The following is a 71890-nucleotide window of genomic DNA, read 5'->3' as shown; positions in this document are numbered from 1 at the left end:
GCTGCACAGGCTCCTGGGAGGGGAGGTGTGGATAGTGACCTGTGTTTGCACACAGGCTTCTTGGTGGCTGCAGCAGCAGCCTTAGCGTTTCATGTCTGTCTCTAGTGTCCGCGCTGATAGCTGCAGCTCGCGTCCGTCTCTGAAGCTCGTTTAGGCGGTGCTCTGAATCCCCTCTCCTCGCGCACCCCGAAACAATGGTCTCTTGCCTCTTAGGCAGGTCCAGACTTTCTCCCGGACTCCCTCCCAGCTAGCAGTGGTGCACTAGCCCCCTTCAGGCTGTCCTCACACAGCCAACCTCAGTCCTCTCCCTGGGATCTCACCTCCGAAGCCAGAGCCTCAGCTCCCAGCCCCCACCAGCCCTGGTGGGTGAGCAGACAAGCCTCTCAGGCTGGTGAGTGCTGGTCGGCACTGATCCTCTGTTCAGGAATCTCTCCACTTTGCCCTCTGCACCCCTGTTGCTGCACTTTCCTCCGTGGCTCCAAAGTTTCTCCCCCAGCCACCCGCCGTGTCCGCCAGTGAAGGGGCTTCCTAGTGTGTGGAAACTTTTCCTCCTTCACAGCTCCCTCCCAGTGATGCAGGTCCCGTTCCTATTCTTTTGTCTCTGTTTTTTCTTTTGCCTTACCCAGGTACGTGGGGAGTTTCTTGCCTTTTGGGAAGTCTGAGGTCTTCTGCCAGCATTCAGTAGGTGTTCTGTAGGAGATGTTCCACATGTAGATGTACTTCTGATGTATTTGTGGGGAGGAAGGTAATCTCCACGTCTTACTCTTCCACCAACTTTAAGGTCTCTCCCAATGTGTGTTAATTAAACCATTAGCCCATCTACCTGGCGTATTCATCAAGGCTCCAATGGACTGTATTCTCACCTTTCGACAATGACCTTAAGCCAAGATCCAGCTTATCTGCTCTTGTCTTAACTCAGCTGCATGTTCAGTGAGGGCAACAGCTGAACAGCTCTGCATTCTCACTGACGCCCAGGATGCCTCAGAGCCTGTTGGATCAGCTATTCCCCCTGGTGGTGTTCAGCATCCTCACTCAGGTGCTCATGCACCACAGCCTACCAAGGCTCTTTGGGAGTGGGGTGTTGCCAGGTCATGGATCTGAGCACTGAGGGTAGCATTAGTTCTTCCTTTACAGAAGGCCTCACTGGGCAAGAAATGGGTGGTGAGAGAGATGATGGATGAAGGAGACTAGGTGTTGTAAAAATTATTCTATTAAGTAAAATATTGGAGAGAGAGAGGAAATGGGACTTGGATTGGAAGCTATAGAAGCAGTGCCTTGGCTTAGATGCCCTGTCTCTAGGAGACCATTGTGCAGGCCCTGCTTGGGCTTGGGCTCAGGGCAAGCACTCAGGCAAGTAGATTCACTACCCTGGACTAAGCCTTCACTCCTTTGTCAGAGACGAAGTAATACTGTGACCTTTGTCGACTCTAGGTTTTCATGCCATAAAATTAAATAATGAATGTGAAAGAGCTCAAAACACAAGGGATTGAACAGGAGTCAAATACTGTCTGATAATATTGAGATTTGCTTTTTGGTTAAAAAAATGGCCCAGTACCTGTCCTATAGTAACTTCTTAATAAATACGTATTGATTGAATGAGTGGTGTGATTAGAATAGGAATATGAATCTGCCCTGACCTAGATCCCCCAATCTCATTCCAGATATCTCCTACTCCCTTGGAGCCATATTTCCCCCTCCCTTCTTGCCTCCTCCTTGTACTTAGGCAACAGAATAAAGCGGCACATCATTAATGGGGTGAAAGAGAGAAGGAAAGAGGAAAGAAAATGGAATAAACACCCAATATGTCCGTAGGGGTGGCTCTGAGGCACAATCATTTCACCCAGGGGAGCCAGAGACATTCAGGGAATGGATGACTTTCTGGGACACACCTGCTTAGACTTTGAAATGCAGTTCTTTGTTGCTTTAGCACTTTCTATCAATGCACAGAGGATGTCACTCTTTTCATTCTGAACCCTGAGCATGTGCAAAAGAGAAAGAAAGCCATAGCCTAACAAAGCAGGGGCTTGATGAGATGGCACATACCAGGACAAGAGAGAAATGACATAGAAAAATCCAAACAGAGCCTTTTTGTATTGAAGCTAGGGGCTGGATCCTTGCTTTCTGATGCCTTGATGAAGAGGATTCTCTGGATTTAGAGGAGAAGAGGGGAGTGGGTCTGTGTTACTTACCAGCCCAAAGCAGCATCCTCCCCATCTCTGCTACAGTCCCCACACAAAGACCTGGGGCCTGTCACTCTGTGTAAGATCTGAGCTGAGAGGGGTCTCGTTATCCCTGTGACAGTAGAACAGCTGCACAAGGCATTGTACCAGAATCCAGCTGCAGAGCCTGCATCCAGCTCCACACTTGTCCCATTCCCGAGGTCCCTGGGTAGGCTATTGTGTTGTCAACCCCTCACCAGCTGTGGCCAAGTTCAGAGAACTCTTTATGTGTCAAAACTTCTCAAGAAGATAAAATTCTTTTGCCATGTCTTTGACCGTGAGAGGGACAGGGTAGGAGGCCTTGGTCAAAACATGCCACCAGGACTGTGGGGAGGTGTTTTTGTGGTTCCTGTGACTTTTGGATAGTAAAGTGGAGAGTCACAGTGGAATTAAGAAAGAGGGAAGCTGAGAGCTCCCTGATTTGGGTTGGCTCTAAATTCTGGGTATAGGGGTCTTTCACTTCTGTTTAGGTTTCTCGGCCATGACCATGAGCTAGGAAAATGGCTAGGGTCCTAAGGCAGAAGCTCTACCAGGAATGAAGAATATGCATCTCTCTGGAGTTGTGTCTCCACCAGGTACAGGAACCTGGGGAACCCCAACTGAGGGCTGTGGAACAGAGGGGCCCTGCCAGCAGACCTCTCTTCCTCAAACAAAGGTCTGATCATTCTCTCTCTTCTTCTAAACCCATTGTGGTTCCCATCGATTAGATAATAAAGTCCAGACTTTTAGCAAGGCCCTGCTCATCTGATCCAACCCACCTGGCAGTCTCATTCCCTGCTATCCTTTCCAGGTACTGTGTGCTCCAGCCAGTTCAGAGTCCCCACTGATCTACAATGGCACAAACTCTTCCAAGCCTCTGTGTTGTTCTTCTGCTGTTTTTCTGCATGAGATGCCTTTTTACTTTCCCTACGTGCTGAGTTCCTACTCACACTTCAAGGCCCAAAGTCAATTTCTTCTGTGATACCTTCTTCTTTCCTGAAACTCTTAGGCAGAATTCACTGTAACAGCATTTATCTCACTTGTATTATCATTAATTTGGCAGTACAACAGATGTCTGCTAAGTACTTATCTGCAAGACACCTAAGATCTGGGGATTTAAAGAGAAAAATAACACAGCCTCTTTCCTCTAGGAGATCATAATCTAGTTGCAGAGATATACATGCAAATGGGTAAAATCCAATGCACTGTGTAATGCATTATCAGAGAACAAAGCGCTGTACCTCTTCATAGGGAGTGGGACGGTAGGCACAGGAAAGGGAGAAAAATGTCGGAGATCAGGGAAAATTTTATTTACACAAACTGAGATTTTGATCAATATTTATGAATTAGTGATATTTGACCCGAGATGACATCGTGAGGAATAGTTAAATAGAAAGAAATGTCTAGAACCTGTTTTAAGTATAACAAGTGTAACCAAAATATAAGCTAGCATCCCAAGTGGCCATTGTCTTCATGAATTCAGTTTTTACCAGGGCCATATTTATTTCTGGGTTCTCCTCTGTCTGGCACATCTCTGGGTCCAGGCAGTGTTTGCTGACTTTAGAATCAGTGGACAGAAACTATAGCAAATTCCATCGGCCACATTACGGAATATTTATGTTATGCTTTTAGTGTGTTACCTTTGGATTTTGAGGGGAAAAATGAAGACAATTTAGCTGGAGAGGGTGTGGAGAAAAGGGAACCCTCTTACACTGTTGGTGGGAATGTAAATTGGTGCAGCCATATGGAGAACAGTACGGAGTTTCCTCAAAAAACTAAAAATAAAGTTGCCATATGATCCAGCAATCCCACTCCTGGGCATATATCCAGACAAAACTATAACTTGAAAAGATACATGCACCGGTATGTTCATAGCAGCACTATTTACAATAGCCAAGACATGAAAACAACCTAAATGTCCATCGACAGATGAATGGATAAAGAAGATGTGGTATATATATACAAAATGAAATATTACTCAGCCATAAAAAGAATGAAATAATGCCATTTGCAGTAACATGGATGGACCTAGAGATTATCATACTAAGTGAAGTAAGTCAGAAAGAGAAAGACAAATACCATATGATATCACTTATATATGGAATCTAAAATATAACACAAATGAACTTATCTATGAAACAGAAACAGACTCACAGATATAGAGAACAGACTTGTGGTTGCCAAGCGGGAGAAGGGGTTGGGGGACAGATGGATTGGGAGTTTGGGATTAGCAGATGCAAACTGTGATATATAGGATGGATAAACAACAATGTCCTACTATATAGCACAGGGAACTATATTCAGTATCCTGTGATAAACCATAAGGGCAAAGAATATGAAAAAGGATATGTATATATATATGTGTGTGTGTGTGTGTGTGTGTGTGTGTGTGTGTGGGTATAACTGAGTCACTTTGCTGTACAGCAGAAATTAATGCAACATTGTAAATCAACTATACTTCAGTAAAATTTTTAAAAATGAAAAAAAAAGCACATTACTGCTGCCAATAATAATTAAAGAGGAATTCCAGTCTCTACTTATATCTCTTGAAGAACATTAAAAATTAGAATTTGTAAGCATAGGTAACATTTCTCAAAATCTCCATCATACGTTCCCCTCCAGGGATGTTGCTCTGGAACATCTTCCCCAACAGAGCTCTATCTTCACCTCCACCCTCCATAGTTACTACCCTTTCTCACTTCCATGTTACCTCCCAGCTCTTTCTATCTAAATACTATCCTCTATCTTCCTACCTTTCTGGATGTGTTTTCTCTCTCCCTCTCTTCCCAGTCCTCCAATTCTCTATCACAGAAGATATGATAATTGGGCAGGTAAGATCTTTATTTAGTGTAGTAGAGACAGAGGGGTGCTAGTAAATTGTGAGGGAACAGTCACATATTAATAAATCATGTCCCCATTCCACAGTTATAGTCAAGGCAGAACAGACTTTAACTTGTGGAGTAGTTTCTGTTTGGTGTTATTTTCTAGAATTCAGGAGCAGATAGAATTTTCTAGCTCTGGCTTTACCAATACCTCATATGTTGTTCCAGCAGGCTGATTCCTGCTGATGAATTTCAGGTGACTCATGATAACTTGCATTTTGTTGTATCTCAGTATTGAGAACTTTCCAGAAATTATATCTCTAACTCAAGATCTTTGCTTTAAATAGTTGAGGTCAAAGGCCAGAACATGAATAGAGGTGATACTGAGGCAGGAACAGTGGCTGACAAGGCAGGGGATGAGGACGGAGGTGAATTGGGGTTAACCTGCAACTCCCTTCCCTTTGACAAAAAGAATCTATTTCTTCCATTAGAGAAATGCAGCAGAAAAGAAAGAAGGAATGGCTCAAGTGCAGAGACAACTCAATTCAATAAAATTAATGCACTATGTGTTAGTAGAGACCGCTGATGAAATGACATAGAAAAATACATATCTACATCCACCACTACCAACCCACATACATCTGGATTGATAATGCTTTGCATCTTTCTTTCCAGATATGTCCTAATTACATTGGTTCAAGTAGTTTTGAGGTCCCAGAGCAATAACAGTTTTTAATTCCCTGGAGGTAGCATTTCTGCATGGGAAGAACCTGCTCCAGATGATTACTGATAACAGTGTATTGCAAATTCAGCTATTGGGCTTACTTCAAACAGGAAAAGTGCCAAAAATAAAATGCTCTATTGGGGGAGTGGCCAAGATGGCAGAGTAGGAGCTCTACTCTGAGTCTGAGCTCACCTCATCCCATGAGCACACCAAAATTACAATTATTTACAGAGTAACTATTGATGAGAATGACCTGAAAACTAGTTGAAAAGATTTTCCACATTTAACAATATAAAGAAGGAACCACAATGAAATGGGTAGGAAGAGCAGAGATGTGGTATAGGCAAGACTCACACACCCATGAAGGTGACCCACAAACAGGAAGATAATCACAATTGTAGAGATTCTCCCCCCAAAAGTGAGGGGTTCGAGGCCCACATTGAGCTCCCCAGACTGGGGATCCTGTAACCAGGAAGCCAAGGCCTCAGAATGTCTGGCTTTGAAGGCCAGTGGGACTTGCCTACAGGAGAATCAGAGGACTGTAGGAAGCAGAGACTCCACTCTTATAAAACACATGGAAAATCTCACACACTCTGAGACCCAGTGCAGAGACAGTAATTTGAAAGGATTCTGGGTCTGACCCACTTGTTGATCTTGGAGAGCCTCCTGGAGAGGCAGGAGGGAACTGGGACTCCCCCTGTGGACACAGACACTAGCAGCAGCCATTTGGTGGAGCTGCTTCTACCATGAGGACACTGGTACTGGCTTTGGAGTCCTTCCTCTAGCCAATTAGTGCCAGGGGCTTACCTGCCCACCAGCCAGTCAATACCAGTCCCAGAACCACACAGGCTGAGGAGCCAGCCACATGGGAACTCAGCCTCACACACCAGCAGACAAGCACCAGCCCTGGGCTCCCCCAGGCTCCCCATAAAGCTGCCCCAGAACCCATAACTACCCAGCAGTGGCTGCCACTAGACCCATAACACCCAGGCCCTGCAGCCAGCTGCACAAGGACTTGGCTGCAGCTACCAGTAGGCTAGCTTTGGTCCCAGGACCCCCAGCCCTCAGCCAGCTCCATCCACCAGCAGCCAGCAGCCTCCACATTAGGCAGGGCCTGGCAGCCAACCGAGATGGGAACCAGACTTGCCTATTAGTACACCCACAGTAGTTTTCCCTGCCACAACAGGAGAGCCCACTCAGCCCACATAGGGGACACCCCTAGATTATATAGCTCTGGTGACCAGAGGGAAGTGTGCTGTTGGGCCTCATAGGACATATCCTACATAAGGTCCCTTCTCTATGACCAGGAAACACAACTGAAATAAACACAGAGAAATAGGCAAAATAGGGGGACAAAGGAGTATATTCCAAACAAAGGAACACGATGAAACACCAGAAGAAGAACTGAGCGAAGTGGAATAAGCAATCTACCCAATAAAGCATTCAAGGTAATGATCATAAAGATGCTCAATGAACTCGGGAGAAGAATGGATAAACACCGTGAGAAATTTGAGTTAGAAAATATAAAGAAGAACCAAACAGAGCTGAAGAAATAATAACTGAAATAAAAAATACACTAGAAGGAATCAACAGTACATTAGGTTATACAGAGGAACAGATTAGCAAACTGGAAGACAGAGTGGTGGAAATTAACCAAGTTGAACAGGAAAAAAAATTTGTTTAATGAGAGCTGTTTAAGAGACCTTTAAAACAATAACAAACATACTAACATTCACATTTTAGGGGTCCCAGAAGGAGAAGAGAAAAAGGGCAGAGAACTTATTTGAAATGATAATAGCTGAAAACTTCCCTAACCTGGAAAAGGAAACAGACATCCAGGTCCAGGAAGCACAGCAAGTCTTAAACAAGATCAACACAAAGAAGGTCTAGAAGGTACACCAAGACTCCCTGTAATTAAAATGGCAAAAATTAAACATAAAAAGATCATATTAAAAGCAGTAAGGGAAAAGCAACTAGTTTTATACACAGGAACTCTCATAACACTGTCAGCTGACTGTTCAGCAGAAATTTTACAGGCCAAAAGGGAGTATCATGATATATTTAAAGTGATAAAAGCAAGAAAGCTACAACCAAGAATACTCTACCAGGCAGGGCTATCACTCAGATTTGAGGGAGAAATAAAGAGCTTTACAGACAAGCAAAAGCTGAAAGAGTTCAGCACCACTGAACTGAATTGACAAGATAAGTTTAAGGGACTATTCTAAGTGGAAAAGAAAAGACCACAACAGGAAATACAAAAATTATGAAAAGAAAAATACCATTGGTAGAGGCAAATATATAGTAAAGTTAATAGGTCAACTACTTATAAAGCAAGTAGGAAGGTTAAAAGGCAAAAGTAGTAAAATTATCTATATCTGCAATAAATAGTTAAGGGATACACAAAACAAAAAGATGTAAAACATAATGCCCAAAATACCTAACAAGTGGTGAAGGGAATAACATTCAAACTTAAGAGATCATTAACTTAGGGACTTCCCTGGTGGCACAGTGGTTAAGAATCCACCTGCCAATGCAGGGGACATGGGTTTGAGCCCTGGTCCAGGAAGATCCAACGTGCCGCAGAGCAACTGAGCCCATGCACCACAACCACTGATCCCACGCTCTATAGCCCACGAACCACAACTATTGAGGCCATGCAGCAGAACTACTGAGCCCACGTACTGCAACTACTGAAGCCTGCACACCTAGAGCCTGTGCTCCTCAACAAGAGAAGCCACCACAATGAGAAGCCCGAGCACCGCAATGAAGAGTAGCCCCTGCTCGCCACAACTAGAGAAAGCCCGTGCACAGCAACAAGGACCCAATGCAGCCAAAAATTAAAAAACAAAAAGAGATCATTAACTTAAAATAATCGCATACATATATAGAGAGAATATATATTACTTATGTTTTATATATATTATATATAGGGTTGTTTTAGATATATAACTTATGTTTATATATAATATATAATATATATTACTTATGTTTTATATATATAGGGTTGTTTTATATATATAAAATATATATATAATATATATATATATATACACATATGGTTGGCCAAAAAGTTCATTTGGGTTTTTCCATAGATGTTATATATATATTACAAATATATTATATATATTATATATACATTACATAATATATATATATAAATTACTTTGGTACCACAATCCATTGGTACCACAATCCAACATCTGAAGGTCTATAATAGATACACATACACACAAAAAGAAAGAAATCCAAACATAACTTAGAGGTAGTTATCAAATCACAAGGGAAGAGAGAAAAAGAAAAAGAAAGGAACAAGAACTACAAAAACAACCCCAAAACAATTAACAAAACGGCAATAAATACATATATATCAATAATTTCTTCAAATGTAAATGCACTAAATGCTCTAATCAAAAGACATAGAGTGACTGAATGGATACAAAAACAAGACCCATACATATGCGGCCTACAAGAGACTCACTTCAGATCTAAAGACATGTACAAAATGAAAGTGAGGGGATGGAAAAATATTCCATGCAAATGGAAATGAAAAGAAAGCTGGAGTATCAGTACTTATATCAGACAAAATAGACTTTAAAATGAAGATGATAACAAAGAAGGACATTACATAATGATAAGAAGATCAATCCAGGAAGAAGATATAACAATTATAAATATATATGCACCCAACATTGGAGCACCTAAATACATACAGCAAATATTAACAAATGTAAAGGGAGAAGTTGACAGTAACACAATCATAGAAGGAGACTGTAACACCCGACTTACATCAATGTCAAGATCATCCAGACAGATTCAATGAGGAAACACTGGCCTTAAACAACACATTAGATCAGATAAATGTAATAGATATATACATAAGATAGGTAGATAGATAGAGAGATAGGTAGATAGATAGATAGATAGATAGACAGATATTCAATCCATATGAAACAGAATACACATTCTTTTCAAGTGCACATGAACATTCTCCAGGATAGATCACATGCTAGGCCACAAAATAAAATAAGTCTCAATAAACTTAAGATTGAAATTATATCAAGTATCTTTTCTGATCACAACAAAATGAAACTAGAAATCACCTATGAGAAAAAAAAAACTGCATAAAACACAAACACAGAGAGACTAAACAATATACTACTAAACAACCAATGGGTCGCTGAAGAAATCAAAGAGGAAATCAAAAAATATCTAGAGAACAAAGGAAAACAGAAACACAATGATCCTAAATCTATGGGATGCAGCAAAAACATCTCTAAGAGGGAAGTTTATACCAATAGGAGCTTACCTTAGAAAACAAGAAAAATCTAACCCTACACCTAAAGGAACTAGAGAAAGAAGAACAACCAAACCCAAAGTTAGTAGAAGGAAATAAATAATAAAGATAAAAGCAGAAATAAGTGAAATAAAGACAAAAAACAATAGAAATGATCAATAAAACTAAGAGCTGGTTCTTTGAAAAGTTAAACAAAATTTATAAACCTTTAGCCAGATTCAACAAGAAGAAAAGAGAGAGGAACTAAATAAATGAAATCAGAAACAAAAGATGAAAAGTTACTACTGACGCCACAGGAAAACAAAGGATCATAAGAGATTTCTATAAACAATTATATGCCAATAAAGTGGACAAACCTAGAAAAAATGGATAAATTCCTAGAAACATACAATCTCCCAAAACTGAATCAGAAAGAAATACCAATTACCTGTATTAAAATTGAATAAGAAAAAAATTTTCTAACAAACAAAAGTCCAGGACAAGTTGGCTTCACAGGTGAATTCTTCCAACCATTTAAAGAAGAGTTAATGCCTACCCTTCTCAAACTCTTTTTAAAAATTGAAGCTGAAAGTATGCTTCCAAACTCATTCTATGCGGCAAGCATCACCTGACCCTAAACCAGACAAAGGTGCCACAAAAAAAGAAAGTTACAGGCCAATATCATTGATGAACATAGACGCAAAAATCCTCAACAAAATATTAGCAAACCAAATCCAACAATAAATTAAAAGAATCATCCACTATGACCAAGTGGGATTTATTCCATGGATGCAAGTATGGTTCAATATTTGCAACTCAGTCAATGTGATACAACACATTGACAAATTGAAGAATAAAGATCATATGTTCATCTCAATAGATGCAGAAAAAGATTTTGACAAAATTCAACATCCATTTATGATTAAAAACTCTCAACCAAGTGGGTATAGAAGGAACATACCTCAACATAACAAAGGCCATTTATGACAAATCTTCAGCCAATATCATACTCAATCAGGAAAAGCTGAAAGCTTTTCCTCTAAAATGAACAAGACAAGGGTGCCCCTTCTCACCATCTTAATTCAGCATAGTATTGGAAGTCCCAGCCCCAGCAATCATATTAGAAGAATAAATAAAAAGAGTCCAAATTGCAAAGGAAAAAATAAAACTGTCCCTGTTTACAGATGACATGATACCATATATAGAAAATCCCAACAATGCCATTAAAAAACTATTAGAACCAATAAATAAATTCAGTAAAGTAGTGGGATACAAATTTAATATACAGAAATCTGTAGCATTTCTATACACTAACAACAAAGTATCAGAAAGAGAAATTAAGAATCAATCCCATTTACAATTGCATCAAGAAGAAAAAATACCTAGGAATAAATCTAACCAAGGAGGTAAAAGATCTGTACTCAGAGAACTGTATGACACTGATGAAAGAAACTGAAGGCATCACAAACAAATGTAAAGATATACCGAGGTCATGGACTGGAAGAATCAGTATTGTTAAAAAGACCACACTACCCAAGGCTATCTAGAGATTCGATGCAATCCCTATCAAAACACCAATGGCATTTTTCAAAGAACTAGAAAAAATAATTCTAAAATTTGTGTGGAAACACAAAAGACCCCACATAACCAAAACAATCTGGAGAAAGAACAACAAAGCTGAAGATATCATGCACCCTGATTTCAAACTATACTACAAAGCTACAGTAATCGTTTTGATGGTATTGGCACAAAAACAGACACATTGATCAATGGAACAGAATAGAGCACTCAAAAATAAACCCACACTTTTATGGTCAATTAATCTATGACAAGGAGGCAAGATTATACAGTGGAGAAAAAACAGGCTCTTCAATTAATGGTGTTGGGAAAAATAGACAGCTATGTGCAAAGGAATCAAACTGGACTACTTTCTCATACCATATACAAAAATAAATTCAAAATAGATTAAAGACTTAATGTAAGACCTGAAACCATAAAGCTACTAGAAGAAAACATAGGCAGTATGATGTTTGACATTGTTCTTAGCAATATTTATTCAGATATGTCTCCTCAGGCAAGGGAAACAAAAACAAAAACAAACAAAAAAAATAGGACTATGTTAAACTGAAAAGCTTTTACACAGCAAAGGAAACTATCAACAAAACAAAAGAGCCACCTACTAAATGGGAGAAGATATTTGCAAACCATATATTTGGTAAGGAGTTAAAATCCAAAATATACAAAGAATTCATAGAACTCAACATCAAAAAACAAACAACTCTATTTTTAAAATGGGCATAGGACCTGAATAGACATTTTTCCAAGAAGATGTAGAGATGGTCAACAGATACATGAAAATGTGCTCAACATCACTAATCATCAGGGAAATGCAAATTAAAACCACAATGAGATACCACGTCACACCTGTCAGAATGCCTATTATAAAAAAGGCAACAAATAACAAGTGTTGGAGAGGATATGGAGAAAAGGGAACCCTGTGCACTGTTGGTGGGAATGTAAATTGGTGCAGCCACTATAGAAAACAGTATGGACGCTCTTCAAAAAATTAAAAATAGAACTTCCATATGATCCAGCAATTCCACTCCTGGGTATTTATCCAAAGAAAACAATAACACTAATTCAAAAATATATATGTACCCCATGTTCATTGCAGCATTATTTACAATAGCCAAGATGTGGAAGCAACCTAAGTATCCACTGATAGATGAAAGAATAAAGAAAATATGTTTTATATATATATATATATATATATATATATAATGGAATATTGCTCAGCCATAAAAAACAATGAAATCTTGCCATTTGCAACAACATGGAAGGACCTAGAGGGTATTATGCTAAGTGAAATAAGTCAGAGAAAGACAAATATAATATTATTTCACTTATATGTGTAATCTATAAAACAAAACAAATGAACAAACATAACAAAATAGAAACAGAGTCATAGGTACAGAGAACAAATAGATGGTTGCCAGAGGGGAGGGGGATAGGGGAATGAGTGAAAAATGTAAGGAAGATTAAGAGGTACAAACTTCTAGTTACAAAATAAATGAGTCACAGGGATGAAATGTACAGAGTGAGGAATATTGTCAATAATAATGTAATATTTTTGTGTGGTGAAACATGGTAACTAGATTTATCGTGGTGGTCATTTTGTAATATATAGAAATATCAAATCACTATGTTGTGCACCAGGAACTAACGTAGTGTTGTAGGTCAATTATATTTCAAAAATAAACGAACAAATAATAAACTCGTAGAAAAAGAGGTCAGATTTATGGTTACCAGAGGTAAGGGGTGGGGGGGATGGGGGAATTCGATGAAGGTGGTCAAAAGATACACTTTCAGTTATAAGATAAATAAGTACTAGGGATGTAATATAATGATAAAGATATCATGTAACAACATGATAAATATAATTAACACTGCTGTATGTTTTTGTTTGTTTGTTTATAAATTTATTTATTTTTATTTATTTATTTTTGGCTGCATTGGGTCTTCGTTGCTTTCTCTAGTTGCAGCGAGCGGGGCCTACTCTTCATTGTGGTGCACGGGCTTTAATATCCACTTTGTAGCCAATTTTAAAAGCAGTTAATGGCTTTGCTGATGGAATCTAAATATTAGGATGTGATAACTAATGTAAAATGCATTGGGGACAAAGGATCCTGGCACCCTTGTCTACTGGGAAATGGCTGCTGGCAACTTATGCCAGAACAATGGAACAATTTGCTCTTTGGCTCCAGAAGGTATGTGCTTTTCTGAGATTTACAGTGTACTCTCTACTTCTCCTTTTCCTCCTTCTTGCTTTGATCAGTCTCACCTATAGCCTTCATATATGATTCTCATAGTCCATGACACACTATGTTCTTTTTTTTTTTTAGTTCATGAATTTATTGAATGCCTACTCTGTGCTCACCTCTGTACTAAGCTCTGGGAGTACAAAGATAATTAAGAAATGGTCCTTGTATGTAAACCTCTGCATTCCTGCTGAAATGACTGAAACATATTCAAATTATGAGTCTATGTGGCTTGAATATCACTCTAGGCATTCAAATGGATGTTGAATGAATGAGAGTGAAAATAAGAGTATTCATAAAGCGAGCAGAGAGGAAGTGATAGCTCCTGGTGGGATAAAAAGGCTTCACAGAAGAGGTAACATTTGAGTAACAATCCTACAGGAAGCTAGATGAGGAAGTAAGGGAAGTGGAAGAGCCATTGGAGGCAGAAGAAAAGCCTGAGCAATAGCATAAAAGAGTAAAGTTGTGTGATGAGTTCAAAGAGCATTATGACGAATGAATGTAGCCAGAAGGGCAATTCTCAACATGGTTCCTCACCAGCCAAGACACATCCAAAGGACCTGCACTGGATCTGCACAATTCTCATCATGCTAATTGTAGCTATGAAAATTATTTTCTGCTCAAGAAAACATTTGAAATGAAAAGGACTATAATGGTAAAATAGGAAAATTCTTGAGTCTTCAATTATATTAAAGCAGTACATAGTCACTACCTTCAGTATTTTAACTATTATTCTATCAAATTATTTATGACATGCCTCACCACACCAGAGCACCATGGGTGGCACTACTGGACTATGGTACTTGATACCGATGTAAGCATGATTGTAAGGCCTATTGATACATGTTTATTTAAAGCATTGTGTTATTGCCTCTGCTGTTAATAAATGAACAAATGACCCTCTGGAGAAACAGCTAAAATACGTGCTTATTTTCAGAATTCTAGAGGTACATTTTTATTTATAATTGGATAGACTATATTAATTAACTTTATAGACCAGCATGATTATATAACTTATAGGCTTTGTATTTTTATAATTTTTAGTTTTTGCGTATATTAAGTGTAGTTAAAAGGTATTTCATTGATTGCTCTCCATAATTCTTTACTTTTTAAATGTTTAAAATATTTTTAATTTTTTTATATAATTTTTAAACGTTTCCATTTACAGTTATTGTGAAATATTGGCTATATTTCCTGTGTTGTACAATATATCCTTAAGCCAATAGTTTGTATCTCCACTCCCCTACCCCTTTTTTGCTCCCTCACCCCCAACTGGTAAGCATTAGTTTGTTCTCTATAATTGTGAGTCCACTTCTTTTTTGTTATATCCACTAGTTTGTTGTATTTTTTGGATTCCACATATAAGTGATATCATACAGTATTTGTCTTTCTCTGTCTGACTTATTTCACATAGCATAATTCCCTCCAAGTCCATCCATGTTGCTGCAAATGGCAAAATTTTATTCTTTTTTATTGGCTGAGTAGTATTCCATTGTGTATATATATACCACATCTTCTTTATCCATTCATCTGTTGATGGACACTTAGGTTGCTTCCATATCTTGGCAATTGTAAATAATGCTGCTATGAACACTGGAGTGCATGTATCTTTTCAAATTAGTGTTTTTGTTTTCGTTTTAGATATATACCCAGGAGTGGAATTGCTGGGTCATGTGGTAGTTCTATTTTTAGTTTTTTGAGAAATCTCCATTCTGTTTTCCAGTGTGGCTGCATCAATTTACATTCCCACCAACAGTGTACAAGGGTTCCCTTTTCTCTACATCTTCTTGCCAACATTTGTTTTTTGGGTTCTTTTTAATGATAGCCATTCTGACAGATGTGAGGTGATATCTCATTGTGGTCTTGATTTGCAGTTCCCTGATAATTAGCAATGTTGAGCATATTTTCATGTGCCTCTTGGCTATCTGCATTTCCTGTGTGGAAAAATGTCTATTCAGTCCTTCTGCCCATTTTTCAATCATTTTTTTTATGTTGAGTTGTATGAGCTGTTTAAATATGTTGGATATGAACCCCTTATCTGTCATATCATTTGCAAATATTTTCTCCCATTCAGTAGGTTGTCTTTTCATTTTGTCAGTGGTTTCCTTTGTGGTGCAAAAGCTTTTAAGTTTAATTAGTTCCCATTAATTTATCTTTGTTTTTATTTCCTTTACTTTAGGAGACAGATCCCAAAGGATATTGCTATGATTTATGTCAAAGAGTGTTCTGTCTATGTTTTCCTCTAGGAGTTATATAGTATCCAGTCTTACATTTAGGTCTTTAATCCATTTTGAGTTTATTTTTGTGTATGATGTTAGGGAGTGTTCTAATTTCATTCTTTTACATGTAGCTGTCTGGTTTTCCCAGCACCACTTATTGAAGAGACTGTCTTTTCTCCATTGTATAATCTTGCCTTCTTTCTCATACATTAATTGACCATAAGTGCATGGATTTATTTCTGAGCTCTCTATCCTTTCCATTGATCTATGTGTCTGTTTTTGTGCCAGAACCATCTTGTTTTGATTACTGTAGCTTTGTAGTATAGTCTGAAGTCAGGGAGCCTGATTCTTCCAGCTCTGTTTTTCTCTCTCAAGATTGCTTTGGTTATTCGGGGTCTTTTGTGTCTCCACACAAATATTAAAATTCTTTTTGCTCTAGTTCTGTGAAAAATGCCATTGGTAATTTGATAGGGATTGCATTGAATCTGTAGATGGCCTTGGGTAGTATAATCATTTTTACATATTGATTCCTCCAATCCAAGAACATGGTATATCTTTCCATCTGTTTGTGTCATCTTCAATTTCTTTCATCAGTGTCTTATAGTTTTTAGAGTACAGGTCTTTTGTCTCCTTAGGTGGTGTCTTTAGGATTTTCTATGTATAGTATCGTGTCATCTGCAAACAGTGACAGTTTTACTTCTTCTTTTCCAATTTGGATTCCTTTTATTTCTTTTTCTTCTCTTGTTGCTGTGGCTAAGAGTTCCAAAACTATGTTGAATAAAAGTGGCAAGAGTGTACATTCTTGTCTTGTTCCTGATCTTAAAGGAAAGGCTTTCAGGTGTTCACCACTGAGTATGACGTTAGCTGTAGGTTTGTCATATATGGTCTTTATTATGTTGAGGTATATTCCTTCTGTGCCCCCTTTCTGGAGACTTTTTATTATAAATGAGTGTTGAATTTTGTCAAAAGATTTTCTGCAACTATTGAGATGATCATATGGTTTTTATTCTTCAATTTGTTGATGTGGTGTATCACACTGATTGATTCGTGGGTATTGAAAAATACTTGCATCCCTGGGATAAATCCCACTTGATCATGGTGTATGATCCTTTTAATGTATTGTTGGATTTGGATTGCTAGTATATTGTTGAGGATTTTTCTGTCTATGTTCATCAGTGATATCAGCCTGTAGTTTTCTTTTTTTGTGGTATCTTTGTCTGGTTTTGGTATCAGGGTGATGGTGGTCTCATAGAATGAGTTTGGGAGTATTCCTTCTTCTGCAATTTTTTGGAATAGTTTCAGGATAGGTGTTAATTCTTCCCTAAATGTTTGATATAATTCGCCTGTGAAGCCATCTGGTCCTGGACTTTTGTTTGTTGGGAGTTTTTTAATCACAGTTTCAATTTCAGTACTTGTGATTAGTTGGTTCATATTTTCTATTTCTCCCTGGTTCAGTCTTGGGAGATTGTACCTTTCTAAGAATTCGTCCATTTCTTCCAGGTTGCCATTTTATTGGCATATAGTTGTTTGAGGTAGTCTCTTATGATCTTTTGTATTTCTGTGGTGTCCATTGTAACTTCTTTTTCATTTCTGATTTTATTGATTTGAGCTCTCTCCCTTTTTTTCTTGATGAGTCTGGCTAAAGGTTTATCAATTTTGTTTATCTTTTCAAAGAACCATTTTTTAGTTTCATTGATCTTTTCTATTATTTTTTAGTCTCTATTTCATTTATTTCTGTTCCGATCTTTATGATTTCTTTCCTTCTACTAACTTTGGGTTTTGTTTGTTCTTCTTTCTCTAGTTCCTTTAAGCATGAGGTTAGGTTGTTTACTTGAGATTTTTCTTGTTTCCTGAGGTAAACTTGTATCACTATAAACTTTCTTCCTAGAACTGCTTTTGCTGCATCCCATAGGTTTTGGATAATCATGTTTTCGTTTTCATTTGTCTCTTTTATTTTTTGATTTCCTCCTTGATTTTTTCAGTGATCCATTAGTTGTTTAGTAGCATATTGTTTAGCCTCCATGTGATTGTGTTTCTTCCAGTTTTTTAATTGTAGTTGATTTCTAGTCCATAATTCTTTACTTTTTAAAAAGTATGTGAAAATTTAATGAGTTGGCTAAGCAATAATATACCAAGTGCATTATAACTGGAAAATGTAAAAATATACATTATTCACCATGTATTTTTGCTAAGCACATTTTTCATCTTCACATAACTTGGTCCTGAGTTTGAAATATCATGCTATTTTCCTTTTAAAAAAATGCCTATATGTCATATGAAGCAGTACTGACTTTATTCTGTACATGAAAGGGGTCATTAAAGTTTTTTTTTTATCTAGTGAATGACACACTTAATACCTTCTATATATCATTTATACATAGTTTTTTAAAGTACAGCCTTTCAGAAGCATTTAGTGAAAGAGGCCAGTTACCAAAATGATTCCCTAGTAAAGTTGTAGCTGGCAGAGGGAAGTGGCTGGAACTTTGTCATGAATCTACTCTGAAGCTTTTGACCTATGCACACCCCAAAGAAGGTTCCAATTTCACTTGTATGATTTAATGTTTCTTTATAGAAGTAAATTCTTAAAGGGAAACTTAAGAGCTACAGAGGATATGCTTATAGCAATAACTCCCACTTACTGAACACCAACTTTACACCAAGCACATATTTCCTCTAACCATTGTAACAGCTTTATGAGGCTCATTTAGCTTCTCCATGATCACACAGTCAATAAAAGGCAGAGCTGAGATTTCAAGTCTGGTTTGTCTGAACTCAACTTCTGTCTAACCACGACCTCCTCCTCTAGGCCCTGTGTGTGCAAGCTCTCTTTGTTTCAATGTGAAAGAAAGTATCAACTTTAATGATAATGACAAAGAGATTTATATTTGATTTAATTTTATAGAAAGGTATTCTAATTGCTTTTATCATACTCTTAGTTTTCTTCCTGCCTCCATTAAAAAAAAAAAAAAAAAAAAGTAACCATGTATGCTCCTGCCACCTGCTGGCAATATTTCTAATTTACAAAAAAAGGTTTTAGAAATGTTGAAAGGAACCTTTTATGTGGCTCTTCAAATTCAAATTAGAAAGTGACCAAAGCACATAGCATCCACAGCTTGCTTTCCTAGGTAGATACAACTGGTGCCTGCTCACTAGTCATGCCCCTGTGAGCCCTTCCTATCCATGTTAGATTAGCCAAACCATCTCCTTGCCAGCAGTTCCTAAGCCTTCTCCCACTGCACATCTGTGTCTCTGGCCTCTTGTCAACCCACACACTCCAGTCTCTATTAATGCACATAGAAAGTCTTCTTTGCAGTATGATATTAGTACCTAAGCTCTCTGACTCTGTTCTTTGCACAAGTGAAATAATGTCTGTAAAGCACAGAGTGACCTCTAAGTTCTCTTAGATAATCATTTTGGTGATTGTCTTATCTCTCACTGTTGTTTAAAGTCTTGTAGAAACTTTGTTCCTGAAATACCAACCTACTGCCTATAGCACAGTGGCTTCCACTCAGAATAATTACTCAGAATTTTCCACCCAAGAGAGGAAAGAGGGGAATATTACTCAGGCTTCTGTTCCCCATTAAAAGGGTAAAAGGGTTGCACAGGCACCTTCTCTTCAAGGCAATGGGTCTGTTAGGAGACAAGCACTGACATTGCTCCTTGACAATTGTGGTTCTTTCAGACCTAAGTAAAGTTGTGTGATGTGCCATATCTCTGTAGGAATTGATCACAGTGTGTATAAAAAGATCACTGTTGTGGCCAGTTGTTCTTATCACAATAAGTATGAAGAGTTTAAAGAGTTGGGGTGGGGCGTATTCAGCAGGTATTATAATTCTTATGAAGCATCATTCAAGAACTGAAAAATTCTTCCATTTCTTAGTTCAGGGTTATCCAGTCTGAGTGAGGGCACCCATCTGGAAAGGTAGCGCAAAGAAAACAATGAATTAGAAGGAGGTGCTGGGTTCTATGGCTCCCTGACCTTCAGGGAATCAGTAGGGAAAAGCTTGCAATTAGGCACTGAAGGCTTTGGGGTATTGCTTATCTAAGTATTTGCTACCACTGAGTCCTTTGGTTATTATACTGGTGCCATTTTTGAGGGCTTGCAAACTGAGCTTTGTGAGGAAGATGCAAGGGTGAAGTTTTTATTCTGCCAACAATGAACAGACTGTATGATCATGAAACTTAGTCCCCTCAGAGTGGATATTTCAAGACTGATTCTAGCAGTTTGTGTACAATACAACTTTTCAGTTGTTAATTCATAATTGTCTAAATTACTATGGTACAATTATAAGTTCTTAAGTTAATGAAGTACTTACCAACCACTGATACTGGGTGGTAGGAAGTGAGGTCTGGAAAGGCTATAACTTTAGTACTCACTGCTAATCTGCCCTCTATTGAGGGCATCCTATGTGCAGAGATCAGTACAATCTCTTCTCCAAAGTCACAATCTCCCCTCTCCAGAGATTATAGTTCCCCTTCTTAAGATGTTAGTGAAAAATTGGGAGTAGGTGGAAGCTATATTGCAGTGAAAAATTGAGGATGAGCATCAAAGGAAATCAGCAGAAAATAGTGCCTTATTTCCCACAAAGGGGTCCCCAATTGATGGTAGTTAAGTCTAGGGACATGAGTAGCCACCTTCAGTCATTTCCAATAAACTCCCAGCTAAAGTTATGGATAATATTTTCCCAACTTGAAGACCTGATCTAAATTCAGGAGCCAGACTTACTGTGTTTGAATTGCTGCTTGCTGTTATCCCAAGGAAAACTCTTCTTGTGGTCCATGTTGTTGTAGGCACTGAGCCAGACCCAGGGAAGGCATGGGGAAGAATTGTACTCTGCAGGACAGCATGCTCCATCAAGATTCTAGAGATGGGGTCTGAGTTCAGATCTAACATTCTAACTCTTCCTTCTCACTGTTAGGTTAGCCTCTATCCTCAAGAAATGTCAAAAAAATAAATCCATACCTCCAGCTGATCTTAATATGTCAGAGGGAGCGAAATACCAGGTGTTTTATATACTATAGTTCAACAAGCATTCACAAGAATACCATGAGTTATATTAGATTTTGTCAGCTCCAAACTCCTTCCTTAGGAATTCACCCTTCCCCTACCTCCACTTCCTTCAAGAGAGGCAAACCTTGTTAGTGCTCCCTCTCTTACTTCTGGTCTCAGTGATGGGTACGTTATTTAGGCCCAGAAAAATTTTGGAGCCTCATTCCCTAGAAACAATGACTGATACCAGGATTAGCACATGACCCTCATGAGGCCACCAGGGTCTTTCTTGCAATTGACATAGAGTTATCATGTGAGATAAGTATTCCTTCCACTGGGAAGATATTACTTTGGGGATTCCAGCAGCAATCGACTTGATCAGATGAAGAAGATTGTCTGCAAAATTAAAGCAAATAAAAGCAAGCAGAGAGAGAGAGAGAGAGAGAGTGTGTGTGTGTGTGTGTGTGTGTAAGAGAGAGAGGAGAGAGAGAGAGAGAGAGATCCAGCTCTACTGACCACCCCAGAGCAGGTACAGTGGGGTAAAACAGAAAATGAATATCTTCTTCTTGGGTTGCGTGATTTCTCAGCCTGACAATTATTAGCATCATCTTACTTTAAATTTGGATTCTGTTCATATATTTCTATCCCTGCCATGCTTTGGGGAATTTGTATTTCTAAAGTACTCTAGCTTAGCCTGAAAATTCTGTGATTTTTCAAATCTTAAAACAACTCCTCACCCCCCAAAACTGCACCGTCAAGAAACAAGCTACATGGTGATGGATGTAAACTAAACTTTTGGCGGTAAGCACACTGTAGTGTATACAGAAGTAGAAATAATAATGTTGTACACATTAAAAAAAAAAAAAAAGCTACAAATACTGCACAGCCCATTGGAAGTGTAGACTCTCCAAAGCCTACTTCAGAAGCGGTCATGAAGGAAATGGGCAAGAGAAGGCTCCAAGAAAGCAGTCAGGAATATGGCATGCATATCATGTGCCAGGCACTCTTCTAAGTGTTTTAAGCATATTAATTCACACACTGAGTCCTCACATTTACCAACAAGGCAACTGAAGCATGAAGAAGGTAAGTAACCTACCCAAGGTCACAAAAAAGCCAAGATCAGAATAAACACAGTCTGGTCTGGATACACACATTATCCACACACTCTGCTTCTTCTCTGAAATGGACAAGAGATTCCTATCAGAGAGAACTAGGGGCTGGCAGGTGAACTAACCAAAGAACTCACACCCTGCCAAGAAGGGAGTCTTTGTAATTCATAGTCTTTGTAATTCATAGTCAACAGGATATGAACTTTGTAATGTTTCCCATTCTTTTATTTTTCCAAAGGGAATTTTTACTGGGGGAGATGAAAATAACTTGCCTTGTAGTTTATAGGTTATCAGGCCATGGGGGTCAACTTAGGACATAATCACGAGGACTGTGTACCACCCAAAAACCTTGGCCTTTGAGCTGCAGGCAGTAATTGAAGGGACTTTGGAGTCAATTTCCAGGAAGATAATAAGTAGTCTCTAAACATAAAAGAAGGGTTTGCACAGATATTTGAATGGCCAAAAGGACAGATGTATGGCAAAGACTGCTATTTACCCCCAATATCTGTCCTTACTTTTATATACGTCATAGTATAAAAATCCTAATATTTACCTGAGTCCATGGCCTACCAGAATAAAACCAGTATTTGTCAGGTTTCATTGCAGAATGAGTTCACTTTCAGAACAAGCTCACAAGAGAATGTGTGACCTCAACATTGAACTCCCCGCTTCCCCTTTACTTGTGACCAATACAGGGTAGAACCTTGACTGCCCACTGATCTATGTTTTGAGAGGGATGATGAAGTTGGAAGTCCCAACCAATTTACAGCTAAAAGATAAGTTCCCAGAAGCTTATAAGATTTTTAAAATATAGAGATAAATAGAAATTGCCAGACACATTACCCTTGAATAAAGCACATGTAGAAAAGGGGACAGAAAAAAAAAATCACAAAGATTCACCAGAAATATTTATTGTCCATATAGGAGCTAGTGGAAAAAGCTCCACCTCTATCTCTTTTCTATACTATAAGAAAGACCAATTAAATATATAAGCCCTAACCTTTAAGGAGATGAGCATAGGGTTTATACAAAAAGTAGAAGAAACAAGATAATCCAGTGTCCAGAATGAAATGCCAACCCACCTCTATTCCATCAAACCTTAATACGAACATGGAACCCTTTGATCCAATTGCCCTATCAAAGCACGTGCACACACACACACACACACACACACACACCCGTTAAGTTTAGCTTCTCTTAAACACAGGAATATTAAGCTTGTATGGTAGGTTATTGCGGTAATATCCTCCAATTTATTTTTCCCTCTCTGTATCCACTTGGATAATTCCCTACCATTCTAACTCTGGGTTTGGTCATTTGACTTGCTTCGGCCAATGGAACAATAGTAAATATAATTAAAGCAGAGACTTAAAAATTAATTGTCTATTGGAGATTTCTCTCTTGCTTTCTAGTAACAATGAGACCACAACCATGTAAACTAGCCAGTTGAAGAATGCAAGGTCTCATGCAAAGAGATCAGTCAGCCCAGCTGAGGCCATGATAAACCAGCCCACCCCAACCCAACCCACTAGCTGACTGAAGATGCCTGAGCCATTCCAGCCATGACCAGCCAAGACCAGTTCAGACCATAAAAACCACCTAGTTTTTCAATTTAAAAAAAATAATAATTCTTCCAAAAAAAACCCCACACACCTAATTGAACACAGCCTAAATTACTAATGTTTAGAATTATAAACTAAATAAATAGCTGTTTTGTAAGCCACCAAGTTTTGAGGTTGGTTTGTTTTTCAGCTTAACTGATTTGGGATTTATGCTGTGGCAACATGGTCCCGGGGACACGTGCCCACACATGTGTGGATACAGTCTTCACCTGCTTTAATTATTTATGATAGGTGCCTGCTCCCACAGGTATTTTAATGAGACCCTTATCTTAAAGTCTTGGAGGCTGCACTTCCAAAAGAAAAGGTAATATTGGTGGTAGATCTGACACTCACTAGCATCACTGTTTTCCAGAAAAGGGGGGCTAGAAATTGGTCCTGTGTCTATATTGACTATGAGGGTCAATCATGCCCAGGAAAATACTCTGTAGGTGGACTGCAGTGTGTAGTATAGGAACTGGTGTTTCTGGAGGACACCTAGGAGAAGTTTGCAGGTAACACAAAAAATACTGCTTTTGTCTTCCCCTCCACCACTTCTTATGGAGAGAATAGGTGGGGGTGTTTTTTCAGAGACAACTAAGACTTTACAAAGTAGGGAATATAATTGCAAGGCACAACACCCTCCTTCTTCTCTCAGCCCCCTTGAGGAGTATGGAAAACTTCTCTAGAGGAGATTCTGGCTCTGACCAACAATGAAGTCAGCAGTTGTTCACGGCAGAGAGGGAAGCACATAATGGACACTGGAATCCACATCAGCATGGGCTAGACACAAACTCCCTCTTTCCAAAAATAACAGGAGAGGAAAGTGACCTTGAAAGGGAGAAGATGACAACTGGCTAGCACAGGTCATTTCAAGAAAAGAACTTCAGAGAACCCAAATGAGTTCTTATGCTTCCAGTTTATTCAACAGAAAAGAGATGAACTCAGTGTGGCCTGGGGCCTGCTTTGCCCCAAGAATGGTTTATGAATGGCTGGGCACAGGCAGCTTCTGTCAGGGAACCCAGAAGAAAAGGCAAGGACTTTCCCCAGTTTCTGCCAACAGATCTTAGGATCCTCAGTCCACAGCAGAGTTTTCTGGATTTTCTTTCTTTAGAGAGAGAGGACTCATTGGAAGAGTTACTGAATCATCAGAGGAATGATTCCATCAGTGGGAACAAAGGGCTTGTCAAAAGCAAGAGCAGTGTGTCCTGGGGGCGAGATGACAGGACCAGAGAGCAGCATCCAGTTTTCAGCTTCTGTGTGAAGACCAAAGTAACCCACCAGGGGGTCAGGGTCCACCTCAGAAGTCAAATTCGCCTCTCAAGAGTCTCAGTCTGCCCAGCAGGGGTGACTGTCATCTTTCCTGAGGGTACGGTCATCTTCTCAGGGGCTTCAGCCTTCCTTCTTGGGGGCATGATTTTCTCTCCAGTCTGAAGATGCATAGGAGCCACAGTTATCCCTCCAGGGGTCACAGCCTTGTGGCCCACAGGGGTCATGGTCTCCTCTCCAGGGGTCACAGTCTTCCATTCTGGAGTTACAGGGTGCTTTCCAAAGGACAGAGTTTCCCTTGTAGGGGTCACAAGCCCACCTCTTGGGACTGTGGTCATAGTTTCAGACTTTCTATGGATCTCCGTGGCCACAGCCTCTCCTCCGGGGGGCAAGATCCCCAAATCAGTGGTCAAATCCTTGATCACAGTCAGCCTTTCAGGGCCAATTCTTGAAGAATTCACAGCAGTTGAGAGCCAAAATTTTGGTGAAGGAGTTGAGCTGAACTCTAGAGGAAATCATCAGAAAAGGTTGAGATTCCTACCCCTTCCTTCCCATCCTATTACTGGCAGGACTAGACCCACTCCAGGGCTGAAGTACTTGCTCCCAAACCAGAATTGGAGGATTTCCTAATGCACCCACTTGAGGACATAGACAAAATCTCAACACATAGAAGCCCTGCTCCCCTACCTCATCATGTTAACATGATCCCAGGGACCCATGGGCACTCAGTGGGTCTGCTACATTTCCGGTGAGTAACCCCAAGGACGAGTCTGCCAGTTCTCTATGCTTAAGCCCTTGATTTGACCTTTGCACCTTGAGCAAGACCTTGCCCCCAAAGCCTGTTTCTTACTTGTGGAATCCTCAAGGAGAACCCTTTTGTGTCCCCCATTGTGGGAGGCACCAGGAACAAGGCTGAGGGCAAGGAAGTTGCTCTAGACAGCATGCTGTAAAGAATTGGGTTGGGGGGGCTTCCCTGGTGGTGCAGTGGTTGAGAATCTGCCTGCCAGTGCAGGGGACACGGGTTCGAGCCCTGGTCTGGGAGGATCCCATATGCCGCGGAGCAACTGGGCCCGTGAGCCACAATTGCTGAGCCTGCGCGTCTGGAGCCTGTGCTCCGCAACAAGAGAGGCCGCGAGAGTGAGAGGCCCGCGCACCGCGATGAAGATTGGCCCCCGCTTGCCACAACTAGAGAAAGCCCTCGCAGAGAAACGAAGACCCAACACAGCCATAAATAAAATAAATAAATAAATTAAAAAAAAAAAAAAAAAAAGAATTGGGTTGGAGTCCCATTTCCACCCCTGACTGGCTGTATTATCTTTCTGAGCCCTAGTCTCCTCACAAAATGAGGGTTATAGACCATCTCCAAGATTGTTGCAGCTCTAGCATGCCAGGTTCCATCTCCTAACTGCCAAGGCAGTCTCTACTATCAAAGAGATATCAAAAAGAAACCTAATTTCCTTTTCTGGCTCTTGTCCCATGAAAACAGGAAAAAGAAATAGAGAAATAAACTAACATATATTGTGCTCACTATGAGCCAGCATGTTTTCATTCCATATCTCATTTAGTTTGTATCATGTCCTGAGTATAAGGATTACTCCCATTCCGTAGATGGGGAAAACAAAGCTCACAGAGGTCAAATAGAGCATGCATTCAAACCAAGATTAGAAAGCAGACTAGCGTGGCATCAAAGCTTATTGTCTTCCTTCAGTGTCATGTTGCCTCACCAAAGCCTTTAGATCTAACAGAAGGGATGCACCAGCAGCTGGGTGTGCAACTGCCAACCCCAGCTTCCAGGTCATAGCTACTCACCAGCCTTCACCAGGAGATTATTCAATGTGTAGACAAGGGGGAAAGGGCCAGTGCCACAGAAAGTGCCCCTGACGTCATCCAGGTCCAATGTCCACACCATGGCCCCCCCAAAATGCTCTCTCATTATGAAAAATGCCTGAAAAAGCAGTAGTCAGTCAACCCACTGTACTAGGTACAATGGCAAAAACAGATGGGCTCTCAGAAGGCAATATGGCAGGATGGTTAGGCATGTAGTCTGTATTTGAATCTAGCCTCTACTGCTTATCAGCTATGGGATCTTGAAAAAAGTTACATAAAGCTATGTCTCTTAGTTGCCTCATGTGTAAAAAAAAATGGATAATAACATTTCCAACATTTTTAGGATCCAAAGAACTCCTACATGCACATGTTACAACATGGATGGAATTGGAAGACATTATGCTAAGTGAAGTAAGCCAGTTACAAAAAGACAAATACTATGATTCCACTCATAGAAGTACTTAGAGTAGTTAAATTCATAGAGATGGAAGGTAGAGTTGGGATTAGCAGGAGCTGCATGAGGGAGGAATGGGGAGTTGTTTAATGGGTGTGGAGTTTCAGTTTGGGAAGGCAAGAAAATTCTGAGATGGATAAGGGTGATAGTTACACAACAATGTGAATGTACTTAATGCTACTGAACTGTAACAAAATGGGTTAAATGGTGACTTTTATGTTGTATATATTTTGCCACGATTTGAAAAACAATTTTTAAATTCTTACACGTAAAATATTTGGAGCAATGCTTTGCACATAGTAAATGTTCATAAATGTTATATACTGTCTGGCTCCCCAGCCTGCTAATCACCATTATCATCATATTAAACAATAGATATTGCTTTATTTTTTAAAAATTACATCAACATACCTTATACCGTAGTGATGCTAGAAAGGAGGAGTAGAGCAGATAATATTGTACCCTTTACACATATAAGAAAATAAAGGCTTTTATCCATGATTTTTTAAACTTCAGATATAACTAAAAGGCAGATGTTTAGTCTTAAATCCAGGTTTTATTATTACTTTATGAGTGTTTTCTGTAAGGCTGATGGAAAAGATACAATCTGTCATATCCAAACAGCTCCAAGGCCAAATCAGTTGGCTCCTTCTCGGCTTTACTTTTCCCAAATGTAAAATAAGAATGAACCCCATAACTGTTAAGTTTGAAACTGAAGATTCTGAGATTTTTTTCTACTTACAGGTTAACAAGTTAACCTGCCAGTTTTATAGTTACACACACACACATACACTCACATACACACACACACACACACACACACACACACACACTCACAGACTGTACAAACGCCTCATGGAAGCAGAGGGAAACTCTATGCTGGAGCAAGAAAGGAACAAGTTCTCACCTTGTAACTGAAGCTGATGGCATCATCATAGCCAACCCACTCCTTCCCCTTGTAGGCATATGGGACATACTGATCATCAATCCAGCACTTCTTCGCTCTCCAGATGAAGGAGCAAATCTGCCAAGAAGATCACCAGGTCAGTTCTGTGAAGTGCCATGGAGGGAAGCACCAGCAAGGATAAAGAACCCAAGAATCCCTCACCAGGGAGTGAGAAGGTAGACCAAAGAGGGGGTGGGGAAGCCACTCACAAAGGACCTTCTCTCTATTTTGCGAAATTCCTACTACTGCACTTTCCTTCCTCTGACATCCGTGATGGATAAACAGAGAGAGAACCAAGGAGTGGCTGACATCCTTAAGTAACCAAACCAGGTTTGGTAAATAATGTCAATACCAAACTACTACAGTAACAAACTTGACTCTGGACCAAACCTGTATCTTTTTCAAAGAATTTTCATGAACAAGTATCTCCTCTGTTCATTAAAACCAACATAAACTGCCCCATCTAGGTAGTTATCAAACTAACTTTCGAATCTATAATAAATATAAAGGTCTCGAAGGCAGGGAGAACTAGGTTATTACAATCAAAGAAGCACTGAGTGTGGACTGGGTACCCATCACTGAGCTGGAGACCATAGGCTGCAAAGACATAGATGTGTTCAAGTTGGGCTGCAGAAGTTAATGTGTAAGGTTTTTTTTTTTTTTTTTTGAAATTAAAAGTTTAGTCTATCAAAATTTCTTTGACCCATAGTGTCCTTCAAGAACACTCCTTCAACTATGTTATCACTCATAACCATGCTTCATTGGACTAGCAGGAAAACATCTCCAGGCAGCCAGCACAGAATAGAGATTGGAGAGACACCAGCACCTCCACTACTACCTCAGGTAAAGACACAGCTCACCCCCTGGCGCCCCTACACACCTGTGTCTATGTGCCTGCTGTTCTCTGCCTAGGAGGTCCTTCCCATCTTGTCATTCGTGCCCATCAGGACTCTACCTGTGCTTCAAAGATCTGCTCAAAATCCACCTGTGCCATAAGACCTTCCCAGGTAATATAGCCACACACTTGGTGCCTCTTACTGTCTTCTCTTCTGTTTCACATCCCTTGGGTCCATGTCTCTTTTCTTCAGTCAACAGTAAGCTTTGCTGAGATGGGGATTAGGGAGTGGAATTAGGGTAGAGGAGAAAGAATCTGTGATGGGAGATGTCTTGAATTACTTCAAAATTATCTAGTAGTGGGAGGGAGCGATTCAGGGAACAGAGAAAAACAAGATTGGCCATGAGTGGTTATTGATTGAAGCTCAGTGAGGGGTATTTGGAAATCAGGGAGAGTGAGAGGACATTATACTATTCTTTTACCTTGGCAAATGTTTGAAATTTTATATATATATTGCAAATATTAATTATTTTTAGGCCATATATTAAGTCAGGATTGACTTAAATATCTTTTAAGATTCTTCTAAGGGGAAAAATATCTGTCCCCCTCCATTCAGACTCCACACAGTCGCTCATCCTTTACAAAGGACTCAAATAACTTCCCCTGAAGAAACAGAGAATATCCCAGAGAGTGGGTTTCCCTTGCCCCAGTAAACCACCTCCTTGTCCCATCTCTAGCCCTCACTCTTGCCTTTCTCCCTGTCCTTGCTCTTGCCCTGGGCTGGGGTGTGGGAGCACTAACTAACACACAAAGGTCCCCCTTCCTGTCACCTCATAATAAGCCAAGAAGCCAGCTTGCTTGGTGTACTTCCCTGGAGATGCTGGTCCCACAGCTTCTGCCCACAACTCATTCTTAGAGGCTTTGAGGAGGCGAAAAGTACGTCCATAGGTGGGGAGCCCCATAAGGAGCTTCTCAGGTGCTGCACCAAGCTTTCGCCAGTAGTTCATGGCATATGCCTGCAGGCAGGAAGAACACAAACCCCTCCTTTTTACCAAGAGCCAATGGCCTGGCTCAGGGACAGATTTCTGGGCCACATGAGAGCTTTCTTTTTCTTACTGAAGATTTGGGGTCCTTGGGCATAGAGAACAGCGGGCTATTGTGTCCTGTGAACTTTTCCCAGCTTCCATGTAAGTCATAAGACAAGATGCTGATGAAATCCAGTAGTCTGTAAGGGGCAGGAAGAGGAGATATGAAGTTCGTGCTAGCTAGATTTTCAAGTCCGATCATCACAGCGATGACTAGCTAACTCTCTGTACATTGGGCACCCAACTTCCCTGCCATTTCTGCCTGTGGGAACTGCCCAAGCTGTGCCCTCCACTTGAGAGGCTGCCCCTGGAACACACAGCTGGTTAGGGACAGCGGTGCATCAGGATCTATGCCATGCTGAGAGTATCCAAGGGAGTGAGCAGGGGTCAGAACAGAAAACAAAGGCATTCAGGCTGATACAAGTGCAATAGAGGTCTGCATAAATCGTCATGTGTAAGCAGTTCTGACACACAGCATGAAAAAGCTTCTGTGCTTCTACCACCATAGGAACCACTGAAACCCATCTCTTCCAGAAAGCTTTCCAAATGACAAAGTGTAATTGAGCCTTACCAGGTCACAGGTGTACAGGTTAACATGGATTATCTAATTTAATTTTAATTTGTCCAGTGCCCTAAGTACTAAAATTGTCTCCATTTTAAAATGAAGAAATTGAAACTCAGACCGTTATCTAATTTGTCTAAGGTGACCCAGCTAGGTGAAGGTGGTCTCACTCAATCCTGCCTGGCTGTAAGACCAACACTAGCCAATTGTGCCCCACTGGGTCTCTCACCTTTCCTGCCACAATGGAACCACTCTCCCTAAGTGTAATCACATGCAAAAATTGCGTGTGATTTCTTGTGTTCTGCATCTGCCTCAGTTATCACATCTGTAAATACTTGATTCTTGAGCTTTGAGAAAATTAGTCCAGAGCTGTCCAGAAAGTTAGGAGCTCTCTTTGCCTGATTTTGTAATTTTGCATGAAGACCTGTGCTCTGAAAACTGGGCCTGACTGGGCATTCCTATTTTTGTTTCAGTGTCAGTAGTTGGTAATTAATCCATCTCTATGATACCAGCCATCTGGCACCCAGTGTATGTCTAAGGGGACTCTGGGACAGCAGAGGCCAGACTCCTGGATTCTTCTCCTAGAGACCCAGCAATAGGCGATACAGATCTCTACCCAAGAGGATGCTGTGGTGCGGACTGGTACTACATCACCTCCTGCTGATCTCCTAAGGAAAGCCCAGAATATAATGGAATAATCCTTGTACCACCCATGCTCCTGATCAGCCCACCTCCCAAAGGTGCACTTACAGCAGGGCAGGAACTTGGAAAGCTCAAGGACAGTGCTTGGGCACCTCTGGGGTTCTGAGCTTGAGATGCCTCCTTCCCTCCAATGTCCTGCCCACCAAGGCAGCACCCACTCACCTTCCCAGAAGGTGCACATCATACGCTTTTTGGATGACACGGGGGTCCCCAGAGACAGCAGCAGAGAGCAGCAGCCTTGGACGTATGGTGAGCTGCGCCTCCTTCCTGAAAGCAAGCAGGAGCTCCTGGGAAGAAAGAGAGGCAGACACGAGAACCAGACAAAGCAGAGTCTGGGAAAACAAGACTCATCCAAGAAACCTTTATTTACAGAGCCCCTTGAGCCAGGAGAGTCAGACACAGGCCCTGCCCACAGGCTCGTGAGAAAGGCGGACGTGAGCCAATGTGGTAAGTCACTGAACAGAAGGCTGGCAGCAGGCCCAGGAGCAGAGTTCAGACAGCCCACCTGAGGGAGTCCAGGAGCTGCACAGAGAAGGCATCACTCAGGCTGGAGGGCTGGGTCAAGGCCCAGATGTGACAGAGAGAAAGAGCTGCCATAGGGCCCTTGCTAGGCAGCTCTTTGTCCAACACCTGCAGGTGATGGCAGTAAACAACCTTCTGTTACCACTCTCTTGCCCTTGTCCCCGGCCTTAGGCTCGCCCTGTGCCCTGAGCCCAGATATGATCAAAGTAGAATCATTTCTGGATTCGGGAGCTGCCAGGCTGGTCTTACTTCAAGTAAGAAGACAAAGGTCCAGCGGTCACGTCTGGGGCTGCCTCTGAGTCCAGGGTACAAGAAGAAGAGGTCCAGACCATCAAAGCCATGTGTCCTCAGGAGGGCTATCACTGAATTGACAAACTTCTCCCGGTTGGCAAATGTGGACAGCATCGTGGTGAACCTGCAGGGAGACCAGGGGCGTTTTCTGCACAACCGCAGCCTCCCTAACAAGACCCCTTGGTTCGCACCCCGTGGAGGGCACAGTGGATGTGACTGAGGAAAGGAAGGCAGGTCTTTGAAACTCTCAGAGCCTCTTAAAGCCCCTCCCAGCACGGGGCTCCAATACCCAGGAACGGGGACTTCAGCCTCCAGGGAGGATTTGCAAACCACAACTTCCCCTGCCAGAGGGAAACAAGCACACAGCCTGGGGTGGAGAGAGCAGGCTCAGGCCAGCTTGGCCTCTGAAAACATGGTCCGCCCCTAGCCAGGCACTGTCCCTCTGCTGTTTCCTCGTGGGTAACAGCTCAGTCCTGACACCCTGTCCTGGCACTGACTTTCTCTGCCTGAACAGATTAGGGGAGGGAACATGAGCCAAGGGCCAGCACTTCCAGAAAGATCTCTGAGCTAACATGGCACAAGAGGCCCATGCTCAGACCAGGAGTTCTGGACTCTTTGCTCTTTTGTTCTTCGGCTGTTTGATTGTTTTCTTTTTTTTTTTTTTCCTAGTGCTTTCTCTCCCACAGTGAAGACACTACTGGAAAACATGTAACTTATTGGAGTTGAACTTTAAGCAATATGGGACTAGTCCTGAGTGCAATGATTAGAAAATTAACCAGATTCAGACTTAGGCAGGTCTGGTTCCATTACCTGTTTGCCACCTCCTAGCTGGGTGATCTCAGGGACACCTGGGTGAAATACGGCAAGTTCCTTAACTTCTGACTCTTGCTTTTTTCCTACAAATTTGCGATACAAACAACCACTTTGTAAGCCTCTCCTGAGTAACCACGAGATAATGCATGGAAAGCCTCTGGCCAGCGTCTGGACACAGCCAATGTTCAAGAAGTCGCGGCCCAGGGAGAGGCAAGGCCTGGGGTCAGGCAGAGCCGGTTCTCACCCAGCTCCCTGCATCCTCCCTGCATTGCTCCTGGGTTCTGTGCCAGGTGCTTCCTCACATTCCCCCACTCTCAGGCCTCCAGGTGTCCCTCTCCTACAGCTCCTTCCTCTAAGGCAGGAAGGGAGGCAACTCTCTACCCTTGGCCTCAGCCATGAAATAGGGGAAAAGTTTCTTCAGAGAACATGAAGGCAGTTTGTCACCTCCACGCTGCCTAGTGGAGGGTAACGAGGAGTAGCCACCGTGCACTGGACACAGACCATGTGCCCAGGTGCGCAGCTGGGCATCCTGTTTATATCACTTCCTTTCCTCCCATCCTTTCAGGTTGATACCACTGGCTCCATTTATAAAGCAAGGAAACCCAGGCCCTGGGAGGCTTGGGGTTTATCCATGTCCTAAACAAGACTCCTCCCCTCTCTGAGGCAAAAGCCCTGCCTCTTATGCAGCATTGAGGGGACAACTGTGAGCACCCCATTTTTCCCCTCATTTTGCCCCCAGCCCCTTTCTCACCACCTCCTGGACCTGCCTTGTCTCCTCTCGCTCACCATGGAGGAGAGGTCGGGGGACCCTGGACTCCAGGGCCAGGTCAGGACTCGGGGGGGTACTAGCGTGTCTCCCCACGGCCCAGCTGGCTCCCCACTCTGTCCTCACCTCTGGCCTGCCTGCTCCTCCCCCATACATCGCCTCCACCCCAGAGAGAAGACCTGACAGCACAGTCTCACCTCGATGTGCCGAAGTTCCACCCCCCGATGGACAGCAGTGTTTTCAGCTCCCTGTTCCTGTGATGCAGGACAGAGTCCGTGAGCTGGGTTCTCATTCATTCATTTGGGGAACTGTGGGAAGTAGGGGGAATGGGAGGACAGGAACGGAAAGGGGGAGACGGGTGGGGGAACCTAAGGAAGAAAAGAGCAGAGCCCAGCAGAACCCAAGAAGGGAAGAAGGAAAAGAGGGAGAACAAGCAGCCCACACACAAGTCATCACACCCAGGAACCCCCAGGCTGTCCAAAGCCCCCCAGACTCCCCACTCTCATGACAGTCCCATAAAAGGAAAAGAAAAAGCAGCCTAAAATTCCTCTTCACTCACTTTCTTAGTCAACAAACGTCTACCGAGGAATTATTATTTGCCACTGACTGCTTTAGGTGCTTGAGATACAGCAGTGAACAGAGGACAAGCTCCCTGCTCTCCTCTCCAGAGACTGTAATCTAGTGACATGGATTTTCCCCACCCTTCTATAACCATGCATGCAGTGACAGACCACCCCCTGGGCAGGAGAGCCCAGGAGTCCTGGGGAGGGAGTACTGAGCACCAGCTCTCTACTGGGCACTGACCCAGTCACTGGTGAACAAAGATTTCACAGACATTGGCCCTTCCCTTGGGAGGCTCATTTGCAGGTGATAGATGGTAATAGAAACACTAGCATTTGTGAAGCATTTGTGATGCACAGCCCTCTCCGAAACGCTTGAACAGCATTAACACATAGAATCCTCAACACGGGGCTTAAAGGGTGAGTTGGGGGATGCCAGGCAGAGAAGGGACAGGAGGGCATTCCAAGCAGGGGCCACAGCAGCCACGAAGGCAAGGAGGCAAGGACGAGCTCAGAGTGCTGAGCAGTGGGGAGCTCCCAAGGCAGGGATGCTCCGGAGCGCCCTGGACAGGAGGCTAGGACACAAGAATCAGAGGAAAGTTGACGACTCACAGAAGAAAAGGATTAACTCTCTTCCATTTGTAAAATACAACCGCACATCCAAAGTGAACACACCTCTCCTTGAGCTTGTTGAACTCTGGGTAGAGGATTTTCTCATCCTGGGGATCCTTAGGAACAATCTGATTGCTGTTCATTGAGACAAAGGCAAATACCAGGTGGGTGCAGAGAAAGGGGTCCAGGTCCCGGGGCAGGATCGAAGCAGGGCTGGGCCGACTAAACGCCCAGTTGGTGAAATAACACACCAGTTTGTGGGCAGCACCTGGCAGGGCAGAGCAGGCATTTGTTGGCAGAAACCAAGGTGGGGATAGAGCGCAGCTTCCACACAGCAGCGTGGACACAGCTCAAGAGGCAAGGCCACTGTAACACCCCCCGACTCACACCCTAAAGTTACACTGAAGGGAGATCCCTCCCCCCACTGCTGGGGTCCCCGGGGGCGGGGGGAAGAATGCCTTGTGAAACCCTGGTCAGAATGGATCCTCGAGTCTGGATCCTGGCACAGAGAGTGAGCCAAACAGCAGGTGACTGATTATCCTCTGCTGAAGTGCATTGGGTCAGTGATCCCTGACACGGAGCCAGGGCAGGGCGGGGCTGCAGGAGCACTAGACATGGAGCACTTCTCAGGTGGACACTCCCTCTGGCTCTGGAGAGGACCACACAGTGTCCTTACCATTGTGGTGTTTCAGCACAAGAACCAGCCCTGCGGGAGACAAAGGAGGAATCACATGCAGATTCACAGGCACACCCGGAGTGACACACCCCAGCACACCCTCCAGTTCTGAGTGCACCCACCAACTCAAGCAAATGGAGACACACACACCCTTCCCTCTTTCCTCTTCTCTACACTGAGCAGGTGAAGCGAGATCTATCTAAGCTCCTTTCCACTTCAATAAACACCACACGTATACACACGTGCTTTGCACAGGGACAACCATGACATTTAGAAGTCCCAGCAAAAGCTCTAGGTCAATGGTTCTCAACCCTGGATGCTAATTTAAAAGTAGTGATATCCTGGCTCCTCCCCCAGAGATTCTGAATGAACTGCTCCGAGGTGGAAGCCAGGCATAAAAATGTTTAATGCGCAGCCAGAGCACAACCACTGCTCTGACCACTCCTCCCTGGGCCCCTCTGGCCCTTCACTGTGTCCTGTCCCACCTCTACCTAATCCAGGGCCCCGAGTCCCAGGATGCTTCCCGGGAACCAGAGAGACAATGAGCTTATGAAGCCTGGCACCTCCTGAACTAAGAGACATTGTGGGGCTGGGACCCACCACACTCACCAACCCACAGCAACAGCTTCCCCATCTCCGTGGTCTGAGAGCTGCAGGTCTAGACCTCGAGCCCCTTTATATGCGCTTCCCCAGGTATGACCCTGGGACAGCACTGGGATAGCCCAGCTAAACACACACAAAATCAGGGACAGTGATTAATGGGCAGCTGCCCCAGAGTCACAGTGACCCCAGCATCTCTTGTCCTCCCGCCCAGCAGAGCTATAGCTCTCAGATCCAACAAAGCAACAACTCCCTCTGACACTGGCACAGAGTGGGTGTCCACCATGGGCCCTGGCAAGGGCAGGGTGGTACTCAGCCCCTCCTCCTGGAATTCAGCCCCACATGGACTGAGTATGAGGAAGAAACACTGAAGGGCAGCAGTAATTCTAATGTTATAAGATTAGTGGTTAGAAAAGCTGTGTAATGTAAAGTTAAAAAGGCCCAGCTATGGACTCAGGCAGGCCAAAGTTTGAATCCCAGTGTCAAAAATTAGAAGTTTTATCATCTTGGGCAGTTATTTAGCTCTTTGAGCTTCAGTTTCCACACTTGTAAAACGGAGATAACACTTGAACTTACCTCATAGGGTTTTATATGAATAAAGAGATAATGTGTGAAAAACTGTTAGTTCAGTGCTTTGCCTAGAGTAAGGGCTCAGTGAATGGTAGTAGTTATTAGGGATGGCACAGTTTCCTCCCAGAGCAGGGTTCTCAAACTCAAATGCTGACAGGCAGGTAATGTAAATCGGTGAAGTGGACACAAGAGAATAGTTTACTCTCCACTTGATTAGAATAACAGTTCAAGCCCAGTGATACACTTCAACTTCTCTTGGTCAGGAGACAACAGAGATTGGTATGAACAGGGACAGAACTCTGAGTAGCCACTAATTTTTGCCTTGCAGTGAAATAGAACCAATCTTTTAGAGGATTCTTCAATTTCTCAAGAGAAGACAAAAATCTGAATTTTTGTATGAGTCAACAATGTTTGAGCCAGTATATGAGCCAATGGTGACACTGTCATGAGAGGTGTCATGAACCTAAGGAATATAATGAACCCAATTCTGGACACCTGGGAGCCAATTTTTAAAAATACAACAATAATATGAAGGATAAATAACATAGGTCTATACTCCAGTGTTTTCATGATCTACCAGTTTTCTTTTCTGCTATAGAGGCTCTCAGATCATGAGAAGGTCCCATATTTCAGGGTGTGAACCTCAATCAGGGGGGACCAGAAACTGGATGTTCTCAGTGTATCCACTATGCCCATCCTCTTGGAGACTTACACAGCTGACCTAATCCACATGCCAGTGAGGTGCTAACCAGACGTCAATATAATAAATGACACTGGGAAGTAACAATGACTAGTGGTTGAATTCACTTCATTTCCAATATGAAGAAACTAGGAAAGTTTAATTTGTATCAGCAGGTTGCTTGCATATCATGGAATAAGAACAATAAGTTGGTATAGAATGTTTAGGGCAAGGATATTTCACTGAAACTTGGGAAAGCCAGAGAATACTCCACCCAACAGAGGCTGTATCTCCATTTGTTCAGCCCTCTTTGCCTTCCTTTATGTATTCAATGAATATTCACTCAGCACAGGCCAGGCCCTGATAGGCACCCTAGGTATGTGGTGATGAAGACAGTTTCTGCTCAAGGAGCTTCTAGTTTAGTGAACGCATGGATCATACTCCTCAGAGCCAGTGTGTGTCCCTCTCTTTTATCTCTTGGATGAGTGCAGAGGGAATCACATGAGTTTTGTTTCCAAATAACCTTGAGATCCAATTCCTGCTCCATACTATCATTAGGTCTCACCTGCATGTTCAATGCCACCCTCCATACCTTCAGCTAATATTAATCAGAATCAGGAGATACTTAAGCCTCATAAATGCAGTGCTGGATTAGATTTGGCAACATCTCGCACCATTGGTAGATTACCCCTGGTGCGGTTTCTAACTCTAGTGACCAAGCTCTTACTTGTTTCCCAATTCCTAGCCCTTGTGCCCTAATTCTTGTTTCTGGGTCTCTGCTTTGATTTCTTTTCCTGGTTTATAACTGTAGGCACCACAGTTGGTTCCTAGGGCCTGGGTCCTGACTCATTCTTGCCAGGCTCCTGGGGCCTTACTGCCTGTCTTTTAAGATCATCCTGATGTGAATGCCTGCTTCTCTCTGCTTCTAAGCCTCCCTTCATCCCACCTCCTGCTCCCAAGATACCACATCACTGAGATTTCCCACGAGGTTTGTGCCCTTCCACCCAGACTCCTGCCAGGGGCACTAGCTGTTCATGCTGTACCCACCACAGAGCCAAATCTGCCTGCCAACTGAACCTCCTTCATCTGCACCTGGCTCAGTGTTCTGGGCTCCTAGTCTGCTGCAGTGGGCAAGGCTGGATCCCAGACCTCCCTCTTCCATACATTCAAAAGTGACTAATGATGCTGAGAAGAACGGCAAGATATAACAATGGATGCCCAGCAGTGACCTCTGCTTCATTCAGGGATGACTGTGCCAAAGAATTGGCAACTAAGCCTGTGTGTAGGAGATGATGAATAGTGAAATGCTGAGTGAGGGTCAGGTTGAAAATCACTGTGCCATGTCGCACTGTTCGCTCCCAATCCTCCTCCTTGGGTTCCTGCTGTCAAAAGTACAACCGTTGCTTTGTATTTTTACACACCCACCCAGATACTTAGAAAACACTCCTTCCTAATGCTCAGCCTGTTCTCACGAAATGAGAAAAGGCACGTACAATACCTTTTAGTTGGCTTGCTGAAGAAATCCCCACTGCATCACAACCTCTTCCACATTCTACAACACTCAACTAGATGAAGGCAAGATCACAGACGTGAAGGGCTGTGGGTTTAACAAAGCATTTGACCAAATTTTTCATGATTCTCATGTGGAAGAATTGGAGAAGTATGATTCGAACAAAAGCAATTGGTTGAATAACATAAGAACACAAAGAGTGTTGACTCCAGATCAGTGTAAGCTTGAAACAGCTTTACCACATCTCTAAAATGAAGGTGATAGACTAGAGCATTGTTTCCCAATATTTAATATAAAAGATGATTTTGGGTTGTACATTAGGATTTTTTAATTTTAATATTTATGTGTTTATTTTAATGTGTGTTCGAAAATGTAATTATCAAAAAAACCCATGATTTCTTAGATATTATTTAAGTGTAAAACTTGAGGCAATTCGAAAAAGAATATTTTAATAAAGCAGTAAAGGTAACACTTTTTATTCAATCTCCTTAGAAGTCATTTTGAGAACATCACAACCCTAAACACATCCTATAGCCCAGCAACTTCACTTTTAGAAATTTGCCATGCAGACATATCTGCCCAAGTACACAAAGGAAGTATGTTCACTGCAGGTTTATTTGTAACAACAAAAAACAAACAAAACAAAAGGGAAATCCCAACTGACTAAATAACCATTATTTGGAGACATATAAGTATGTTGCTACACATCCACACAATGGCCTCTTTCTTTACTTTTTAAGCCAGTTGTTCTCAATTGGGCAATAATTTGCCCCCCATGGGACGCTTGGCAAAGTCTGGAGACATTTTTGGTTGTCACGATGGAGGCAGGGGTGCTACTAGTACCTAGTGGGTAGAAGCCGAGGATGATGCTAAACACCCTACAAGGCACAAGACAGCCTCCCACAGCAAAGAATTATCCAGTATTGATAATTAATACTCCCAAGGGTGAAAAAAACCCCAGTTCAAGCAGAGTTACTTTCATTGTTGTTCTTGTTCTTTTAATTTCATCACAAACCAGAGATCAGGTATCTACTTACCCCTTATTAGCCTACATTTAAAATTAAGTAACTATTTCATCTATTGCAATGTGAGCTCTTTTAGTCAGGATATGTGACTGATTTATCTTTGTAGCTCCAGAACCAGCAATTAAATGGTCTGCCTTTGGAATGAATGAGCTAAGAAAAAGCACAGCCAAGGAGCACACTCTGGCTTAGAAAGAGGCAACTGGCATTGGGTCCAGTTATAGAAGTAGGGATTGTAACAGCTATATTTTATATTACTTGTTTTTATCTTCCCATTTCCCTCCTGTTACTTTATATGAGGGCACTGTTGATGGCTAATTGTTTAGGTTTAAGATGAAAGTATGAACAAATGAACATCATCCCATGATGATAAATAGCTGATGGAACTTTGGGCATCTCTTGTGTTGAGGTCACAACATTTGACCTGCATTTCGGACAAGAGAGGACAGTAAGGGGCAAACAGCCTGGACCGCAACAGATATTTTCCAATTGTCCCTCTACCTCCCCATCCTTCTCCACCTTGCTCTCTGCCCCTGAAAGTTAGTCTGTTTGGACTACATCCAATAGCTCAGTAGGCTCTGCCTGACAGAAGAGTAGAGGGAGGAAGGGGAGTGAGGTCAGGGAGTTTATTCCCCTAGGGATCACTCCCTGTTAAGTCACATCAAGGTGACCATAACACTCCTTCGAGGTTCACTGTTCCTCTCAAGGAAGACTGCTCGACCTGACTATCTCTTCTTCCAGTTTCAGGTAACCTCTCCCTGTAACAGCTCCACTCTTCTAGCCCTGGCTTCCTATACTAGCTCTATGATTCCCCTACACCACTCCCAAAACTCTGTAGTTAGTCTCTTTGTAAATAAACCCTCCTCAAATTATCTTAATTTGAGTGTACCACCTGTTTTCCTTAAGACCCTGACTGACAGACCATATAATCTTGGATCATGTTGCTTAATCTTTATGAGCCTGTTTTCCCACCTATAACATTAAAATATTAATAATTATGTTTCAGAAAAGACAACCTACTGAATGCGAGAGAGATTTGCAAATGATATGTCTGACCAGGGAGTAAATTCAAAAATATACAAAAAATTCAGCCAATTCAATATCAAAAAACAAACAACTCCATTAAAAAAATGGGTGAAGACCTCAAGAGACATTTTTCCAAAGAAGATATACAGATGGCCAACAGGCACGTGAAAAGATGCTCAACATTGCTAATCATCAGGGAAACGCAAATCAAAACCACAATGAGATATCACCTCACACCTGTCAGAATGGCTATCACCAAAAAGACAGCAATAATAAATGTTGGCAAGGATATGGAGAAAAGGGAACCCTAGTACACTTTTGGTGGGAATGTAAATTAGTACAGACGCCACGAAAAACAGTATGGAGGTTGTTCACAAAATTAAAAATAGAACTACCATATGATCCAACAATTCCACTCCTGGGTATGTGTCTAAAGAAAATGAAAACACTAATTTGACAAAAATACATGCACCCCAATGTTCATAGCAGCATTATTTACAATAGCCATGATTTGGAAGCAACCTAAGTGTCCACCAACTGATGATGAATGGATAAAGAAGATGCGGTATATATGTACAATGGAATGTTACTCTGCCATCAAAAAAAATGAAATGTTGCCATCTGCAACAACACGGATGGACCTGGAGGGTATTATGCTTAGTGAAGTGAGATAAGGAAAGACTAATACTGTATGTTTTCACTTACATGTGGAATCTAAAAAACAAACAAAAAAATGAATGAATATAACAAAAATAGTAATAATTATCTTACAGAGTATTCAGATGATTAAAAGTATTACTTTAAATAGAGTGTTTAAAAGGTAAATACTCAAAAATATAATGCACTATTAACTATTTGCATTTGTTAGGTGCAACAGAAAACTCAACTAGAAGCAATTTAATCAAAATTAAAACTTATTAACTCACATTAAAAGAAATCCAAAAGAGGTGGCTTAATCAGCACTGCTTAATTCAGGTGTTCAGCACAATCATCCAGGACCCAAGTTCTTGATGTGTTTCTTCTCTAAAGGACATGGCCACCCGTACCTGAACAAAATCAAAGTCCTGTTGGTAAACATGGAGGAAGGAGGGAGAATAGTTATTAGACAGCCAACTGCACCTGCTACACTGTTATTAAAGTATACAGTAATGAGCAGCTGCCCAACCTTTGGTGGCACATGAGAGTGGATGGGGCCCAGAAAGACTCTTGGGGAAGGGGGCGGGGGTGGAGTCAGCAGAGCAGGGTCAGAACAAGACAGAAAATACCCTTCATAGAAATCAACAAAGAGGGGCTGTTATTCCCGATGACAGTGATGACCTTGCAGGAAGATTCCCGTAACTCTGACAACAGCTTCTATTCACTTCCAACCTCACAGAACATGCAGCATTTTCCCCACTGACCAAGACAGTAATTGTCAGGGTGGTGAGGTTGTAAACAACAGACGCCAGCTCTGGCTAAATCAATCAAAACAGGAATTCAAAGGAAAGCCTGTAAGGCAACTTAGAATCAATGGGCATGTTGTAGAATCAGTCTGTTGTTTTTAATTGAGGTACAGTTGATTTATAATATTATATTAGTTTCAGGTGTACAACACAGTGATTCATTATTTTTATAAACTCCATTTAAAGTTATTACAAAAGAATGGCTATATGTCCCTGTGCTGTACAATATACCCCTGTTGATTATTTATTTTATACATAGTATTTTGTGTCTGTTAATCCCATACCCCTATCTCGCCTCTCCCTCCCTTCCTCCTCTGCACTGGTAACCACTAGTTTGTTCTTTGTATCTGCAAGTCTGTTTCTGTTTTGTTATATACATTCACTTGTTTTATTTTTTAGATTCCACATATAAGTGATAACACAGAGTATTTATTTTTATCTGTCTGATTTATTTCACTAATCATAATACTCTCTAGGTCCATCCACATTGTTGTAAATGGCAGAATTTCATTTTATGGCTCGATAATATTCCATTGTATGTATGTACATCACATTTTCTTTACCCATTCATCTGTTGATGGACACTTAAGTTGCTTCCATACCTTGGCTATTGTAAATAATGCTGCTATGATCATTAGGGTGCAAGATTCTTCTCAAATTAGTGTTTTTGTTTTCTTCGGATACATACCCAGGAGTGGAATTGCTGGATCATATGGTAGTTGTATTTTTAGTTTTTTGAGAAACCTGCATACTGTTTTCCATAGTGGCTGCATCAATTCACAATCTCACCGACAATGTACTAGGGTTCCCTTTCCTCCACACCCTCACCAACATTTGTTATTTGTAGACTTTTTGGTGATAGCCATTCTAACAGGTGTGAGGTGGTATCTCATTGTGGTTTTGATTCGCATTCCTCTGATGATTAGTGATGTTGAGCAGTTTTTCACGTGTTTGTTGGCCATCTATATATCTTCTTTGTAAAAATGTCTATTCAGGCCTTCTGCCCATTTTTTAATTGGGTTCTTTGTTTGTAATAATGAACTATGAGAAAGAGAAATTAAGGAAACAATCCCATTTACAATCACATCAAAAATAAAAAAATACCTAGGAATAAACTTAACCAGGTATGTGAAAGACATATACTCTGAAAGCTATAAAACACTGACGAAGGAATTTGAAAATGATACAAAGAAATGGAACGATATCCCATGTTCTTGGATTGGAAGAATTAACATTGTTAAAATGTCCATATTACCCAAAGCAATCTACAGATTTAATGCAATACCTATCGAAATACCAATGACATTTTTCACAGAACTAAAACAAGTAATCCTAAAATCTATATGGAACCACAAATGACCCCAAATTGCCAAAGCAACCTTGAGAAAAAAGAACTAAGCTGGAGGTATCACACTCCCTTAATTCAGGTGTTCAGCACAATCATACTACAAAGCTTGACTACAAAGCTATGTTAATCAAAACAGTATGGTATTGGCACAAAAAACAGACACATTAATCAATGGAACAGGATAGAGATCCCAGAAATAAACCTACACACTTATTGTCAATTAATCTATGACAAAGGAGGCAAGAATATACAATGGAGAAAAGACAGTCTCTTCAATAAGTGGTGCTGGGAAAACTGGACAGCTACATGTAAAAGAATGAAATTACAACATTCTCTAACACCATATACAAAAATAAACTCAAAATGGATTAAAGACCTAAATGTGAGGCTTGAAACCATAAAACTCCTAGAAGAGAACACAGGCAGAACACTCTGACATAAATCACAATATTTTTTTAGATCTGTCTCTTAAGGCAAAATAAATAAAAGCAAAATTAAACAAAGGGGACTTAATCAAACTTAAAAGCTTTTTGCACAGCAAAGGAAACCATCAACAAAATGAAAGGACATCTTACTGAATGGGAGAAAATACTTGCAAATGATATGACCTATAAGGAGTTAATTTCCAAAATTTATAAACAGCTCATACAACTCAGTATCAAGAATCAGTCTTAAAACACAGTCAGGATCCAAGAAAGGCTATTTATAAAAAAAAAAAAAAAGACTGCCGGGGTCCTGCCATGGAAAGTCTGGTTAGAAAGTTCCACTGGTAGGACTGGTGATGCCGCCACTGGGCTGTCACTCGTCATTGCCAGATACCCATTCTTTGAATCTTTGCTGCACTGCCTCCAGATTTAAGTCCTAGATGGAAGTAGCCAAATGGCCAAGCCTAGTTCAGCTGCCTACACCCTGGTGGCTTAGGTCAAAGAAAAAAACAAAACAAAACCTAGGCCCCTTTAAGCTTCCATAGTCTCCCCTACAAAGCACATCAATGGAATCCATTTCAAAAGCACATCCAACACGTTACTTCGCTGTTTGAGATCTTCAGCATGGCTCACAGCACCCACCATCCAGCGGTAACCAACCTCATCTCCTTTTATCCTGCACCCCCACCTCCATATTTACCCCTAGCTACAGTGCCCTCCTTCTCTAGGAAGCTCTAAGCTCCTTCCACAGCAGGACTCTCACGCTGCCACTTCCATCTGGAATTCTTCCCCAGCCCCAAGCATCAGCTAACCCACATCCAACCTTTAGGACTCAATCCAAATGTCACTTCATCAGGGAAGATTTACCACTTCTTCATGACTGGCTATCATCCTTCTGTTTAGCAATCTTTATTTCTTTTGGCTAGCACTAAAACATTATTTCCTTCCTGTCTCTCTCTCTAGACTAAGCTGCCGAAGTATGGGCTGACCGTGTCTGTCTTGCTCACTACCACACACCACAATGCCCAAAAGCTTCTGATACACCACAGCTGCTCACTCTTGAATGGCTGGTGACTTCCCTGCCTGGTTCCTGACCCATCTAGAATTCTCAGTAGATAAAGCCAATGCTTCTCAAACTTTAACATGCAGGAGTCACTGGGGAAGTTGTGAAAATATAAACTCTGATTTAGGAGGTCTGAACATTCTGCCCTTCTAACAGGTTCCAGGTGATGCCAATGCTGCTGGTGCACAGACCACACTTTGAGGAGCAAGTCAACACCTTATGAAATCAAATGATAAGCCAGACACATAGCACAAACACTGTACGATTCCACTCATAGAGGTACCTAGAATAGTCAAATTCATAGACCTGAAAGTAGAATGGTGGTTGTCAAGGTCCTGGAGAAGGAGAGTTATTGTTTAATGAGTACAAAGTTTCAACTTGGGATGATGGATGGTGGTTGCACAATGTGAATGTACTTAATGCCAGTGAACTGTACACTTAAAATGGTTAAAATGGTAAATTTTATATTTTACCATAATGTTTTTTAAAAAAACAACTTAAGAAAAACAAACAAGGCCCACGTTGGCCCTGCCAAGTACAGACTGCAACAGGGGCCCAGGAATGGTGTTGGGCACCCAGCCTGTGTCTCCAGGTGCCGAGGTCAAAGGTAGCATTAATGCTAACTCTGCCAGGCAAATTGACATTAGATAATGGTCAGGGGCCTGTACATCAGCCAGTTTCTATCCTAATCAGAGGGTTTCTGTGAGAGACAAGCTGCTTGTTAAAGATCTGGCAGAATTTGAAGCTGATACACTTACACATGTAAAGTACATTTTCTGATTCAAACAAGCTTCATTCCTTTCAGCTGAGATCCTAGATAAGGGTTACCATTGGAGTGGAAAATTTTAGTTTGAAGTTCCTAATGCTTATAACATGGTGCCTCCCGAAGTGAAATATACCAGAATCTGACAACCAACATCACAGTGACAATGAAATGTCTACATTCACTGAAGGAACTTGCACCCAGTAGCACTGGCTTTCCCACCAGAAAGTTGAAAGGATGGTGTTTGGGGGTGAAACCCTTTACTTACTGACCTTTTGAATTTTGACGATCTATTATATACTGAAGAAGCAGAACATCATTTACAAGACAAAGAGAGTTTCCAGCATACGTTGAGGACTACATTAAACCTTACTCTAGATGATAAAAGATTTTAGGATCAGTGACTGTATCTTAACATGCCTCTATAACTTAAAATGAGTTAACACTTCCTGTCCTGATCTTTGCACCTCCTTCACTCTCTGGATTGCACTAGTCCTACGACCATGTAATGAAGATGAAAAACTCCACAACTGCCCACTTTTGATGGAGAACTCAATAAGAAAATGTGTTTGGGGCTCAAAACTGGTCTGCTTACTTTACTTTTCCAAAATCAAGCTATATAGACTGCTGACACTCTTGAGAGATTTTAATTACATCAAAATAGAGACTAGAGCTTCCTTACCCTTTTTCCAAACAAAATCAGTTCCCTGCACAAGTGATTCTAAATTTCAGTGTGACCCAAGATTGGCAGTAAGAATGTTGCTACAAACGGTGATTTGATATGAATTCTTTCAGCTTCTTTCACGTACGTTGGCTCTCTTTAGGTGCCCTAAAGCTTCCCTAGGATGCATACAAATATTTGATGCACGTCTTACTGAAAGAAATGCTTATGTAAGTATAGTTTGGAACAAACCGTTTTTTTTTTCTATTTTTTTAGTTTGTAGATACAGTTAAGTCAAACAACTACGGAAATACAAAGAATATGAAAGCACATTGCTCATGCTGTCCAAATGCAACAAGAAATGTGCACTTTACAAATCAGAGCCCTTTACTTTTGGGTCTAGATGTGGCAAGAGAGTTTTGGAGCCCTCTGTAACTGAGTGATTAAAAAATAAACTACAGGGACCCTCCCACCCCCACCCTCCCAATCTCCTGCCCTTTCTATAATGCTGCCCAGAGGAAACATGGCTGGGAGTCCAGAGCAGTCAGAGCTTGGGTGATTTTGCTGCCTTAATGCGACTGTGCATCAGCAGGTAATGCCTATAGAGCTGGTAAAGACCAGCCTCCTACCGTCCTGTGGGGCAGGACAGATCCTGGAGAACCAGCCTGATGTCTGGAGCTACCTGAAACAGTACTTGAGCCAACCTCAGTGTTTGTTGTTCTGAGCACCAGAAATCAGCAGTGGAATATAGTCGGTCAGGTTAGTGGACTTCACAGTAAGAACAATGAGGATAGGGAAATGGACTTACTCCAGCATTTGGATATTTGAACCAGTGAAATTAAATGCAAAATATATGCTTGTATGGTTTTAAACAAAGAAAACAAAATGAGCCCATTTCCACCTGTGGTCAGCAAATCTGTGCTCACTGTACTGAAACTACTCCCAAGTCAATAGCCTAGTAAACAACGCTGCATGTGATACTACATTTCTGATTATTTTGAGGTCACCTTCTATTTTGAACCATCTTTATTTTTCTCACTGTAATAGACACATTCAATCACAATTGTGAGGGGCATTCCTACTGTGACTTCGATTACATTTGCAAATGTCTTGGTGATGATCATAAATAGATGTGAATTACTTGCATCAGCACAGATCTATCTGAATCTAAACTAATATTTTTTACATTAAGTAACATGGTTCTTCAAACTCTAGGTTTTCCTTCTCTGATGTCATTTTAACCACCTTGACACATTATATTCATTTCCTTGGACTCTTATCTCTTTCACTGACTTTTCTCTCTACCATTCTTAAGTCCATGAGGAACATGCCCATGAAAATTTAATTCCTACCCACCTCACCCTCTACCTCACTTTCTCTAAGTGATCACAAATTTTAAGCTTTTACCGCTGGGAAGAACTTAAGTGTTTCTACCAACACATCCTACTACCTCCCAAGAAGTTACACTTACGAACAGTGAGGGCTTCGATTCCACCTCCCCCCAAACCTGACAGTTAGATCATATGACAACAAATTCCCATGTTTTTACTCCAGGGTAATTGTGAGAACAGAGCTCACGCTCAGCAAGGGTGAAACACAGAAGTTTTACTTACAAATACTTTGCCCGTGAAACTGCCCTAGTTTCACGATATTTTAGCTAAACGAAACTTGCAAAGCACAGAAGTACATAACTGATTTAATTTAGTTTTAATACAATCAGTAATTGATCCATAACTTGTAAGTGGCAGTAGCCACCAACCAAGTAACCAAATATTTACCTTAAGTTCCAACTAGCTACTCTGGGGGGCTGGGGAAGCACACAAAAAAGTAATAGGCTATAAGAGATACCCTGATGACTCACATAAGTGGCATGTCTAACGGCACATGACACACACGCTTCAAAAGACAAGCCAACAATGAATCAACTTTTTATTTCACTGACCGGTACTTCCGATTCTTTCTCTGATGCCGTATTTAAAATTTTCAGAGTCCCCCAAAATAGCATTCAGGCTTCCTATATCCAGAGACAGGGGCCCAGAGGCAAAAAAGGTCAGGCCCCAGACTATTTTCAGGTGGGAAAGTGGCAGACATTCCTATGCAAGTCTGTGTCAGTTTTTAACTGAAATGCCTTTAAGCTCTCCATCCTGAAACTCTTCTATGGCATCTATGACAGAAATACACTCTCATCTCTCATATACACAACTCCATGGGGGTCGGGGGTGGGGTGGGGGCATTACACAGGTACCAGCCAAACTTCTTATTCAGCCAGAAACTGGACTTCTGGCTCAGTTTAATAACAAGGGATGTGCAAAACTGTGGTGAGTGTCCTGGCTCTTCCTCAAGGTGAGCTGGGCTGGATGTGAATGGAAGCACAGCCCATGACAAAGGTGAATTAAGCTCTATAAAAAAATAAAATTGCTCCTATCTCTATGAGCTGCTTCCAAGAATCCAGGGATGCCCACATCCCATACCTCATACAGACATGGCCAATTCCTCATGCAAAGCTACGTGGGAAGCATAAAATCTTTTGTTAACTTTGGGGCGGGCGCTGGGGGGGGGCCGGGGAATGGGGATTGGGCCTTGGGAAAGATGCGGGATGGATTTTTTATTCCCCCCATCAACAAAAACTATTTATCTACATACACACTCAAATACATACATATCCATGTTCAAGGAAGTTTTTCTTCCCTGGCTACAGGACCCCAGAATCCAGCCTACCCCAGGCTGAGAGACAATGCCTATTAACTGCACAGATCTGGTGTACCAACATACTGTAAAAGGCTCCTGTGTTGTCTCACAAACTGAGAGGGAAGGGGCAAAGGGAGTGGATACTCATTGGGGATTTGCTTTTTGTCTGAAATCCAATCTACTCAGCAACACTCTTAGGTCCAGGCTCTGGGAGAGGTTCTGTGGGCACGATATGGTGGATGACCTGATGGTCCCAGCCCACTGTGGTAAGAAGGGAGTGATTGAGCGGGGACCAAGTAGCATCTCTCACAAAGTCTCTGTGGGCTCGGCTTCTAAACCTACAAGAGAACAAAGAAAAGTGTGGGCATAGTAAGAGACAGAGGAAAAAGCAGAAATGGAAAGAAGAGACCCAACACACCCAGGGCACACTTCACCATATATATGGCCTAGTCACCAGCATAGTGGTGTAGCTACCCACAGAAGACTTCATCATCCAATCTAGGGCCCTATTTTCATAGAAGAAATGATAGCTAGACCAAGGGTGGTGATATGAGCCAGTATCAGACAGCATCTCACGGCAAAGAAGGAAGTACAATCAGATCTTCTGTCTGGTGCCTTTCACCCTATAGCAGGTTGCATTTCCTACATGAGGTTCTTTGTGTGAAAAGGGTAGACTGTCCCTTTCTGGGAGTCAGCTGGAGTGCCAGGCTCAGAAATCACACCCACCACCACATTCCTCCTCTAGCAGGGACAGAGCTGGTTGTGAGTCAGCCCCCAGAACAGCGAGACAGTCAGCAGTCGGCCTGCTTCCATCACCAAGTCTCCTTGAAAGAGACAACCCAGTTTTCCAAAGAGAAAAAGGACCCCGCCACCTGTTGCTCCCCTCCCTGATTCCTGATCACAGGGTTCCACGTCACACTTACACCTCAGAAAGGCCTGAGTCCAGCACAGCAAGGGAGCAGTCTTCACTGACAGAGGCCAGGAAGGGAGCACTAGGAGAGAAGGAGGGGGTTGGGAAACATAAAGCCCACAGGTCTCAAGACAAAACCTGACTGGGCAGTCCCCAAAGCCCACTCTAAAATGATCAGAGAAGGTGGCTTGATCCCCACTTTGGGTTAAGGTCACTCAAGTCTAGGTGCAAGTTCCAAGGAAAGATGAGGAAAATGGAGCAAAGTCAGGGTGGACAGCCATCCTGGCAACTAACCATCCCATCTAGCCCCTCCCTGTAGCTTCAGTGATGATCCAGAAACACAGGCTTTCCAACCACACAGCCCTACAAGCCCACAGTATTAATCACTTTGGGTGTTGAGCAGGAACAAGACCATATTTTAGCCACTTGCAGTCAGAGACCATACAACCCAAAAAATGGACTACAGTCTTAAGTGATCTTTCACATTCCAAAACCTCAGCAACAAAAGTACCTGCTTTAAGGAGCTACCCAATCAGTTAATGCTACGCCAACACAAGCATCCCCCCTCATTCTTCCTATTCATACCCATCAGGCCCTTGACGACAAAGAACAGTACCTGTGCGGGGAGAACACCAGCCCAGTGACACACTGGGAGTGCACAGCTGAGCTGAGGGCACAGCTTGCACTCTTGGTGTCCACAAGGGAGACAGTCCCATTCTCATCACCTGAAGGAAAGAGGGAGTACATCACAGAAGTTACGAGCATGGGCTTTGGACTCAGCCAAATCTGGATTTGAATGCTAGGTCCTCCATCTTGAACAAGTTAACCACTCTGAGCATTACAGAGAAACATTACAGAGCAAGGGGAGAAACTGAGCATCAGTTTCCTCTTTGGTAAAGTAGGAATAATTGGTCATTTGGGGGTTGTGGAAATTAAATTAATGGATGACATAATTGTTATCATAAACTATGTCACCATACACACAGCCATATCTGTCCCTACTATACAGGCGTATTCCCCATGTAGCAGTCCACTTGCTTTGCGGCCCACTGACTTATAGCCATGAATAAAAGAGCCACAGCAAACAGTCAGGAATCAAATCTACTAGGACAAAAATCATCATGTTCTCCAAAGCTAAACTAAAGCCACTTTTGGATCATCCCACCTCCCTACACCCCCATTAATATAATTCACCTTGCACCCAAGTGTGCTGATGAGACTGAGCAGCCAGAGTCTCGAATTATGGAGTCAGCTCTCTCGCTCATCCTCCCCTTCCCAGAGTCAACACACAGTTCGACATGCTGCCTTACCAAAGACAAAGACTTCACTCTGCTGAGGATGCCAAGCCAGGGAGGCGGGAAGGTAGCCAGAGGCACTGCAGCCTGCAAAGGGGAGAAGAGGGGTCTGGAACAAGACTCCGAGCCCAGCTCTGAGCCGAAGCTTCTCAGGCGAAGTCACTCGAAATCCCAGGAGCACCTTTATTCAGTTTCCCAAGCCCTGCTAAGGCAGTCCTGTCCTCATCCTTGACCCTCACAACCTACATCTACCCATCAGCCTCCTGCCCTTTCCAGACGTGAGTCACGGGCAAGTTTCAAAACAAAGCATGAAGATAACAACTCTGGCCCCTTTGTTCGCCCATCCAGGAAATGTAAAGTAAATTACCCCCCACCCTTCAGGAACCAGCCCTTCTTCTTGGGACCCACTGCACACAATGTGCCCCAGTGGGAAAGAAAGCAATTGTGTCATTTGTGTCAGTGACTGGGCATCTGGCAGCTTTGCCTCTGACTCTGGCCAAGGAAAGCCTCTTCCACGTGGGTTCCTAGTACCACTCTCCCACCACTGGCTCTCAGACTCACCCATCTGTGATGCTGGCTTGGGACAGCGGGTGTCCCACAGTAAAATTCTATTGTCCTAAAAGAAGGAACAGAAAAAGGGCTTCACAATCCAAAGAAGCAGCTGCTGGCCAGAAGCCCTCCACACTAGACTCAGGTCTAAAGGGTCTGAATGCGGTTAGGAGGTGGGAAGGGAAAAAGAGATTATATCTCACCTCACCGCATGAAAGAAACACAGAATCCTTGTGGGGAGAGGCAGCAACACAGGTGACCTGCCCAGAGTGAGCTGTAAAGGAGACAGAACAAGAAATAAGACAGAGAAGTTGCAGGCATTGCTATCAAGCAGACCAGATATTATGAAGGGGTAGGAGGGAGGGTGTGAGAAATAGGCCTAGTCTCATGATGCAAATTAACAAATTCTGTGAGATTTTTGGATTAGATGAAACCTAAGAGGAAATGTTGATAGCATTATAAAAACTCAAAAGGCTTGGAGGAAAATGAATCACTAAAGACATGAAAGATAAATTAAATGTTGAATAAGAACAGGAGAGGAATTTACAGTAAAGACATCCTAGAATAGCAGAAGCACACATGCCTCCAGGTAGCATACGAAGACTTCTGAGGGAGTTCTGGACACTGAGAGTTTTAAGGGAATTTCTCCAATGTTCTTCTTCCATATTGAACTGAGAAGCTGCCTATAATCTGCCAGCAGTGCTGACCTCTACTCTCACAGTCACCCTTCTCCCATGTGTAGAAGAAATACACAGCTCTCACCCACCCTAAACCTTACCATGATGCTCAAGAGTATAAAAACCTAAGGTATAAAACAAAAGGGGCTTTTCCTGAGACAAAGGAAGAGCACCTGAGTAAAATTCTGTGAAGGAGGCTGGCCTTTCTCAGCCACACCACAAACACAAGTGTGGTTCTGTGACTGATCTCTTTAATAATGAGAATTTTGAAACATATGACAGGTGGTTGTCATAAGGACATCTCATAAGCTTATCTGAATTTAAAAATGAAGTCAGACTTTTTCTGACTGAAAGTTAAGTCTCACTTGGCCAACTGGCTTTACAGTGCATATGGTTATTGGCAGTTAGGTTATTTGGTAGATGTTTTACATAAATTAAATGAGCTTAATCTGCAAATCCAAAATTTTGACAAACATATTTTATAAAAGTGTACAATAAATGACATGGCCAGATATAACTTTCTTTGCAACTAGTTAAATTTAAATTAGATACTAATTTTAAAATGTGTGAGAGGGTAGTTTTTCAAAATTCTTTTAGGACTACATGCTAAAAATGTTAAAGGTCTCCGCTAAATGTTAATTACAGGCTGTGGAAACCACCTTCTCCAAAGTGATTTAACCAGACTTTCTGAGATAGTCTGAATGTGGCTCTGCCCTGAGACAGAAGTGTGGGCTCAAACTACCTTCCACAGAATCTATGAAAAGCCAACACGAGGAAAAGTAATGTATTGCTCACTTGAAAAAAGCAAAGCTTTGGGACAAACACCATGGGGGAGTACAAAAGATGAAAAAAATATGTGGTTCCTCTGCCCTCAAGGAATTTGGAATCAGTGGGGGGAATAAGAATAAACACAAAGAACTAATTAAAAAGGCTGAAAGGAACAAGTGCTGAAAAAGAGTTATTGAGCATTGACCAGAAAAACACATCGTAAGTCTAGGAAACAAAAGGCAAGTATAGTAGACTTTGAGCACTGACATTTTAACATTATTGTCTAACTATCTGCAAGTGACCCTGAAGCTCCAGGAGATATATGAGTTTATGATTTTGCTTCGCCCATATCTGAATCACGCACTTTGAAGTTAGAACTGGCAGAGAAAGGCACTTAGTCACTGGGGGAACCAGTGATCACCCAAATCTACGTCTCTTAGCCACACACACATTAACGCTCTATACATTATCTTCATTAAGATTTGGTATCTTCATGAGGAATGGCTCCCAAAATAAAGTCAACTGCTAGTGCTGCTAATGAAAGTGAGCAGAAAAAGGAACATTAATAGAAAGTGATGGTTCTCACCAAAAAAATGAGATTTTATGGAGGTGAATATTCAAAAGTTCAAGATTCACAAGTATCAGGGTTTATACTTGGAGAATGCCAAAGATCTACTGTGATCAGGTTTAGATAGCATGGTATGCTTGAAGGAGTGACAGTAAAAAGGCTTGAATGCCAGGACATGAACATGAGATTTTAACCTGCAAGCCACAAGAAACCAATGAAAGACTAAAGATTACAGGTAGAACGATGAGATGAGTGCCACCGTCTGTATAAGATAAAGCCTGAAAGTAAATGGGAGCATAAGAAATGGAACGGAAGGTCACTGATGAAATGGAAAAAGACTCCAAAGAACTTGGGGACCAACTGATAGTGGGAAACAGGAGGAGTGGAAGAGGACTGGGATTTTCAGCCTCAGGTGACCAAGAAGGTGGTGAGGCTGTCAATAAAAAAAAAAATTGGGAAATTATGAAAAGGGCTAGACTCGACATTGGAGCCTGACCGCAGTTTTGGAAGAAATACACTACCAGGCAGGAGAGCAAAGAATTGATATCACTAACATGCAAGCAAAGTTCAAAGAGCACAAAGCGGAGAATAAAAACAAAACAGCCAAGGCCAGGACTGAAAAGGAAAGAACATGCACTCACCTCGGTATGAGTTCAGAATCATCTGTTGAGCAAGGTCCCAAACTTTGATGCTAAGAAGCAAAAGGAAACAGAGACTTAATTTGACCTACACTACCTACATAAAAACGTGTGTTCAAATAAGAACGTCTTATGTCTTTGCCTACTGGACTTCTGGTACAGCCTACTTTTACAATGGATTGCAAAAATCTCTAAGAAAACCTTATAGGCATGTCATAATTAGTCACTGGGTTCTTATAATGAGCCCAAAACATTATTTAATGAGGCTAATATGATGCTAAAGACACCCAAAGGAGGCCCAGAAACAGGAGCGATGAGAGGAGGGACCCACCAGAAGTCTTTGCTACCACTGACAGCTTGCGTGCCAGAGCTCAGGACACTGACTGTAGACACGATGTCATCGTGCTCATACTTGCAGAACTTGCTGACAATTAGTGTCTCATTCTCATCCAGCTCCCACAATTCAACAGCACCTGTTGGGGGTGGGGAGGAGGGTGAGGGAAACAAGCTTGGATTATGCCAAGACAGCAATTTGCTTCTAGGATTCTAAGCTCTCAGTAGACAAGGAGGAAATCTCCCCAATGATCTGAGTAGCACACAGTCCGTACGGTTAAATATTCCCAGTTATTTGGACACTAAAGTATTTGTTGAACAATTTGAATAAATGTCTTAGAGTCATAAAAATATGTTGAATAACATAAAAATATGTTGTACAGTGACTAAGTACAGAAAATCCTCAAATAGCTGCCCTGAATATAGAGTGTTCAAGCTCAATTGCCAGAGAGGCTCAATCTTTAATGTCCCACCTTTATCCTTCCATGCAATGCCTGCCAACGTCCATATTCTGATTTCTTTTTCTTTTTTAATGTCAAAGCCTCCATTGCTGAGTCTGACATTCAAGGCAAAGAAAGCAGAATAAAGACATTTAAGAATAAAATGGGAAGAAATGGAAAGTGCACAGATTGGCCTCGGCATCATCTTTAGGATCAAGATTATCCTTGGTTTGGGGTTGGGTGGATACAGAGAAGAAAAATAGTTCCAATTAATTTCTTAATTTTGTTATGGATTTTGCTAGGAATTTCCACCAAACAATTTAGAATCTTGGGAAAGGTATTTCCTACCTACACAGTTACTCTCCTTCGGGACCAACACCCTCAAGCTCCCCCAAGCACTGAGTATGGGATTTTAAAAATTGAGCCCAGCCCGACCTATACCCCTGGCCTCCATCCCACCTGTAAGGTTGAGGAGAAAGTGACTCACCTGAATCGGAAGCCACTAGAATACCTCTGTCCCCTACCCAAGTGAGGTCAGCCACTCCGGCCTCCGTCTGGACTCCAGCGGAGCAGAAACCTTCGTTGGGGGCGGCACAAGGGTCCTTGAAAAGCCAGAGGGAGCCAGCCCAGCAGCGGCCACTCAGGCTAGAAGCCCCGAGCAGAAGCGCCCCATCTAAGGGAGATACAAGCTGTCAGCGCGTGAGGAGTGGAAGGGCTAATCTCCCTGGTGACCGCCCAGCAGCCAGCTGGCCGGGTCTGGATCGGAGCCCAGGAACGCCGAGCACGGCTGGGGACTGAGTTCAGCGACGCGAGGCAGGGGTTAGGATGGCATGCGGGGTAAGCGGGGGGCTGGGGGCAGGCTGGAAGGTTTAGTCCCGGGAAAGGGCATTCGGGGTGGGGTGAGGGAACTCCCAGACCCAGGACCTAGGCTCACCCGACCGGTACCGCGCAGCCTCCAACTGCCGCTCCATACAGGCGGGCGCATTAGGGGGAAGGTTCCACTCCCGGGCCTCCGGGGGCACTAGCGGGGGCGGGGTTTCCTTCCGCATCTCCACGATTCCAACTCCAACCTAGACCCAAACTGGACGCCCGCCGGAGACTCAGCTCCGCGAGCCACCACGTGGTCCCTCTATAGGCCTCCGCCCCTCTGGCCAGGCTACAGCCTTTCTAAATCTCGCGAGAATTGCTTCTACAATTCCATTCCGCTTTCCAGCGAGCGACCTCTTGCCGCAGGCTCTCAATTCTCTGCGCTTCTTATGGCCAAAAAAAAAAAAAAAAAAAAAAAAAAAAAAAAAAAATCGACCGGAAGTTGATGGAAAAGGGCACGATGTTCTCTTCTCGCGAGACTTGTGAGCGACCATCTTGTTTCTGCCCCTGACAGAGTCTCCTGTAGCGGTCACTGGGGCGCGAAGACTGTTGTGTGGACGCTGCCTGACAATGCTGTCCCGGGTGGTACTTTCTGCCGCCACCGCAGCAGGTGAGAGGTACAGACCCTGGTCCGGGCTAGCAGAGTGATTGCAAACCAGCGCGTCTAGGGTTACTTGGAGCGGGTGGGAGGAAAGGGGGTGAAAGGCGCGGCGAGATTTGGGCCTGAGCAGAGAGTTGATTTGTGCCGCTCAGAAGGAGAGTGTGGGGCTCGGGGGATAGGAATGGGGGACGCATGGCCTTAGTGATTGGGCTCCGCGGGGACCGAGGAAGGGGCAAACCAGATTTCACCGTGACCTTGCTAACCTGTGCCTTGTGTATTTGTAGCTCCCTCTCTGAAGAACGCAGCCCTCCTCGGTCCAGGGTAAGTGTAAGGGGTGTAATACTCCCTTTTGTCTTTGTTTTATCACCTATTTCACTTCTGGGTAATCTGCTCTTAGCTTTAGGCCGGTAATTACCTTTCTTTAGGTTATTTTGGAACGCTTCAAGTCTCATTCAAACATGTGTGCTCCTGTAACTGCCTGGAACACCGTTGTGTTACCTAATAGCAAAGATTAAGAGAACAAGTGATGTGTTCTTACTAAACTAGAAACTGGTTTTGGTGTCCCCTAAGCCCCGCCCTTCTCCCTTGTGACCTTCAGCTAGGCACAGCTGCGGCAGCCCTAGTCAGGGTTACTAGATTGCATACCCTAGGACAAGTTTTGTTAAATAAAACAATGAAGCATATTGTTTTTAATCTGTCTCCCAGATTCCAACTTTTACTGTCAGGTCAGAGAAATTATTCGTCGTTTCAGTAAATATTTATCTTGCCACCCACATAACCGAAGATACAAAAATGAGTAAGGTTAAGTACCTGCCTTCGTGGACCTCACGCACAGTCTACCAGAGGAGGCAGCTGTAAAGTAGTGGTTTACAGTGAGGATTCCAAAGCTGAAAGAGGGTACACGGGGCTCCTCCACTTACAAGCTGTGGGACCTTAATTTCCCCATCTGCAAAATAGAGAGAATAGTACATTACGGATTGTGAAAATTAAGGGAATTAATTCCTGGGAACTCTAAAAACAGTGCTTGGTACATAGTATGTGCTTAGTAAATATTAGAAGGTGTTACTGATATTTCATAAAACATGTCACTTTTCTTTGGGATTTCTCTTTTTACTTTCAGACTTAGTCCTAAATCTTGCAAAATTTGATAGCAATCCTGTGGCTTGAAAAAGTGGCTTTGGTTTATCTGTAATTTTTGTATAAGCAATAAAGTGAGGCTATAATTGGCTGCTTCCAACTTCTCAGAGAAGAAAGATTCCGTATAGACAAGTAAACAAATAATTGTAATATAGGTAACAAATACATATACAAAATGCAAGGAACATCCTTGATTTCTCTTTCACATTTCATATCTAATACATCAGTAAGGCTCTTTCTTCAGATTATATCCAAACTCTGACCACTTCTTTCACTACCACTACTACTGGAGTGTGAACCACCATCACGTTTCACCTAGGCTATTTCAGTTGTCTCCTGACTAGTCTCCTTGAATCTATATTCCTGTCCCATTACAGGCCATCCTCACAGTAGCCATAGGGATTATGTCAGTCCCCCCACCCTTCCCCTGCAAAACCCTCTAGAGGTGCCCATCCCACTTGAAATAAAATCCAAACTTACGGTAACACAGAGAGTTCAACATGAGTTGACCCCATCCTACCTCTTGATTTACCTTCTTACATTCTCTTTTTAGCTCATTCTCTAGCCTTACTGGCCTTCTTGCTATTCCTCTGAGAACTGCCAAGCTTATTGTTGCCTCAGGATCTTTGTACTTGCTCTTCTCTCTTTTCCCCAGGCCATTGGCTCAAATGTCATCTGATCTACCGAAAAAGCCTTTCCCCCACTCCATTGCTCCTTAGCCCCTTCCTTCACCTATTTTTCTCCATGGAACTTACAACTGTCTGAAATTGTGTATGGACCTATACACTCACACTTCCCAAACCCCCACTGGAATGTCAGAGGCTGGGACTTTGTCTGCTTATTGTTATACTCCCGGTGCCTAATATAAGTAGAAAGTCAGTAAATGTTTTGTTGAGTGAGTAATTGTCAACCCAAGATTGGAAGGCCTTTATAAAGGATATACTCAAGATGTTCTGAAGGCTGGTTGGTCTTGGCAGTCATTAAGTGAAAGGTATACCAGGCAGAAGGAGCAGCATGAGGTATGGATTTTTTTTTTTTTTTTTTTGGTTTTTGAAAGCTGTAAGTAGTTCCATATGGCTGGAGAGTAGGAGAATGAAGGAGGATGAGGACATAAAATTTCACAGGTGCTGAATCACGTAAGCTGAATTAAGTAGTTTGTTTTCTGTGGGCAGGAGAGAGCCTGTTGAAGAGTTTTAAAGTCAAATTTGCATGTTAAAAACTTTCAAAGCAGCAGGGAGGGGCCTGGGTTCAAGGGGTATTTGAGGAGAAGCCAAGAGAACAGATTTTGGATTGCTTACTTGTTTAGGCAGGAGTAGATGAGGGCTTGAACTGAGACAGCCAGTTAAGGAGAGGATTTGTGTTCACCTAAAGCAAGTTCTTTAGTGCTATGATTTAAGTCAGTGGTTCTCAACCTGGGGCAGTTTTGCCCTCTGAGGGACTTTTGGCAATGTCTGGAGACATTTTCGGTTGTCACCACTGGGTAGGAGGGGGGATGCTACTGGCATCTGGTGTACAGAGGCCACAGGGATACTCCTAATTACTCTAAGTGCACAGAACAGCCTTCCACAACAAAGAGTTGTCAGTAGTTCAAAATATCAATAGTGCTGAGGTTTAGAAACCCTGATTAAAATGAAAGAATCTTGAGCATGATTCTCAGATTTCAAAATTTGGTGAGATAACTCAATATATTGGGAAGCAGAAATAATATTCAAAAGACAAGCAGTGAACAATGATCAATGAAATAATGTAAACTCTTACATTGCAAGGAGATAAGAGAGAGGGGAGGTGAGGGACAAAAACATAGAATTTGAAGGAGATTTAGCTTGACAGCAGATGTGAAAAGGCTAGAGGATTTTATTTCATCAGAATCCTATGTACCAGTATGCTGTAACTGCTACAGATGCAATCTTAGGCTACTTTAAAGACAAGAACAGTTCGCAAACCCATGATAATAGTACAGTGGTTCAAGCCCAATAATGACAATAGCAAGTTCTCAATATGTATTGATATTTGTAGGATGAATGAATTAGTCAAGCTATATTTCAGTTCAGTATTATGTTCAGTTCTGTATACTTCATTTTTGTAAACAAAACCAGTTTGCTGCTTGTGGACAGTCAGGATTGTAAAGGAACTGAGATGTTTAACCCAGATACATGAGTGTTATCTTACATAGAAAAATAATATTAGAACCAATGGATAGAGGTTTCAAGGATGTATGTAGCAGTTCAATTCAAAGGATGAACATAGTTAGAGCTATCCAACACTGAAAAAGCATGTTTCACTTAGTGGTTATTTAGCACCCTGATACAGAGAATATTCAAAAAGGTCAAAGTTCTTGCCATCAGGGAGCTCACAACACAGTGGACATGTAATAGCTAACCACTTACATAAAACTTTACCATATGCCAAGCACCATTCTATATACTTTACATTTATTAACTCAGTTAATCCTCACAACAACCCTCGAAGGTTGTATTCTTTGTTCTCACTTTACTTTAGAGAAATCAGAGACTACAAAAGCGTAAGTTAAAATTTGAACCCAGATAGTCTGGCTGGAGAGTCTATGTTCTTACATAATTCATTGCTAGTAATAGACATATAAAGTGCTAGACAGATGACACATGAGACTTAACAGAAGGGATTCTAGTATTGGGTAGAAGGTTACATACAGCTTTAAATAAGTTGTTTCCCCTTATCACACAGCTAATTATGGGACCCTAACCTTCCTGTTCTTGGTCTGTTCTGTTCCCATTAGGACAGTGGGAAACAGCCTCAATCCTCATCCCTATTTGCTCTTTTCTACAGTTGTTCATACATTGTGTTCTCTTTAAAGAATAGGCTTTAAATTTGTGTAATTCCTACCTGTAGGGTATTGCAGGCTACAAGGATCTTTCACAAAGGGCAGCCAAGTCTTGCCCCTGTACCACCTCTTCCTGAATATGGAGGAAAAGTTCGTTTTGGGCTGATCCCTGAGGAATTTTTCCAGTTCCTTTATCCTAAAACTGGTGTAACAGGTGAGCATTTGCCCAGTGTTTGATAGTATGTTTAGATGGTATGGTTTATGTTAATCTAGTGTTTTAGTGGCCTCTTACCTCTTCCACATGTACCAGAAAAATCAAGTAAGCTGGTTTTAAAACTAAGGTGTGGAAGTGATTCAATATAAGAATTGATTTGGTTGCTTTAACTTGTCTTTGGAATAAATTTGTTTGGGATTTTAACTTGATTTTGTAACATTGTTTCCATTTCTTGTTACACCAAATTTATTGACTGCCTGCTCTATGCTAGGCACTGTTCTAGGCATACAGTGGTGAACTAAAGTGCCTGCCATCATGAAACATACATTCTTTTGTAGGATAGACAATAAGGAAATGAGTAACTGGGGAATTCTCTGGCGGTCCAGTGGTTAGGACTCGGTGCTTTCACTGCAGGGGCCCGGCTTCCATCCCTGGTCAAGGAACTAAGATCCTGCAAGCCGCACAGAGCGGCCAAAAAAAGAAAAATTGAGTAACTGTATAATACACTTTCAGGTAATGATAGAAAGAGCTATGGATTAAAATAAAGCCAGGTAAGGCAATAGAGACTATGTGTTGTATGTATAATTATGAAAAAAAGAGCTGGACCATATTTATCAGTTTTTTTTTTCCTTTTAAAAAGGCATAGGGACTTCCCTGGTGGTGTAGTGGTTAAGAATCCGCCTGCCAGTGCAGGGGACACGGGTTCGAGCCCTGGTCCAGGAAGATCCACATGCCACGGAGCAACTAAGCCCGTGCACCACAACTACTGAGCCTGTGGTCTAGAGCCCGCGAGCCACAGCTACTGAAGCCCGCGCGCCTAGAGCCCCTGCTCTGCAATAAGAGAAGCCACTGCAGTGAGAAGCCTGCGTGCCGCAACTAGAAAAAGCCCACGCACAGCAAAGAAGACCCAACACAGCCAAATAAATAAATAAATAAATGATTTTATTTAAAATAAATAAATAAAAAGGCATAAACTGTACTGAAACCTTACATTTTTATAATACGATATGCTTTCACTTTATTTAATCCATACAACAGTTCTATGAAGACTTTTTTTTTTAAATAAATTTATTTATTTCTTTTTGGCTGCATTGGTCTTCGTTACTGCGTGAGTGCTTTCTCTAGTTGCGGCGAGCGGGGGCTACTCCTGGCTGTGGTGCGACGGCTTCTCTTGTTGCGGAGCGTGGGCTATAGGCACACAGGCTCAGTAGTTGTGGCTCGCGGGCTCTAGAGCACAGGCTCAGTAGTTGTGGCGTATGGGCTTAGTTGCTCCACGGCATGTGGGATCTTCCCGGACCAGAGCTCGAACCAGTGTCCCCTTCATTGGCAAGCGGATTCTCAACGACTATGCCACCCGGGAAGCCCTATGAAGACATTTTTATTACCCAGAACTAGAAAACAAAGAATTTACTGAGATTTATTCTCTCTTTAGTGACTGAGTTGGACTTAAACACAGGTTCTGCAGTTTAGTGTTCTTTCTGCTACACGCACTGCCTCTCTTGCTGTACCCAAATATTGCTATGACCATGAAACATTGAAAACCAAAGATTTTTTTTTTTAATCTCTCCAGGGAGTGGCCTAAGATAGCATTTCTGTAACTAAAATTGCAAGAAATATTAATTTCCTCAGACCTCCATAGCTGATAAAAATGCTAGATATGATAGGCCTTTCTTATAAATTCACATTTAAAATTTATACATTGAAGGCAAATTTTTTAAAAAAATGAACTGTTGAAACTTTGTATGGGAAACTGGGTAAAATCTATTTGAGAATGTAACCCTTTTATTCTCATAGTACATCCTAACATCTTTTGGTACCTGTATTGCTCAAAAACACTGTAAACTGCTTCCCCAAAGACCTGCTTTGACCTTACCTGGCATCTAGTAGGCATAGAGGAAAATCCTAAAGAAATGTACCGTATGGTTTGTGTCCTTTCAGAATTCATGGCCTGGTTAAAGAAAAAGTTGGCTATATTTGAAGCATTATAATAAGACGCTACAGGAATTGAGAATCCTGTTATTTAGTTCTTTTACATACATGCTGCTTCATAGTTGTATCTGTTTTGTTTGCTTATTTCCAGTGTCAGGTTCCTATTCAGTAAATAGGCAAGAGTGGATAAATTTTATTCTGACCAATGTCCCCACTCAATAAATAGTATATTTTGCTGCACAAATTACTTCTGGTAGTAACCTGACATCTTTATAAAATACTTCCTGTTTGTTGAGCAATTGTACCAGACACTTAATATACATTATTTCTCAATTTTGTCAACCCTATGAAGAAGGTACTATTCCCATTTTACAGTTAAGGAGACTAAGCTCAGAGATCATCTATATTGCTCAGTGTTTTATAAGTTGCAGAGTCAGATTTCCATGGGTCCAGATCCTTGTTCTTGCAACTCTGCCATACTGGTTCTCATCTAGTGTTCCGTCTTTGAATCTGATTATTTAAAGTCATTATTAACTTTGCCTTCAACTAATTAAATGCAGAAGTATCTCTGTCTTCCCCTTTTAGACATAGCATATCCATCATAAAATAACTTTTTCTTCTTTTAGGACCCTACGTGCTCGGAACTGGGCTTATCTTATATTTACTCTCCAAAGAAATATATGTGATAACTGCAGAGACCTTCTCTGCCATTTCAACAATAGGGGTGCTTATCTATGTAATTAAAAAATATGGTGCCTCTATTGGGGAATTTGCTGATAAACTCAATGAGGTAAGAACCATAAACCTTATTTCCCATTTTAGACCATAGTAGTCGTGTCAAAGCCATCAAGTGATGTTTTTGGTACGAATGATAGGGGCAGAGCATATAGAAATGAATCTAATTATAATGATTTCAATTATAAGTGTTAATGTTATTACTAACTTGAGATCAAGTTTTAAAAATCTACCAAACTTTCTCCAGCTTTTCCATAGGTTTGTTCATTCAACAAGATACTGCATAGCTATTTGGGGCAACTCTTTTTAAGGATTTGTGTACTCCCTATTGTGTGGGTGTTTTCACAAATGAGGGGTATGACTTCGAAGAAGCATAAAATGAATCTGTTTTTTATTACCCTTGGTACTTTCACTGATCTTTGTTGTAAATATCATAATTGCAGCAAAAAATTGCCGAACTGGAAGAAGTGAAACAGGCTACTATCAAACAAATCCAAGATGCAATTGATGTGGAGAAGTCACAGCAGGCACTGGTTCAAAAGCGCCATTACCTTTTTGATGTCCAGAGGGTAGGTTTCAGAACTTTCTAAGGCAAGTGAAGTTACTCATTTGTGTGCATTTAACACAAAAAATTAGAATCTTATGAGGAATAGTTGGATAGGTTGAGCATATTTTGTTTAGAAAAGAGAATATTTGGGTGGGGGTCTAAATAGCAATTACAGCTATTAACTATTCAGTGGACCTATCAAGTAGAAAAATAACTAGAATTATTACTCTAAAACTAGAAAGAGTAAAAAGTATAAAAGGACACATTTTGAATCCACACAGAGGGAAAATAATTCATTAAGTTATAGCGGATTAAAAAATGGCATTCACTGTAAAATACAGTAGGTGAAATACATGCTGTGCATTTCATACGTGCTCGCTATAAGAAAGTCTTACTTAACATACTTGCTATAAGAAAATCTGATACCTTACATTCCAAATTCACAAAGCAGATTCAGGTGGCAGGAGAGCTTTTTCCATGATCAAAGCATAATTAGATTCTAAAATATTTAGTTTCTAAAACAACTTTAGGAACGTGCTCAAGCATTTTGTTGTTATTTACTTTGAGCCCAGTACTTTATGCCTGATATTTAAAGTGAGATGTCCTTATATTGAAATTTTATGTATAGAAACACCTATGAAATGAAAAATTAGGTGCTAAGGTAAAATAAGTATCTGAAATATTAAGGGTTTGGGCCAGTATTTCCTAGTGTAGTCTTGGTACCATGTGCATCAGTCATCTTTGATGCAAATTTTTGGACCCATTCCAAGACCTGTGGGATTAGAACCTCTGTTAGGAGCTATCCAAGAGTCTATATTTTTAAAAATAGGATCCTGAAAGATTCTTAAGCACATAAATGTTTGAAATCCTCAGAAATTTTTAAAATATCTTTCTGTGCAGATTTAGGTTACAATCTAAATGCTTCCTGCCTCATAGAAACTATGTATGCACAAACAAAATCTGGCTTTTGAAGATGTAGCTTTTTTATAAGATTCAAATGATAGTCATTAAAATTTTTATTTATGAAATATTTATTTAATAGGTATATTTTATGTGTGGACACTGGTCAAGACAAGGTGCTGGGAATACAGCAGAGAGCAAAACAAAGTCTGCCTTCCTGGGGTCTCTTTCCTAGCCAGGGGTTGAGAGAAGGACAGGAGAAAAATAAGCAGATGTGAATGTCAACTGGTGTGAAGTACATGTAGAATAATGGACTTATGTTAAAGGAAAAGAGATTTTAGAAGGAGGGAGTTACTATTTTTATTGGGCAGTCTTGAAAGGCTTCTAATGTGATATTTGAACAGAGACCTGTCAAAGTGATGGTGCAGGCTGTGTGGATTTCTGAGGAAATAGTATTCCAGGCAGAGGGAAGAACAATTGCAAGGGCCCTAATCCTGGAAGCTTGCTTGGTATAGACAAGGAAAAGTAAGGAAGCCACTGTAGCTGAAGTGGAATGGCTGAGGAGGAAGGTAAAAGGAAGCAAGGCAGAGAGTGGCCAAGGGCTAGATCATGTAAAGTCTTATAGGCTTCTGTGAGAACATTGACTTGTACTCAGAATAAGAGAGAAAGTCATTGAATCTTTTAGGCAGAGGAGTGATACGATCTCGCTCGTGTTTTGAAGGGTGACTCTGATTGCCTTGTTGAAAGTAGCCTTCAATCTTGTATGCATTGGTTTGAAATGCCAATGAGTTAGCCAAATAGAGTTGTTAGGTAGACCATTTGATATATGAGTCTGGAATCACTAGGGAGAATTCCAGACTGGAGATGAGGGAATCATGAGCTTACAAGAGGCACAGCTGTAAGACTGGAACATGAAGGAAAATAACTGAGGGAAACAAGGATTATTTTAATTTGTAGTTGCCCTACTTATGGTCAAGTAGTAAGGGTCTAAGAATTTGGCATAGGATTTAGCAACATGGAGGTTAGTGACCTTGGTAAGGGCTATTTGAGTAAGTTGAAGGAAAAAAAATGGAAGAAAAGAAATTGGAGTCTGAGTATAGACCACTGTCAAAACTGTGAAGGAGTTTTACTGTATTGGGCAAAGAAATTACTCAGTAGCTCAGAAGGTAGGATGTGGTAATCAAGAGAGATTTTTTAAAAGATGGAAAGTATAATTACATGTTAGCATCTGATAGAAGTTAGTAGAGAGAGAAAAATTGATGCAAGAAAGGGGTGGGAGTAGGGAGAAATTTGCTGGAGCAATGTCCTTCAGTAGGCCAGAGAGTTTAGAATACACAGGTGGAAAGGTTGGCTTCAAGAGCAGAGACAGTTCAGCCATAGTTAAAGAAAGGAAGGCAAAGTATGTGAGTATGGGTCCAGGTAGATTGGTTTATATGGTGGTAGAAGTTTGTGAAGTTCTTTGTTTCCTTTTTCTCAGTGAAATAGGAAGGTAGGTCATTTGTTGAAAAGGAAAGTAGTCAAGGAGATATACTAGAGATTTCAGGAGGTGAATGGAGTAAAAAAAAAAAAAAAAAAAAAATGTACCTAGGAGTATTAAGGGCCTACTTGAGATTAATATTTCAAGCCTTTATATAAAACAGGCAGACCTATAAGGATTCTCATTACAGACTAGAAGATGACAATATACCTGTCACCATTACTAATTCAGTGTTATTTTGGCAGTAGTAGCTGGTATTAAGAGAAAGAAATAAGAGGTATAAAAATTAGAAAACATGAAGTTATCCTTACTTATAGATTACCTGATTATATACCTAGGAAACCTGAGAGAATCAACATAACTCTTAAAACCATAAGCAAATTCAGTAAGGTATCTGGGTACAAAATTAATATCTAATAAACAAAATCAGTAGCCTTCTATATACAAATATCAGTCAGAAAATATACGAGAAAAAGATAAACCATTTAGGAAGAGATGCCTAGGAGTAAACTTAACTAGAAATGTACAGTCTTTTTACTTTGAAAAATGTGAAATGCCTGTGAGGTATAAGGTTCTAAGAACCTAGACTCAATAATATAAGGATATCAAATTCTCCCTACTTTAATCTCTAAATTTTACACATTCCTAGAAAGAAAATACTAATAGACTAGGGGTAGGGGTAGGGTAGGGGGTGTTGGGACTTGAACAAATTGATTATTACTGGAAAAAGTAAAAAATATTCAGGAGTATTCTGAAAAAGAGAAATAATGAACAGCCCTACCAAATATTAAAGCTCAAAATTATAAAGGAACTTTAAATAGCTTGGCACACTACATGAATAGAAAGTCAGATTGGTACAGCACTTGAGAGAGAGGGTCTAGAGATAGACCTAAACGCATAAGGTAGTTTACATCGGTGGCATTTTCATCTTAGAGGGGGAAAGACAGACGGGTATCTTTGTAGATACGGAGTTGTTTTCCTACTTTTTGCCTTATACCAAAACAAATTTCAGATGAATTAAAGATCTTTAGATAAGAAATGAGACCGTAAAAGTAGAAAAAGAGAACATGAAAAACAGTACAGTACCCTTGGAGTGGCAAAGCCTTTCTAATAAAGACAACAAAATGCAGAAACTTGTGTGGTGACGTATGTTAACTAGACCCATTGTGGTGATCATTTCACAATATATACAAATACCGAATCATTGTGTTTGTATACCTGAAATTAACGTAATATTGTATGTCAGTTATACTTCAATTTTTAAAAATCCAGGAACTATAAGAGGAAAAATTAAGTTGATCTCATTAAAAATTTTTAAGTTTTACATGTAGAAATTACCATAAAGTTAAGAGACAAACTAGGAAGAATACATGCATTCCATGTGACACAAAAGGGTAGTTACCTTAGGATAGACCAGCATCCCAGTAGAAAACTAGGTGTAGGACATGAACAATTTATAAAGATATAAGTAAATGTAAATGGCTTCTAAACATGTAAATTTTCTCCTTAGATAATGACAATTAAAATTGGTATTTTTTTCTGCTTATCAGAATAGTGGAGAGTAAAATGTTTTATAAACACCATTGGTCAGGGTTTAGAGTAACAGGCATTTGTGTTGCTGGTGAGAGCATGAAGCAGTACAACTTTTCTGTGGAATTGGACAGCGTTAATCACAAGTTAAAATGGATCTTTAAGAGCATGGGCTTTGTAGCCTGACTCCTTGTAGTCAGGTCTTGGCTTCACAGTTCATTTGCTCTATAACCTTGGACAAATTCCTTAGCATCTGCCTCAGTTTCTTCCTCACTGTAAAATGAATATAATAATAGTAACTATCCCATGGTGTGATTTTAAGATTTAATTGAATTGACACACAGTGTTTATTTAGAACATAGTAGGTACTCAACAGTTATTAGCTATTATTTGACCCAGCAAGTATTCACACATAAGTGCAAAGACATATACAATATACGCAGCAGCATTATTTGTTAAAGAATTAGAAGCAATCTGATCTATTAATAGAGCTTGAGTAAATTATGGATTATGAGACACCAAAATAGTAGAATCCAATGTAACTTTTAAAATTAAGGTGGGTCTTTGTGTCATAATCAGTAAAAGTGATGTTCGTGTGTGTACATATACCTGTGTTTTGTTTATTAAATATTTCTGGGAGAGAATACAAGAAATAGAGGAAGATGGTAGCCTATGGAGGGGCTGGAAGAGACTTATTTTTTACTGTATATACTTTTAAATGTATTTTTACTATATGCTGTTAGAGTTTTTCTACCACATGCATGTGTTACCTATTCATATTAAACAAATGAATTTTGCATAAAATACGGGTAATGATGGGTATTCTAATGGGCAGAATCCTCAGAATGGAAGTGATCCTTTAACTGTGCAAACAATTTTCGTCACTTCTTAATTTTGCTTCAGAATAACATTGCCATGGCCTTGGAAGTTAGTTACCGGGAACGGCTGCATAGAGTATACAAGGAGGTGAAGAATCGCCTGGACTATCACATCTCTGTGCAGAATATGATGCGTCAAAAGGAACAAGAGCACATGATAAACTGGGTGGAGAAGAACGTGGTACAGAGCATCTCTGCGCAGCAGGTACATAATGTTTTGAAGCTTCTGGAGTTGTATTGATATCTCTGATAGGATAGAAATAGCTGGTAAGGAGTCTTTAGCCTAGAGACATTGGGGTGGTCCTGGTTCATTTTTCTGGTTAGTGGTAACCTAGAAGATGCTGTACAACTGCCTTGGTAGGTTGCCTCCTTCCTTAAAGTTTGGCTACCAAAGTGTCTCTCACCTCATGGATCAAAAAGAGTGGAAAGATTGTTGAGAACACTCGTTGAACAGACGTATGTTCAAGTTCCAACATTTGGGCAATATTAAGCAACATATTTCATTTCTCTGTAAAACAGAGGCTGGACAAGTCTACTTCTTAGCCTCTTCCATTATCTGAATAATTCCATGATTTCCATTCCATGCCATTTCCTCTTCCAAGCCACTTAATTCATTGGTCTTGAACAGAAATGTTTTCTGTTTTTTACCTAAATGTGATTTCCTTTTTAAATTTTATGTTCTTTATTTACTTTTGACTTGATTTCTTCTTTCCTAGATATATAGTATACTTAGGCATTTCTGGTCATTTTCTGCATAACCATGCAGGACTAGAAAAACAGGGTCTGTCAACATTTAATGAATTGGGTTTTTTAAAATAAACTGTCTTTTACATAAAAGTGATATACTTATTTAAGAAACTTGAAAAGACAAAAGTATACAAAAGAGACTAAAAGTTATTTTTATTCTTTCTTAACATTTCTGTATTACTATTGTTTGTTAGGTTGGTCTTTTTCAAGCAGCTGTTAGCTGTAAAACCTAACATCAGTGGCACATGGTTACAGGAGTATCTAGCTTCAACCTCTAAACAGGTTTCACTCATAAAAGCTATGAGCCAAGGGACTTTAAATTCCCTGCATTTGCTTAAAATAAATTTTGCATCTCCCCTATGTTAAATAATTAAATAATTTTTATTAGTCTATCATATTAAGCCAGTAATCCATCTTGAGATTCCGAGGAACCTCTTATAGGAGGTATCCTTTAGAATTACAGTGTTTATACCCTTCCATGATTTGAAAAGGTCTAACCAGCTTTCTCTTTCCTTATCACAGGAGAAGGAGACAATTGCCAAGTGCATTGCAGATCTAAAGCTGCTCGCAAAGAAGGCTCAAGCGCAGCCAGCTCTGTAAATGCATCTGTCCCAATTGAGACAGCTAGAAACAGTTGACTGACTAAATGGAAACTAGTCTTTGTGACAAAATCTTTCTGTATTGCTCTCTACTGAAGTTAGTTTCCCTTTCCTAAAAATGAAAAGTTTGAGTTTCATATAATGAGAGAATTAAAACAATCTATTGGCCAGTAAGGTGTTTCTCTCATCCTTCTTGCTCTGCATTTTGAGTTGTTCCATGATCACTTTTGAATAAGCAGTTTGCTTTGAATAAAATTTGGTACCTGACTAAAAATTGTCAAGTTATAGTTTAAATTTGAATTAATTCAACCATCTTACAATAAAGTGACGGTTGAAACAAAGTTTTTCAAGATGCATAATTTTCTGAAATGTTATTTCAACATTTATTATATGGGTAAACATTATGGGTCATTGAGCTGATAATATTGTTTATAAAACTATTAGTGGTAAGCTATTTCTTGCTGACAGGTTATGGGAAATTTAAAACTTTTCAGTATTCTTAAAACAACTAAAAGAAATCTTGTATATCAAATTATATCACTGACTTTATTTTCATTTTAGTAGTATGTCAACAGAAAATATTATGGACTCAATGTGTCATAAAATCACTGAAGAATCCAGCAGATAAGTTAGAAAATTCTGCCCTTCCATTGGTTTGTCTATATTTAATTCTCCCATACTTGTATAAGGATTTACTTGTAAACAAATGGATAACTTACATAATAGGAAGTACTTGAAAATACGTACCATATGGATAATTGCCATTTTCATTGACTTCCTAAGGTTTTAATTATATAACAATCATTTAAGTCAGTATTTATTTATTTATTGATGGCTAATGTATTCATCTTATATAGAAATCAGACTGATATCATTATTAAGATGTTACTTAAAGGAGATTTTGATAGGGTCAGCAGAGGTGTTCCAGATTATTCATTATACAAAGAATTGCTGTGCTAAGCACAATCCTGCACTGGTCATACAGAGATAAAAAGTTCCTACCTCAGGGAGTTAAATATCTACCGGAAAGGCAGTAAGAATATGTGATACAGTACAGATTTTAGGTGTTTTGAGAGTGTAATGACAAGCACCATTTTAGGTAGTCTCGTAACCTCATCATTTTCCTTGTATGTAACTGTATCAGTCAGCATTCAGTCAGAGAAGCAGAACTATTAGGGTATATGTTTATAGGTAAGGGATTTGACTTTATGCTGTCATGGGAGCTCCGTAAGCTCTTAATCTTTGTTTCTGATGAAGGAGCTTGACGTGCATGGAGCAGGCAT

At 41.1% G+C, this 71890-nt stretch overlaps 3 protein-coding genes and 1 pseudogene across 6 annotated transcripts; 2 read left to right on the top strand and 2 right to left on the bottom strand.

Moving 5' to 3' along the window:
- Nucleotides 1-24651: 24651 nt before the first annotated feature.
- On the bottom strand, nt 24652-39074 carry LOC133086943 (oviduct-specific glycoprotein-like). Its single transcript, XM_061183705.1, is given in 13 exon segments — nt 24652-24918; nt 24921-25070; nt 25073-25525; nt 26830-26965; nt 28209-28325; nt 29913-30098; nt 30199-30307; nt 31594-31718; nt 32203-32368; nt 34021-34077; nt 35059-35263; nt 35672-35701; nt 39019-39074. Coding segments are annotated over 11 exon segments (1671 nt in total). The 5' UTR covers nt 35139-35263; nt 35672-35701; nt 39019-39074; the 3' UTR covers nt 24652-24826.
- A 6898-nt stretch (nt 39075-45972) lies between these two features.
- LOC133088307 (NEDD8-conjugating enzyme UBE2F-like) lies at nt 45973-46501 on the top strand (annotated as a pseudogene).
- Nucleotides 46502-48696: 2195 nt separating this feature from the next.
- Nucleotides 48697-56884, bottom strand: WDR77 (WD repeat domain 77). 4 transcript variants are annotated; one of them, XM_061183709.1, is made up of 11 exons: nt 56581-56884; nt 56134-56319; nt 55205-55346; nt 54877-54926; nt 52426-52496; nt 52235-52289; nt 51689-51760; nt 50995-51103; nt 50392-50460; nt 49731-49806; nt 48697-49675 (listed from the first exon to the last, which is right to left on the bottom strand). In XM_061183709.1, exons 1-11 carry the CDS (start codon nt 56693-56695, stop codon nt 49613-49615), a joined length of 1008 nt encoding a protein of 335 aa, XP_061039692.1. In that variant the 5' UTR covers nt 56696-56884; the 3' UTR covers nt 48697-49612. The 4 variants fall into 4 exon arrangements, with proteins under 4 accessions (XP_061039692.1, XP_061039690.1, XP_061039689.1 ...); XM_061183707.1 differs by having other exon boundaries at nt 48697-49806; nt 56571-56884; XM_061183706.1 differs by having other exon boundaries at nt 48697-49806.
- ATP5PB (ATP synthase peripheral stalk-membrane subunit b) lies at nt 56222-70903 on the top strand. The gene is made up of 8 exons (XM_061183710.1): nt 56222-56483; nt 57028-57123; nt 57399-57435; nt 61120-61265; nt 63821-63984; nt 64373-64498; nt 69287-69466; nt 70531-70903. Exons 1-8 carry the CDS (start codon nt 56477-56479, stop codon nt 70606-70608), a joined length of 834 nt encoding a protein of 277 aa, XP_061039693.1. The 5' UTR covers nt 56222-56476; the 3' UTR covers nt 70609-70903.
- The last annotated feature ends 987 nt before the right edge of the window (nt 70904-71890 follow it).

Source organism: Eubalaena glacialis, chromosome 3, assembly GCF_028564815.1.
Source record: "Eubalaena glacialis isolate mEubGla1 chromosome 3, mEubGla1.1.hap2.+ XY, whole genome shotgun sequence".
NCBI lineage: Eukaryota > Metazoa > Chordata > Mammalia > Artiodactyla > Balaenidae > Eubalaena > Eubalaena glacialis.
This window is presented reverse-complemented; position numbering and strand designations above follow the sequence as displayed.

Bases quoted from the DNA above. Each gene is read 5' to 3' on its own strand.
- ATP5PB (XM_061183710.1), top strand. The intron at 57,124-57,398 runs GTGAGAGGTACA...GTGTATTTGTAG, and splicing joins TTCTGCCGCCACCGCAGCAG to CTCCCTCTCTGAAGAACGCA. The intron at 61,266-63,820 runs GTGAGCATTTGC...TTCTTCTTTTAG, and splicing joins TCCTAAAACTGGTGTAACAG to GACCCTACGTGCTCGGAACT.
- WDR77 (XM_061183706.1), bottom strand. From the start codon at position 56,695: ATGCGGAAGGAAACCCCGCCCCCGCTAGTGCCCCCGGAGGCCCGGGAG. The intron at 56,320-56,580 runs GTGAGCCTAGGT...TATCTCCCTTAG, and splicing joins GGCTGCGCGGTACCGGTCGG to ATGGGGCGCTTCTGCTCGGG. The intron at 52,497-54,876 runs GTGAGTGCATGT...TCTCCTTTACAG, and splicing joins GATTCTGAACTCATACCGAG to CTCACTCTGGGCAGGTCACC.